Below are 72,089 nucleotides of genomic sequence, written 5' to 3' on the forward strand. Positions count from 1 at the left end.
AGGCATTGCGAACGGGTGATTCCCCTATTGAACATGGAATCGTGAAACTTCCGGGATCGATTTTCTTTTGGGGTAGTTTATTGAGTACGAGGGCATAGCATTTTTCGCCTAAATTAACTAATTGCAAATTTTCAATTTTCTTTTTATGTGTAAGGAAGTCCCTCATAAATTTAGAGTATTTGGGCATTTGGGTTAGGACTTCGATAAAAGGAATATTGACATGCAATTGTTTTAACAAACTTTCGAATTTTGCGAATTGCTCATTGGTTTTTTGACGAATTAACCTACCGGGGTATGGAACTCGAGGAGCCTTGGTAGGTTCTGGTGATGGAGGAGAGTTCTTTTCCTGCAGATGTGTTGGCATTGTTTCTTCCGTTGGTTGAGTTACTTCTGCAGGCCCTACGGTGCGGTTTCGTACTGTGATGAGGTGAACTTGCGCCTTTGGGTTTGTTTCGGTATTGCTAGGTAATGCGCCTTGCGGTCTCTCGGAAAAATTTTGTGCTAGTTGATTTATTTGTTTTTCTATGTTTTGAATGCTAGCTTGTTGATTCCTAAAATTAGATTCTAATTGTAGAAATCTTTCCGAGTTTTTCTTATCAGTGTCGGAGACGAGGCGAGATATAGTATCTTCGAGCCTTTCTCGTCCACCTTGTTGTTGAGTGAAATTTTGTGACTCGTTTCTTGATTGCTGAAAGTTTGTTCGTTGGGTTTGTTGGTTACTACTATTGCCGGTTTCCCTCCAACCAAGGTTTGGGTGGTTTCGCCATCCTTGGTTGTAAGTTCCCGTTGGAGGACCCGACGGCCTAGGTCTATTATCAATGTAGTTTACCATTTCTTGTTGATCGTCCGTTTCTTTCATGCAACTCCAATTTTCATGTGACCCACCACACCCTTCACAAGCCATAACCGAGACTGTTTTTGTCATTTCTAGTTTTTTTATTTTTGAAGAAAGGGCCTCGATTTGGGCTTGTAAAGAGGTGCTTTCGTCGACCTTATGGGCGCCCGGGGCGATAGACTTATTTCCCCGGGGAGTGTGCCATTGAAAATTGGTTTGAGCAATTTCCTCAATTTGATTATATATTTCGTGTGGGCGTCGATTACCTAAAAGTCCCCCGGAGCTAGAATCAAGTGTCTGCCTAGTGTGTGGCAACAATCCATTGTAGAAAGTGGATACTTGTTGCCATATTGCGAGGCCATGATGGGGACACTTGCGTAATAGCTCCTTGAACCTTTCCCATGTTTCATATAAGGATTCCCCGTCCTCTTGTGAGTATGTATTAATTTCAGCCATTAATTTAGCAGTTTTAGAAGGAGGGAAATACTTATATAGAAACTTTTGGGCTAGTTCATCCCAGGTGTTTACCGATCCAGCTGGAGCTTTCGCTCGGTCTTTTAGTGAGAACGGAAACATACGGAGGCGTATGGCGTCGTTTGATGCTCCATTGATCCGAAAGGTATCACATATTTCTAAGAAATTAGTTATATGTAGATGAGGATCCTCGTCCGCAAGCCCGTGGAAGGTTGCGGAGTTTTGGAGCATTTGTATCAAATGCGGTCGGAGCTCGAAGTTATTGGCTTCGACATTTGGAGCATTGATAGCGGCGCCTAGATTACCTACGGTGGGCCGTAGATAATCCATAAGGGTACGTTGGTCCGCCATTGGGGGTGGATCACCCGAAACCTTCTCTTGGTTTTTGGCTTTTAACCTTTTTCTGAGAAAGCGTTCGGGTTCTTCTAGCGGTTCTTTTATGTCTTTATTGGAACTGGAGCTCATACACTACGTGAGGATGGTGTCGGGTTCCAAGTCCTGCAATAAAAACAAAAAAGAATGTCGGTCAGAAGGTTCACCACGGCCCCGTGTTGAGCGAACACGGCCCCGTGGTCGGAAATACAGTGATTGTTTTCCAGATCCCAGTTACTGGAAGTTGGACACGGCCCCGTGTTGCACCGGCACGGCCCCGTGGTCAGCCTTCTGTAACTTGAAAAACAAAAACTGCCAGTAACTTTGCTGAGCACTGCCCGTGTCCGACCAGGCACGGCCCCGTGCTGAGCTCTGCAGAAGCTAAAAATCTAAAAAAAAATCCTAAAAAAATAAAAAAAAATAAAAAATATGATTAGGCCGTTGATTCCTAACTTTCTTAAAATCCTTGTGTCCCCGGCAACGGCGCCAAAAACTTGATGCGTGTTAGTGTATATATGTTTTTAGATATATATTTAAGCTCTTTTTACACTTTTAGCCAAGTTTTAAATTTATAAAACACGATATTTACTAACACTAAACACACATATGGGCAAGTGCACCCATCGTGGACGTAGTATAGTGTTGGTAAGATACCGAGGTCGTCCAAGGACACAAGAGCTTTTAATACCGGTTTATCCTCAACGTCTAATCAAATCAAAAAGGTTAGAAAAATGTTTTAAACTAAGAAAAATAAAAACTAACTAAATGCTGAAAATAAAAATAAAATAAAAACAGATAGACAAGATGAATCACTTGGATCCGACACGTGTATTAGTATAACCTTTGATTATTTTCGCACTTTTGCACTTGTTTAAGAGATTATCTTAGTTATTGTAGTAGGCCCCTCTTTTGAAGGCGACGTTACCCTCAACCCAGTAGTTTGAGTCAGCAAGGATACAATCCTAAAGGGTCGGATTATTGAAAGATAATGAATTAAGTTATTAATGCAAATTGTGGTAGGCCCCGCTTCTGGCGGTGACGTTACCCTCGGCTAAGTAGTCTGAGTCAGCAGGGATACAGTCCTAAATAGCCGGGTTATAGTATTAATAGTAGTTAACTTATGAGGGGGTCAAAGAGTTTGGATCCCCGCCATCCAATACCTATGGGCATTGAAGGAGATCCTACTAAATTTGACCCAGGTCCCAAGCAGGACCTCTAAACGCTGAACAAGGGCAAGACCCTTACCAAACCGTTCCCTTAAACCCCGACCAGGTAGCCAACATACCTCCATATAGACCGTGGAGATATGAATGGTGAAAATCTTTTATTTTATATAGACAGTAAAATAACGCCAAGACACCACGGACAAACGATAAGGAAAGATCACCTTCAACATAAGTAACTAGTTATTAAAGTCATTAATACAAAACCAAATAAAAAGTGCAAAAGATTAAAAATAAAAAGTATTATACTAAACACTTGTATTCACCAAGTGATGTAAGAGACTTAGGCAAACATGGCCTTGATTGTCAAGAACTCTTACGATCAATCTTGGATCCCGAGACGACTCACACACTCTACGATGGACAATGGATGATGGTGGTGGATGATGGTGTTATGGTGGTGGTGGGTGGTGGATGAGGTGTGAGAGAGGTAGTGTGCCAAGGGATGAGAGAGAATGAATCCAAGCTCCTCTATTTATAGGCTGAACAGAAGGCTGGACACGGCCCCGTGTCCGCTGGACACGGCCCCGTGCCCGCCTGACACTCTCTCTCCTCATTAATTGTAATTGCGAATTACAATTAATGCGCCTGCTGTACTTTCACCACGCACCCGTGCTCGCTGGACACGGCCCCGTGGTGGGCAATGGAAGCTTCTACTGGTTTGTCTTTTCTGCTGCTTCCTGGGCACGCCCCCGTGTTCGCTGGACACGGGGCGTGTTCAGACTCTGTTTCCTTCTTTTTGCCTTGGGAGGTGCCGTTGAGGGTCCGGGCAGTCCACTTTTGTTCCTTTTCTTGTATTTATGGTAGAATTAGTGGTCTTTTTGCTTCTTTTGTGATTTTGAGCTCATTTCATCCTGAAAATACAAAAGGAAGACAAAAACACTCTTTTTCCAACATTAGTACTTAAAAAGGGTTAGTTTTATGCCTTAATTGATGTGTTTTATATGTTGCATTTTACACACATCACACAACCACCCTTTTATCTCTCCACAAGCACACCTGAAACAGAGAGAGAGAGAATCGGAGAAAGGAGGAAGGTCGACACCCAGTTTACAGCAACAGTGGCAGCGACGCCGCCGCTCACAGCGGCGGCAGGAGGCGGCGGCACAATGTTTTGGTCCGACGAGTTCACGGTAAACATCCTCTGCTTACTTCTTTTTTTTATTTGAAGTCCGCTGATGATGACGGTCACGTTAAGTTGAAGATGATGATCTGTTTCGGTTCCGATTTCGCGGCTCAGCTGGTTCGAGTTTTGGTTCGATTTGTTTTGGTTCGGGTTACAGACTTGGTTTTGGTTCAAGAGGAGGTTCAGTTCGAGACGGGTTTTGGGTTTGGGTGACGTCTCGGTTCGGGTCAGAATTTGTCAACATCAGATATGTGTGGCTTCGGTTCAAGCGTTTAAGAAGGGAGTTGGGTGTTTCGAGCTCAGGTCAGATACGGTCAGGTCAGGGATGACCTCCAACCATTGAGCAGTGGTGTTTATGTTGGCAGTTCAGGCTCGGTGGAGTCTCAGCTCGTATCTCGGTTCAGTTTCGAGTACGGGTCAGCTTCAGTCAACAAAAGTGAACGGTCAGAATTGTTCGGGCTCATATTTTTGTGTTCGTGTTCAACAGAAGTCAAAGTCAGTCAACATGAGACCGGTAAAGTTTAAACGACACAAAAGTTTTGTTTCGTTATGTAGATTATAGTAGTACGCGACCCGAGCTTGAACCGATTCATTTAGATAATAGTCTACATTTTGATATACTCGACAAGAATTATATAAATACTGTTTGTTTGTTGACAATTGTTGAATTTTTTAACAAAATAACGAAAACTTGTGTTGTCGGGGTTATTCGAAAAACAGAGGAAACTCTGTCCGTTTTTCGTAAAATTCGTAATACGAAACGTATTCATAACACAAACACGGCATCTAGCGAGATTGAGGTATTTTTATCAAATAAATATAAGAGTATTTATTTTGATTTACGACTCGAAAGTTACAAAACAACTATAATTATTTATATTTTTTTTAGATGTCGATAATTCGAATGCTTTCGATTACTTTTATAAAATAAATGTAAGTGTTTACATTTATCTCAAACGCCGATAGACTCCGAATAATTTGATAAAATAAATATATTATTTATATTTATCTTCGAACCCTAAACGACATATAATATTTTACCGTAATATTTTACCATAATATTTTACCGTAAGATTATAACAAACGTGTTTTAATTACGTCTTACGAAAACTACAAAGAGTCGTATTACTATTTCATCTACGCCTTTTATTCGCGATGACTAACATGATGCCGTACGTATATTTATATTTAAACATATAAATATATATATATATATATATTATAATACTAGAAAAATAGGTCGATTTCGTGACTCAGTTTTATCCCATTTATAAACGGGATCAATTAACCATAGAATGGTTATTCTAAATCAAAACAATAACACATTTATAGAATCGTTTAGTTAACGATTCGGTAGAGCTCGGACACGTAGTTTAGCTACGCCAATTTAGTTAGAAACTTATAATTATTCCTTGATTAGGAATGCATTAGTTGCACGCTAGCGAGTTCACATTCATGGGATGACACTACGGATCACACTAAGCTAGCTTTGCACAGGAATATTAAGGTGAGTTCATAACCCCCACTTTTTACAGTTTTACATTTTTATAAAATGTTTTCGGGGGTGGAAAGACATGCAAGTTTTGCAAAATCACACAAGGTTTCGATAAATGAATATTGCATATTTATAAACCATTTTGCGACATGATTTTAACAAACTCAAATGGTTTACGAAAAGATTATGCTAAACATACCGGTTTATAAAAATATTAGTGTTTTTCGAAACATGCATGAGTTTTAATAACACGAATGGCGTGGGCAAAGGCCCAAGGACATGGGCAGAGGCCCAAGGACATGAATAACTCTCACATTATACGTTAACTAGGGTATGGTTAAGCTAGGGAATGAACTGTTAGATCAGGTGAGCGAATAGTAATCTCTCTTAAGTGCCATTAATCTTGTATAAGACCGAGGGCAAAAGTGGTAGATCTATCGGGTGTAGCGAGCCCTACTCTTGGGTCCTTGTGTGGCCCATGTAGTGCTTTTGTTGTTCTAACCGGGTGGACCGGGGGAAATCCGCTAGGGTTGAGTGCTTCCTATGTCGCCACACATATTAATGTCCTTGCAAAACATTAATGATCTGTTCATAGACGCTTACATACCAGTTTTAATACTCAGATTTCCAAATGTTTTTAAGATTCATTTGAAGTAAACTCACAAATACATGGATTTACAAACTTTGGTAACGTTTTTCAAACTATACCTAAGTAAGAGGACACGCTGATCCTGCTTACAAAGGTTCGTTTGGGCTCGGCCCATTCTCTCTCGTGCAATGCACAAAGACTCTCGTGGGCTAGACTCACAGTTTTCATATATCATGCCAAGAAAATGATTTTACTATATTTTCTCAGCAACTTTAAAACCGGTTATCAAAAAGATTTATTTTAAATCTTTTCAAAACAAACTATGAACTCGCTCAACTTTATGTTGACTTTTTCGCATGTTCTTTCTCAGGTTGCATTTTCAAAACTATGGAACGGTTGGAATAGGAGAACCCATGGGAATTCAAGTACTTAGCGGCGTTCATTTTCTAGAAGTCTTAGCTAATTGCTTCCGCTGTGCAATGAAGATACCGGTCCAGTCACGCCATGCTCTGATAATTTCGGGGTGTGACAAACTTAGGCACCATTAATCCTTTTAAGGACCACGGAACAGGGGGTAGATCTATCGGGTACGGGCGAGCCCCACTCACGGTCCTTGTGCGGCCACTTAGAGTGCTTTTGTGTCCCTGTCGAAGTGAATCGACACTTAAATCATCTACCGGGTTGAGTGCTTCCTATGTCGGCACACATATTAATGTCTTAGCTACACATTAATGATCAACATGTTCATAGACGCATTACATACCTACTTATAAACTGAACTTTCAAATGTTTTTAAGATTCATTTGATGTAAACTCACAAGTACATGGATTTACAAACTTTAGTAACGGTTTTCAAGTTATACCTAAGTAAGAGGAAGCGCTGATCCTGCTTACAAAGGTTCGTTTGGGCTCGGCCCATTCTCTCTCGTACAATGCACAAAGATTTTCGTGGGCTAGACTCACATTTTTCATATATCATGCCGAGAAAATGATTTTTACTAAATTTTCTCCACAACTTTTAAACCGGTTATCAAAAAGATTTATTTTAAATCTTTTCAAAGCAAACTATGAACTCGCTCAACTTTATGTTGACTTTTTCGCATGTTCTTTCTCAGGTTGCATTTTTAAAACTAAGGAACGGTTGGAATAGGAGAACCCATGGAAATTCGAGTACCTAGCAGGCGTTCACTGTTTAGAAGTCTTAACCTTTTGCTTCCGCTGTGCAATGAAGATACCGGTCCAGTCACGCCAGCTCTGATAATTTCGGGGTGTGACAATATATGCACTGAATCAAGGCATAACATAAATGAGCCGTTGTATTAGTGGTTACTGCCTTGCTTAGACAACAAGGAGATGCGAGTTCTAATCCCGCTGTCTCCAAATTCTTTATTTTAGCTTATTTTTTGGTTTTTTTTTGTTAGTTGCAATTGTCAACTACATCTTTCCCTTTAATTAATAAATTACTTCCTAAACTTAGCTAAAAATAACTATTTAAATTACATCCACAAAAATTTTAGTGACTAATGAGTTTATATTAAATAGAGATTTGCGAATAGGGCCCAAATTTTTTATCTCGCACAGGGCCAAAATTTTTTGTTGTGATTTTCAGAGACGACCATGTCTTTCGTGTTTATATATATGTACTTAGTATATTTCTTTGTGTTTGTTTTTGTCATTTTTTTCTATTTTAGTAACTAAAACTAAATTAACTTAACTGACTTTTAGTATACAGATAGATTGATGTTTAGGTATGTTGAAAGCTGGATGTCTTGAACTTCTAACGTTTAAGAACTATGTGACAAAAAAGTAAATCCAATAGATGAGACCCCGAGTTTGGGACGTTTCAATTAAACCAAACCAAAGAGTCTTTGTAGGGGCGGAATCAGAGGGGGGTTAGGAGGGTCCGTTGACCCTCCGGTCACCGGAACTTTTTGAATTTTTATTTATAAATTATGAGTTTTTGAAGAACAAACTTAGAGCATTCACATCCAAGGCATCATATTCTGAGTGTGATGTTTTTAAAATATAAAAAGTATAAAAAGTGATTGTGAGTGGAGGAGAGAGAAAATGTTACTGTTCATCTGTATATTTGAGGGGACACTATTCACCCCCTATAATTTTTTAATATATTTTGAAAATGGTTGTGAGTGGAGGAGAGAGAAAAAATAATGATAAAGGTATAAAAAATATTATTTAATTGAAAATGAGAGAGAAAATGTAGTATTTTTTAGTGTAATTTAGAGTGAAAATATAGTGGGATGGATGTGAATGCTCTTAGAGATGGACCCCCTAATTTGAACCAGTATAGAATATAAGTTTATGATGACCCCCTAACTAAATCGTTCTGGTTCCGCCACTGAGTCTTTGTGTAATTAACTCTTTAGATAATTATGAGTGTATGCGCTTTTAAGGTGATCTGACCATTAGAACGACCACTTGGTGATCTCAAACCTTAATAAGGTAATTGAAATAATTGAAACAAAACAAATTATTGAAACACATATTAATTATTTAGGGTAAAGTTCTTGTACAAATAATCTTAACATACTAAACATACAAATTGAAGGAAAACTCAAAAAGACAAGGTGGCATTTTTGTAATTATCAATAACTATCAAAGTTACTCTACAAATACCTCTAAAAAAACCTAACCACTCCCCCCACCCCCAAAAAAAACCTAAACCCCCCACCCCCCCCCCAAAAACCTACCCCCCCCCACCCCCCAAAAACCTAAAAAAAAACCTAACCCCCCCCCCCCCAAAAAAAAAAACCTAACCCCCCCCCCACCCAAGCTAAAATGCTAAAAACTAAACCCCCCAAAAAACCTGAAAAAAACCTAACCCCCCCCCCCCAACCCCCAAAAACCTAAAAAAAACCTAAACCCCCCCCCCCCCCCACCCCACCCACCCAAGCTAAAATGCTAAAAACTAAACCCCCAAAAAACCTAAAAAAATAAAAAAAAAACACACAAATTATTTTATTTTATTTTTTTAACATTTTTTATTAAAAAATCGCTACTTTTAGTAGCAGCAAAAAAAAAAATGTAGCGATTTTTTAATAAAAAATGTTAAAAAAAAAAAATTTGTGTTTTTTTAGGTATTTTTGGTTGTAACTTTGATAGTTGGTGGTAATTACAAAAATGCCACCTTGTCTTTTTGGGTTTTCCTTCAATTTGTATGTTTAGTATGTTAAGATTATTTGTATTTGATCTTTTGCCTAATTATTTATTTATCTTACATCATAAAATCTATGTTTTAAGATATATTCTGGCCGAATTTTTTGTGAAATGGGTGGAGTAACATAATATATAAGCAGAAGGGTTATGTTAATAGCAATGTTCCAAATGCTTATACGAGTTCAATTCATCATTTTAGGAATTCATGTGATAACCATATTTTAATTTTAATATTTTATATTCTAAAATAATTAAAAGTGTTTCTTAGAGCATTGTTATTCCATCTTCCATCCCTAATCATATAATTTAACTAAAAATTTAATTTTTTAAATTCTTTAGAAACTCCTACATCATATTCCTTAATTTCTAATCAAATACATAATATTTCTTTATTCTTCTTTCTAATATTTTTCTCTTTCTTCTGTTACATCCACCCATATAAGGGTGTAAGGAGTGGTTAAACACTTTGAAGTGCTAAACTAAAAAACCGACCAATCAGAGCTCGCCATGTCAATCAGGCAAAAGTGTTTAAACTTTGCTGAAAAGTGTTGGCAATGGTTTAAACACTTGCTGAAGTGGTAAACTTTTTTTTTTATTTTCTGGTTTTTTTTTTAAATTTAAGATAAAATGGAAAAAACATAAACTTTTTATAAATAAAAATAAAGCATTACATTTTAAATAAAAATAAAGCATTACATCTTAAATAAAAATAAATCATTACATCTTAAATAAAATCTAACTTTAAAAAAAAACTAAAAATCACAAGGCCATCCATATTTTTTTGCGATCTCACGTTTTCTAGCGAGTGTGATTGCCAACATAGCAGGGTGAACATTGTCGGTGGGCCGATTATACGTCTCCAAGTCCTTGTCGAACATTGTTTGTCGCAACGCCTCTCGTTGCTCATCCGCCAAGGTCAAGTATTTTTCTTCTCGTATACGTTTAATTTCCATTATCTCTTTTTTCATGGCCTTGTACTATTCGAATTTGTGTGTTATATCTCTTGGATTTTCGTTTGTTGAAGACGGGCCTTTGTCCTTTTTGTCCTTCCTCGCTTGTCGTCTTGGTGGTGGTGAAGGATTCTCGTTTATGTCGGGAAGATCGGATCCGCTCGAGATTTCGACATTCGGTGATCCTCGTGCATAATTTCCTGAATCCGAAGACTTTCTTTTTCGACCCAAGTCGGAGCTTTCTTCATTCAATAAAGGTACCAGCGACCACTTTTGATTTGTTCTAACAACCTCCCAAGCCGCAATATGAGCAAAGTCAATTTTTTCTTTGTTTTTGTAATCCTTTAGCGCTTGCTTCATTGCATAAGCATCGTCCTCCCCGCTAGGACGTAAACGATCCTAAAATAATAAATTATCAACAACTTAATCCAAATAATTCGTTAAAAAATAAACCGTATAAAAAAATTACCGCTTGATGATATAGGCTGTTGAATGTGTTAATTTTTGTTTGCATCGGCATCCATTTTGAGTGAACTTGGTGGTGGGTTCGGTTACTTCCTCCGACCGTTTCATTGTAGTGGTTTAGAACTTTCTTCCAAAACCCATCCGCCCTTTGTTGATTGCCTTTCTTTTTATTCAAAGTGCAATGAACATAAGCCTTTGCTAACGCCTCTTCTTGTCTATGCGTCCAATTTTCCCATTTCGCTTTTCCTTTTCTTCCCGGTTCGGCTACAACTTCTTCAACCGCAACATCTTCATCCTCATCCAACTCTTGTTCTTGGGTTTCCGCCACGAACTCCTCATCGGAGTCATTTTGTAAGTCTCTTGGTGATTGTGACATTGAGGTTTGAAAAGCAAACGGGTCAAAAGCATTTTGTGATTCTAGGGGGTAATCATAATAACCGGGTCGAGCCATCGTCGGACCGTGTTGCATCCAATTTTGGATGGGTTGGGTATCATAACCGAAAGGTTGATACATGGGTTGGTTGAAATAAAATGGAGGTTGGGTTTGATTCGCAAACCCAAGTTGCGGATGAAACGGGCCACTAGTACCACCCGAACCACGTTTATCTTGACCCCTCGAGTTCGAACCGGAGCCTACATTTTCTTATTGCCTTCACCCTTCTTTTATGAGCCTTCCATTTTTATCAAAATATTTGAAAGTTTACAGAGAGTTGGATGTAAAAAAGTGGATGACAAAGAAGGTATTTGGTCTAGTATGTATAGTGTAATTTTTTTAAACAAAAAATATATATATTTTTTTACTTTAACGGTATTATTATCGTTGGAAAGCACAAACGGTCAAAAGATTGAAGAATACCGAGTCGGCAAGCTGTCCCCGCCCCTTTATGTTTGCCGATCGGTAAAGGGGTCGGCGGCGGTGTTCCCGCTCAGTAAACCGAGTTTGCCGCCCCCCTTTACCGTCCACTCCGGACACCCTAAATATATATATATATATATATATATATATATATATATATATATATATATATATATATATATATAAAACAGGAGAAACAAATTTTGAGAATTAGGTTGTTTTCCGTTAAAGATATGTGGAATGTGTATGAGAATAAAGGATGGGTTGTACAGATTTTTTCTATGTTTTTTTTTGTTTTTTTTTTTTTTTTTTGTCATTTTCCATCAAATTTAAGAATATGATTAGGAATGGGGATCAGATGTTAAAGCTCTTACAAAAACAGTCAACTCACACACACCCACTGTAATCTCACTTTTAAATTTATACTATGTGCTAACGTATGTATTCAAGGATATGAAAGACAATTAACTCTTCAAATAAAAATTAAATTACATTACGTTACATCAATATAAAAAGTAAACGGGCAACAAATAAATAATTTAGTTTTTCTAAAATAACTAATTCATAAACTATCTAATTTTACCTTCCAATGTAAACATTTTTCCCTTCACATGTCTTAGAGCATTCTCATCCAAACCACCAAAATTTGTGTGGGGGTTTTTAAAATATAAGAAGTATAAAAAGTGGTTGTGAGTAGAGGAGAGAGAAAATGTTACTGTTCATCTGTATATATGGGGGGACACTGTTCACCCCCTATACTTTTTTAATATATATTGAAAGTGGTTGCGAGTGGAGGAGAGAGAAAATGTAATATATATTGAAAAGGAGAGAGAAAAAGTATTTGTTTTTAGTGGAAATATATTGATATAGGAGTTGTTTTTTAGTGGGATGTATGTATATTTTTAGTGGATTAGATGTGAATGCTCTTAAACTAGCTAGGTGTACTTTGTTTTTATAAAAAAAAAACTTAGATATGATAGTTGGCTACGAAGCCCATTGGTTTTTCCTAAGAGTGGTGGGTGTGGGCGTGGCCAAGGGGCATTGTTGGCCCTTTAACGCCGGGTGCTCTATCCCGGGTGGCCGTTTTGGTGAGCGTTGCCCGTTTGGTGTGGCAATAGTGCTTGCCGTGGGACGCTGGCCTAGGGTGACGTGTCTGGCAATGGTTGGTTGGGTGTTGATAACCGTTTGGCTAGCCTCTCCCATAACGCCGACCTGACCACGCCCCTTCCACACCCCACTTTTTTTGGGTGTGAACTAGTGAAGCCCACACCTATCATGTGTCGAGCAATGCACCCAATCTAAACCCCACCACACCCGTAGTCTAAGTATACCTGTAAATCAACTTTTTAATTATACAAGTCTAGATAGATTATTTATGATTTATAAAGGGAGTTAATACTTATACACTCTTCTCTCTCCTCTGTAGCTATACATACATAGATATATATATATAGAGTGATAGAGTGAAAAAAATACGTGAATAAGATTTAGACATGTGAGAATAGTGATCCCTTAGTTTCATTTTTTTAACTAATAAATTTGGATCATTAATTAAACAAGTCTAGATGGTTCATTTATGATTTATAAATGCATTCTCTTTTTTTTTTGAATGACAAATTTGGATCACTGACGTACCACTGGAGTATCATTGTACCACCAGCGGAACCACCCGATCATATCCATCTCCACCAGGCATAATGCCTATACACCAATTTAGGAGGAAACCCAATAAATATGAGAAAACCTCCCTTGTGGGAATCGAACCCAGGACCTATTAGTCCTAAAGCCTTATCTCACCACCAAGATGCCACTAGGCTAGAAAGCCATGGGCTATAAATGCATTCCCTGGTTTCCACTTTTTTTATCCAATGAAACAAGGCTAGGTAGTTCATTTATGATTTATAAATGCATCCCCTAGTTTCCACTTTTTTTTTTTATTTTATCGAATTATCTGTAGATTAAGTGGTGCAAGACTTACATTTATCTTGAGAGATGCATGTTTAACTCTCATTTGGTGTAGAATGAGACACTAGTGGACAATGATAGGAGACCAGGAAAACCTGGGTACGATTCTTGAGAAAAACGGGGTTTACTGTTAATTTTCATCACCGTGCCTACAGACGGATGGGTTACCGTGATTTCCCTGAAATTGATGGTGAACTCGGATTACTCTCGAAGTATCGAAATTATTCTGCTGGCCATAAAAAAAATACATGCATACCAATTCTGGAAGAACCTAATAAAGTTAGCGAAAACCTTTTTCGAGAATCGGAATTCAGTAGCTAAGAGCATTCACATCCAGCCCTCTAAAATTATACATACATTCCACTAAAAAACAACTCCTATATCAATATATTTCCACTAAAAACAAATATTTTTTTGTCTCTCATTACCATATTATAAGTTAACAAAATGTTTGTGCATTATGATTTGTAACTTAAGCATGGGGAGTGTTTCAAAAAAAATTGTTGATTTTTCATTTCTAACCCAAATGTTTTATGTTTTGCATTTTAACCTTTTTGCTTTTTTTTACTTTTAACCCAAAAGTTTTCATCTTTTGCAATTTAACCCAAACACATTTTTATTTTCAACTTTGATCCATGTATTTTTCATCTTTTTCAATTTTTTCGTTTTACGTTTTGTGATACTTTTGCGAGTAAACACGCCATAACGTACGTGTGGGTTTCAAAGTTTTTTCAACTATTTTTTCCTGTTTGACAGGACCCTCACAACGCGTCTATTTTCCCTGTTTGACAGGTTCGTCGCAACGTGCGTGGTTTTTTCGCATTAACATGTCGCAACTAATATACGTGGTTCAACGATTTTACGTATGCTTTTCGTTCGGTGTTATTTTTTCTTTTTATTTATTTTATTTTAACGAGCTTTTCTGGTGTTGTTGATCGCTGGTAGCTGTGTAGCATCAGTGCTACTTGGCACGGTGTATCCCCACCTCCCGGCGCCCCCGCAACGCGGGGGCCCTTAATGCTAGTTTTCAATTAAATAATATTTTTATACCTTTATCATTACATTTTTCTCTCTCCTTCACTCACAACCACTTTCAATATATATTAAAAAATTATAGTGGGTGAACAGTGTCCCCCAAATATACAGATGAACAATAACATTTTCTCTCTCCTCCACTCACAATCATTTTTTATACTCTTTATATTTTAAAAACCCCACACTCGCAATTTACTTTTTTAGATGTGAATGCTCTAATAGCTATAAATTCTTGTCCCACCCTAAAATACCACTAACTATTATAATACGATGGGCCCCAATTACCAGTAAAGTTGTATGATTGACATAAACAATACAACCCATTGCTCATTTATAAATATTCCCACTAAGCTTGTATCATTACAAATAACATAAACAATACCAACCCATTGGTCATGGCCACCACTCTCACCGATCTCCACCCACCCATAACCATGGCCACCACTCTCACCGATCTCCACCCGGACATCATCCACACCCACATCCTCCCCCGCCTCGACGGCCCATCGCTTTCCGCCACCGCCACGGCCTCCTCCTCCCTCAAATCCCTCTGCTCCGACGACACTCTCTGGTTTCCGATCTCTCAATCCACCTTCCCCTCAACCACCCACCCCCACGTCAACTCCGTCATCTCCACCTTCCCCTCCGGCCACCGCTCTTTCTTCCTCGACTCCTTCCCCACCATCACCACCGACCTCACCCACCGCAACCCCCGCCGCTCCTGGTCCCACACCAAATATGATCACCCATCTTGCAATCTCCACCCTTCATCTCACTCCTCCCCATCTCAACTCATCTCCACCGTCGATATTTGTTACCAAAACGACGTCATTTTCTCCAAACCAATGTTCACCGATATCACCTCTCATTTCCTATCTTCCGGTTTCCTCACCGAACTATCCGAAGACAACCCGACCCGTACCCGACTTGACCCGACCCGGATTCAAAATGACCCGACCCGTATCCGACCCGGAGCTGGAACCGGGTCCGACCCGTTTAGAATCGCCCGACCCATTGACTTGACGGTCGACGAAATAGCCGGAGCGGACGCGGCAACACTGAGACACCTAAAAGAATCGGTTAAACTAAACTGGATCATAATCGACCCGACCCGGAAGCGGGCGTGTAACCTCTCAAGCATTAAAGCGGTTAGTGCGAGGCAAGACTGGGTGACAAACGAGAGTATTATCCGATACGCGACGGTTTTACCCGGGTGTGACCCGGATGAGATAGTTCGGTGTAGGATACAAGTGGTGTTGGGGGTGGGTGAAAAGGGGGTGGGGTTGTATGTGAAGGAGGTGGTGATGAAAGTGCAGGATATGGATGGTGTGTGTGTGAATGGGGTGGAGTTTTTGAAGATTGTTGAAGGGGTTATGATGGAGGTTAATGGTGTTAGAAGAAAAGTTGGGGATGATGAAGAAAGGTTGAGGTGTTGTCGGGTGTTTAAGGAGTTGAAGAGGGAGAAAAAAGAGTGGGAAAAGATGAAGGAAGAAAAGAAGGAGATGGTTATTTGGTTAAACTATGTTGCTATTTTTGTTTCTTTTTGCTTTTGTGTTTATTTTCTTTTATTGTTGTTGAAAAATTGTAAGACCTGAGATCATGGTAGATTAGGATTTTGTAGACTGCAACTTGCATTGTAGCTTGGATTTTGTCGGTAATTTTCTTACAAGTTGTAGCTTGGATTTTGTCGGTAAGAGCAGAGACTACCACTTGCATTTCGTTTTTTGTTTGGGAAAATCGCCAAAATGGTCACGTTTTGGTCAAAGTTTCCAAACTAGCCTGGTCAACCGTCTCGTGGAGACGTCTAAAATATGGTGAGACGTCTTGACGGCTGCCCAACCACAACGTGCCACGTGTCCGACAAAGGAATCAGGGTTCTTGACGTCTTGGCTAAGACGTTATCGACGGCTTGAGACGTTTCATTATGGCTAGCCGTTAATCAAGACGGCTTGAGACGTTTCCCCTCGGCTTGAGTCGTTTCTGGCCGGCTTGAGCCATTTTTCTCCCTTTAGCCGGCTTGAGCCATTTTTCTCCATTTCTTATTTTAAGACGTTTGTTGGAGGATTTTAAGACGTGTTGTACGATTTCAAGACGTTTTATATGAATTTAAGACGTTTTATATGAATTTCAAGCTGTTTGTTTATGAATTTATATAGATCCCTTAATTTTAAACACGAACTTTAAGGGAAATATTGTTTTTTGGTGATTATCTCACAACATGAGGGTCAAGTTTGTTGTTTATACTGGGGGGAAGTGGGATGTCATTAACGGAAACATTGAGTATGTTACTGGTGTCGATTCAAGGAGACGTGGTTTAGAAATTGAAACAGATCATTCATATAATAGTTTTTTAAACTATGTTTCTAAGATGTGTGATACTCCAAACATTACACGGTTGTCATACCGGATGTCTACGTTTACTGATCCGATCGATATAATCAATGATTGAGATGTTAGATTTTTTTTTTTTTTTTTTTTGATTTGGCGATGCAGAATCCTTTTGAATTATATAAATTATATGTTATTCAAGAGTCTGATGTTGGTTCCTCTGGTTTGTCTTGTTTAAACAATTTCAAAGCTCCAGATCTAAATATTCCAGTAAAAGAAAGTTTTGATGTTTTAAACGATGAGTGTCCTAATTTAGAAAAATATTTTGAAAAATCTTTAACGTCTCACAACGAATCAGGTTCTTCATCTATAGTGTTCGAGGCCGGTCATATATTCAATAACAAAGAAGAGATGAAGCTCGAGTTGGGAAAGAAATGTTTGTTAGAGCATTTCGAGTTTAAAGTTGATAGATCATCTAAGACACGGTATGAAGTTTCATGCAGGGGTGATGGTTGTGAATGGCGATTTAAGGCTCATGCTATTCCTTGTGGCAATTTATGGTTTGTTAAACATATGAACGATAGACACACCTGTTCAAAGACGCAAACACACCCACATTTCCGTCAGGCTAACCCAAAGGTTTTGGGTCACTTTTTGAAGGAACAACTAAAAGACAGTGGTAGGATATATCGAGCGAAAGAGATTGTCAAAGATTTTAGACAAAGGTTCGAGGTTGAGATAACAAACCTTCAAGCTTGGAGTGGTAAAAGCTATGCACTTGAACTACTACAAGGAACAATACGAGACTCTTTTGCCGAACTACCAATATATTGTTACAATTTGAAACTTGCAAATCCTGGAAGCGTTACCCACATCTTGGTTGATGAGCAGAGTCGTTTTGAAATGGTTTTTGTTGCTTTAGGGGCTGCGGTAAATTACACATTTTATTTTCTACTTTCTCTTATTTTTTTTAAAGTAACATGGGTTTTTGTCTTATTTCATTTTCATTAATTTTCAGATTCGTAGCTTTATGTTTAATCTAAGACCTGTCGTTATCATTGACGCGGCACACCTAAAGGGTGAATTTAAAGGGACGTTGTTTTTAGCAGTGGGCATGGATGGAAATAATCAGATTTTACCACTTGCTTATGGCATTGGAAAATCAGAGGATGGTGAATCTTGGACATGGTTTCTCTCAAAGCTTAGAGATTGTGTTGGTGAAATAGCAGATATGGCGATCATTTCGGATAGGGCGAATTCGATACATGTAGGTGTTAGAAATGTGTTTCCACGTGTGTACCACGGCTTGTGTTGTCGTCATTTAATGATGAATTTACGTTTGCCGTCGTCTAAAAAAAAGAGTACGAGGCACTATGGTGGAAGACGTGTAAATCTTATCGGATGTCTGACTTTAACGAGTCATTTAATGCTTTGTGTCTTGCTGTTCCTCGAATACGGCAGGTTTTAACAAATATTGGGTTTTGTAGATGGGCAAGAGCTCATTGTCCCGGCAATCGATACCACTATATGACATCTAATAGTGCGGAGTCTATTAACTCTTTGTCTAGATTCTCGCGTAAGATGCCAATAACGCAACTTACAAACACTAAATAGGATAGCAATGCAATACATACTAATTCCACAAATACAACAATATTGCAATTGCAATTAAAAAGCTTAGCACATATAGTTTCTTCGACTTCATCTTTGGGTCAAATCTCATTGCTTTCAAGTTATTGTTCTCTTCTATTAATAACTGGTTTTGTAATCCTAGGTTCTTTATCTTCATGTCTTTAAACGTCACTGTAGTTGAGGTGCCGTATGAACGTTCAACGAACATATTATCAACATCTTGTTTCCACAAGAAGAATTTGCAATCACCTCTCTACAAAAACACAGCAACTATAAAGTAATTGCAATTGACTATCTACAAAAAACCAAATCCAACTTACAGGCCTGTGAGAACACCCGTAAAATTCTTCACCATGTCTTTGACTTTTAAGTCCAGCAACCCGAAGAACAGCAAGAATGTCATGATGACAGTACACATTTCCATCCAAATCGACCTTGAAAAGTCTTGGTCTTCGAATTAGACCAGAGGTAGAAGACGAGGACATGTTGAATCAAATGTTCCAATTTGATATTTCTTTTCTTTTATAAGAGTTAGATTCATGTTTTCATCCCTGAGGTTTGTCAAAAATAACGTTTTCAGCCCATTAGGTTCATTTCCGTAACCATTTCAGTCCACTAACTTAACTCCATCTATTTATTTTTTTAACTTTGAGTTAACTAACTAATTCAGGGACGGTTTGCGTCAGTTTTACAAACACAGGGACTTAAGTGTAACTCAAAAACATTAAAACAAAAAAATACCTAAAAACCAGTCACATGGGAGATTCGAACTCGGGACGTGTAATTCAACAAACGACGTGGTGACCGGTCGGGCTAAGCCCTCATCCGTTAATATTCTAGACATATATTATATATATATATATATACAGACTTTAATATTAAATATTAATAACCCAAAAACATTAAAACAAAAAAAATACCTAAAAACCGGTCACATGGGGGATTCGAACTCGGGACGTGTAATTCAACAAACGACGTGGTGACCGGTCGGGCTAAACCCTCATCTGTTAATATTCTAGACATATATTATATATATACAGACTTTAATATTAAATATTAATAACTCAAAAACATTAAAACAAAAAAATACCTAAAAACCGGTCACATGGGGGATTCGAACTCGGGACGTGTAATTCAACAAACGACGTGGTGACCAGTCGGGCTAAGCCCTCATCCGTTAATATTCTAGACATATATTATATATATACAGACTTTAATATTAAATATTAATAATTCAAAAACATTAAAACAAAAAAATACCTAAAAACCGGTCACATGGGGGATTCGAACTCGGGACGTGTAATTCAACAAACGACGTGGTGACCGGTCGGGCTAAGCCCTCATCCATTAATATTCTAGACATATATTATATATATACAGACTTTAATATTAAATATTAATAACTCAAAGACATTAAAACAAAAACACAACTGTTAAACCGGTCACATGGGGGGTTCGAACTCGGGACGTTTCATTCAACAAACGACGTGGTGACCGGTCGGGCTAAGCCCTCATCCGTTAATATTCTAGACATATATTTATATATACAGACGTGCTATTATTTTAAGGTTTAACTTTTAAAACATTATAGTAAATAAGGGAAATACATACTAAACGTTAAATTTAAAAAACAAATATTTACAAAAGAAAAAAAACATTACATTCCTTAAAGAAAAAAAACATTACATTCCCAAAAAAGATAAAAAAACAAACAAACATCTAAATCCAAACCCTAATCGTTTCCCACTGCGAGACATGTTCGAAATCATGTCCTTCATCGTGGCGGAAGTTGATAAGGGCAACCGCCTTGATGTCGTCCTCGCTAAGGCCCTCGGATGAATTTTCCACAGACTTGTAGTAATTCTCGAACTTCTTACATTCCAACCGTATAACCCGAAACCTTGAAGATAACGCATCAACGGTACGGCCGTGGTTCGGACCACGGAGTTGTGCAAAATATTGTTGCACCCGGACCCATAGACCCCCCTGCCCTCGACGAGGAGGATTGACATACACCTCCTCCCAAGCCTCCACCAAAGCTATGTCCTCAACTTCCGTCCACCCGTGAGCAGCCATGTGTGGTTGTGTGTAGAAAGATGAACAAAGATGTGGAAGAACAAGAACGGCGTGTGAATGTTTAGATTTAGGGGTATATATAGGTGGTGAAGTGGCTGTTGAAAGGTTGAAACGTCTTGAATTTTTAACAGGTTGAAACGTCTTAAACGCCTTGAATTTATAACATCTTTAAACACATTGATAATACTGATTGAGCAAGAATTAAAACGTAAAATAGTAAAATTTTTAACTTTATTATTATTGAATACAAAGTACATAATCCGAATAACATAACACTGATACAAATATAATCTTTTGAACTAGAATACACTAAACCGCTACTTCATTTGAACTAGAATACACTAAACCGCTACTTCATTTGAACTACAATGTTTTAACCCGCAACTTCCATAAATTTAAAATGGGGTTTCCCATCCGAAAGTTGATTCCGGAAATTCGCATCAAAACACCTAGGAAAAAATAGTATGGGTTGTGAACTGGTAAGTTCCATCAACCCACATTTATTTTGGCCTAGGTGATATGTAACGGGTTGTTCAAATTTGGTTAAGCGGTTCCCCCGCTGGGTGATGTTACAAGACCTGGCGAACACACTGGTGAGAGCCCATTGTGTTAGCCAAAGGCTTATCAACCATCCAAAACGGGTAGAATCGTCATTACCTGAACAACCCGTTTAACCCTTCACGTGTCCGTTGTAGATGAGTTCTTGAACCCGATCAACCCCGCAGAGCACGTAGAAGGGGATATCAGATCTGATCCCACCAAAACTGGGAAGATCTGTGTCCGTTGTAGATGACTTGTTAGACCAGTTGTAGATAACTTCCTAGAACCATTTGTTGAATCCGGGGGTCTGCCCATTTTTTGAAGCTGTGAACACCAATGTTGTAGAAAATATGGTGAACAAGAAAACATTGTGTATAACAGGGTGGAAATTGTGAACGACTTAAAAACCGGTTCCAAACGTCTTGAAAATATCTTCGAAAATCGGGAAACGTCTCAAACGTCTGACACGTCTCAAACGTCTCAAACGTTTGTAACGTTGGAAACCGTGAAACGTCTCAATCGTCTAAAACTTTTAAAAATAAAATAAAACATTAAAAAAATTAATAAATAAATATATATTTATAATAACAAACAATCTAAACTAAAAAAAAACATTCAATATTTTTGATATAAATTATAAACTTATAACTAACCGGGTTAGAGTTTAAAGACAAATTCTAAAAAACAAATTCTTATATATTTAATATATGTCTAACATATCAACGGATGAGGGCTTAGCCCGACTGGTCACGACGTCGTTTGTTGAATGAAACGCCCCGAGTTCGATCCCCCCATGTGACCGGTTTTTTTTATTTTCAGTGTTTTAAAAAATTGTATTAAAAAAGTAATTAGAAACTAATATTTAAAAAAGAAAAAAAAAACATTACAATCAAATATTAAAAAAAATATATTTATATAATGAAACGTCTCAAGCCGTGTTCAAACGTCTCGAAGCCGGCTTGAAACGTCTCAAGCCATGCAAAAGTATCAGCTTAACGGCTAGCCATTATGAAACGTCTCAAGCCGTCGCTAACGTCTTAGCCAAGACGTCAAGAACCATGAGTTATCTGTCGGACACGTGGCACGTTGTGGTTGGGCAGCCGTCAAGACGTCTCAGCAGATTTTAGACGTCTCCACGAGACGGTTGACCAGGCTAGTTTGGAAACTTTGACCAAAACGTGGCCATTTTGGCGATTTTCCCTTTTTGTTTTTTCTAAACAGCAAAAAATCTCACGTCTAAACCCATTTTATTCGGGGCTATTTCTTAGGTTGGCTCCTCAACCACCATGAGACTGTGCCCCATATGCACGGAAATCAGATGGAATCCGTAAACTCTCGCCTCCCGTTAGGTTTGAACCCGGGATAAAACCCCGATTCGTCCTTTAATCCAGATGTCTCTCGAAAATGCCTCAAGCGGGAGTCGTACATGGATCTCTACTCGGAAGGTAGGCTTTTTGACCACTGGGCCAATATTTTATTAAATAGGTTTTCAAATTAATAGATTATGTAGGATCGTGAAACGACCTAACGAGTCGATCAGAAGAGTGCTCAGACAGAATCAGAGGCGGAATTCATTGACTATGTCTTTGTTTAGCTTGTTTAACACTAGAAATCACTAATTTGTCTCTATTTATTGATCTTCTAACAATATACAAGCTGGAGACGTTTTGACAGGGCTTCGTCGTCACATACAAGAACTGAACTACTTGATTTCGCTCGAGACTGCCTATATATAGGCTTGGGGTTCCGCTTGAACATGCATGTGCATTTTGAGCGGAATCAGCATATTGAACATGCATGTGCATTTCGAGCGGAATCAGCATATTGAACATGCATGTGCATTTCGAGCGGAATCAGTGAAAACCATCTCGAGCGGAATCAAGAACTTAAGTGATTTCGCTCCAAATGACAAGGTGTCATTTCGAGCGGAATCAACACTAAATCATGTTTTCTCAATTCTCGTGCACTATACAATCAACCCTAAACTAAGACTTGAACGAAGATGAAGTCGATAGACAACTGCACCAACAGACTCCCCCTTGAATGTTGACGGAATCTTCAGTGAGAGTCTTCAATATGACGACTCTTCAATCTTGATCGGTCTTCTACAGGAACTTTTCCTGGAATCATGTACCCGGATCTTTCTCTGGCTCTAACTCTTATCAGACTCCCCCTTTCACCATGCTGGGATCTCCGTCTGGAATTTGTTATCGCCTTTGAAATTACATCCTGGCATTTTCTCTGATTAAGCTCTTCTCAGGTTCTGATGCATCTCCTGGCTTTCCGTAGCAACAGGATCAGAAACCTTTCTTTCACCTACACACATCTTCTCATCAAAACATAAGTTTTTTACAGGTTCTGATTCATCTCCTGGCTCCCTTTAACAACAGGATCAGAGACCTACACATCTCAAACTCTCAAACATATGACAAACAATATTGTCATTCAAATTAATGAATCATCTAAACATTTGAGGATTTACTCATTAAAGAACTTTCCAAAATTTGAAACATTCTAAATTCTGATGAAAAATTTCAATTCAAACATTCTTATCCAAACCATCAGTTCGTCTTGTTTAGCCTTTGAGATTTTGAATATCAGCTTTCCATCATCAGTTGTCGAAAATCTTTTTGGATTTTTGGATATGAAACAAAAATGCAAGAACAAAAATTAAATGCGGGAATGAAATATGTACAAATATTATTTTTGAGAGTTTGTGAAAGAGGATCATATCAGTTTTGAGACATATCACAAGCACCGTTAAGCTTTTAATCGTTTTAAGTTTTAAACAATTCACATAGATTGACAATATTGTTGTCCACATAAACTCAAACTAAAAACTTTCGAAATGCTTACAGATACATTAAGGTATATTAATTTTGCACAAAATTCTTATGGACCCCACGATCTCAGCATATCCCCTCATCATGCAATACACTAACTCAAGTAATGCCTTTAAACTTTCATCAACTGTGATTTGTGAAAAAATAACGCAGAATGTTTAAACATTAACAATCAGGTCGATACTTCCGTATACGCAGAGAAAGTCCAATGTTTAAACAAAATAAAGAAACTAAAAATAAGTTGAAATTGTTTAGGCTTTAACCACCAGGTCGATACTTCCGTATACGTAGAGGTGATCCAAAGCTTAAACGAAACACCAAAGAAAATAAAGCAGAACGTTTAGGCAATAACATCCAGGTCGATACTCACATATACGCAGAGGATGTCCAATGCTTAAACAAAATAAATAAATAAAACAAGTTTAAATCTTTGCAAAAGAAATACACAATCACAGTGTCATTTTCAGCAAAGTTGTGAAAGCTCACAAACTTAACCAGTTTTTATGCTTTTTGGCATTCAGCGATTACTGAGCAGGTACACAATCAAGAAGGACAAAACTAAGTACTATGCTTTTGATCATGTTTTCCACTAGAACTAGGCTTTTCCTTTATGTTTGTATCGTTATTGCAAATCTACTAGTCTAGCTGAGCCTATCGTCACATCTTTAGTGAGACCGTTTATCACTTTTAGACTTTACATTTCTTTAGCATGCTGTGATAGTCCACTGATTTTCTATCATATCCTCTTGTTTCAGCAAAACTCATTTTTAAATTTTTCATGTTTTTGATCTTTTCAAATTTTTTAATTTTTTTTAAAATTTTACTCCCCCTAAAATCAAATATGTTTCAATTTTGATTTTATGGGAAAATTTGAAACAACCTGTACAAACTTGACAACTTGATGAGAATCACATCAATTCTCCATCCACATGGCGTAAACAATCAGAACTCCCCCTCACAACAAACTATTTTCCCATTATGATTTCAAAACACTTAAGTTTGTTTTAATCAAAATGGTTTTTCCGGAAAATTAGTTTGTTAACCAATCACTTGTAGGTTTGGGGTCACTTCATCACTTTGTTTTCTTCATCTACATGTAGATTTATCATATCCAGTTTTAAACCTCAACACCACTTGTAGAAAATCAAGTACAATTTAATGTCCTTGATTAACCACTTGTCGATCGAAATTTCACCTAAGTGAATTTCTCAAGAAAGATGCTGATTCATGTTCCACGCTTACCAACCTGGGAACTCCGGCAAGTCAGGTTTTTCTATTTAAACAGATTCACCCAAGCCTGACGGTCCTTGGGTGATTTCGAATTCTTGTTCAACAATGGTGGAAAGTTTGCATCATCCATTGTTAAACCAGAATTCTCGACTTTTACCTCAACACATAGCTCTTCTGGCTTTACCATACCAGAATCATTGCCTGAATGTGGCTTGTCTGACTTTGATGAGCCAGATTCATCGCCGACACGTGGCTTCTTTGTTTCCAGAGAAACAGATTCATCGCCAACCTTTATTGGAACTGTTTGATCAACAAATTTTACCTTTACTCTACCTTTTGTCCTCAGATTTGTATCTGATGGATTCATTTTACTTGACTGATTTTTTGTTGAGCAAAGCGATTCATCAGAACTTTTATCTGAATTAACCGTTGTACCCAAGGACAAAATCTTCTCGAGATACTCTTTGGCCTTCTTTCTCTTCTTCCTCAGTCTGTCTTTCTGCCCCTGAGAAAGCTTCACTTTCTTTTCTTGAACTTTAGGTTCTTGAACCTTCTGTTCTTTGGGCTTGACAGTGACTGGTTTCTTTGCCACTTTCTGAAAATTAGCCCTCGATCTTTCATTTGATCTCCTTGAGCAATTTCTGGCAATGTGACCTAAGATATTGCAGTTAAAGCACCTCCTTGTCTCAAAATTCCAACTCTGGCAGTTAACAGCAATGTGTCCTTGATAGCCGCATCTGTAACACACTCTGTTATCGTACTAGTCACCATTTTCAGCCCAAACATTCAAATCAAAACACTGTTTGGCTTGGTGATAATCCTTTCTCCTCCTAAAAGCTAGATTTGGCTTTGAAGCAATGTGGTCAAACCTGCACCACACATCACCAACTATTTTTGAGTTTTGATTTTTCAATTTTTGTGATATTTTAATGCGATTAGATGATTGATCTGATGCACTTTTATTTTCTTTTTGTACAATTTTTTCAATTTTTTCATTTTTAACTTTTTGATTCTGTTCCATTTTCTTCTTCAAAGGTTTTTGCTTAGAGCATTCCCCCTTTTCAGTCGAATGTAAAATAGTATTTTGAAACATTTCATTTAATTTCAAAAATGTTTTCCTTTTTTCTTCTTTTTCTTTTTCTTTTTCATCATCAGATTTGTCATCACAATCTTCAATTTTGACTTTGTCAAAATTTGTGACATTGTCACTTATCGGAACTGAATTGATCGGTTCAGGACACACATATGATGCAAAAGTCACAAAACCTTTCAATTTAGACTCTAACTCTTTAATTTTCTTTCGAGCACATTCAGTTTCTTTTTCAAGTCGAATAATCGTCTGAAGATGGGAATTTATCATCTTTTGCTTTTCAATATTATTCTTGCTAAAAACAGATCTCCCGTCTTCAAGAATCTTTATTTGACTTTGAAAATCTTTTTCCATTTCTAATTTTTCATTTTCAAAACTTTTCAATTTTCTTCAAAAATTTTTGCATTTTCTTTCAATTTCTTGTTTTCCAATGTCAAACTGTTCAAATTATTCAACAGTTTGACATATTCAGATTTCAACTTCTCACAATTTCCTTGCAAAATAAAAATCTGTTTATCATCAGTTTGCTTCTCATCTTTCAACTTATTGACTTCTAATGTCAAACTTTCCGCATCCTTCAAGAGTTTGCCATTGTCATCTTCAAATTTTTCACAGTTTAAGCACTTCCCAGAAATCTGTTTATCAACAGCTTTCGTCTCAAACGTCAAAGCTGAAATTTTTTTAATCTGTTCATCTCCCACTTGGATACCTATATTCCTGCTTCCTTTGAATATTGATTTTCCACTTTGACTTTTCTTCTTATCAGCATTTCTCTCCATCTGTTCTTCAAGTTTCTCAATGAATTGACAAATTGTCAATCTAGAGTATTCTCCAGTTCTATTTAAATCCAACAGATATGTACCCCATTCTTGTTGAGGTATGGCATTTGCTAATCTCTCAACCCATTCATTTGGACTTTTCTGAATACCCTTCTCAGACATTGAGCGAACAAGATGGCTATACCTTTCAATGATATTCTTTGTACCCTCTCTTGGACAACCTGAAAACGAATCAAATTCTTTCTTTAATACATTTATTCTATTAATTGTTTCATTAGTCATATTAAAGAAATTGATATCCATGATTCGGAAACACGTTTTTCATGACAACCCTTTTCAAGCGAAAATACAAACTTCCAACCACGAACCCTTTTCAAGCGGAATCTGTTCAATCAAAAACACCTGAAAAACAACACTTCAAGTGAAATAAGCAATTCAACAAAAATGTGATTAAAGAAGAACAATGTGATTGGGCCAATTCTTATATTGATAAATGGGTCAACACAAATGAAAACTAAATTCTCATTGGGTCAACACAAATATTGATTGGGCCATCAACAATTAATGACTGTCAACACAATTAACTATTTGGGTTTCAAGTATTGGCCGACAATTGATTTTATCACAAACAATCTATTGGACCTTCAAATTGAACGTGTCTGATTGGACCTTCACATCGACAATATCAATTTGAAACTTATAATCTGACTGGGCCGATTAATATGTTGGTTGACAATTTTCATGCTAGATTTTAATGCATCTGACACACAGCTTGGATCGAGAATGACATTCACATGTATACACGATTGCATTTACTGAACTTTGATTGGGCCAATGATATTTTGATTGGTTCGACAACTGATATTACCGACAAGATCAAGTTTAATTCTATTGGACCTCTTTTTAAATGTGGCCGACAACAAAGATACCAACTGATTGCCGATTGGACCTCACGCAAAAACAACTTATCAGTACTGATTCAAGCGGAATCAGTCTACTATTTTTACAAGCGATATCAAGACGTAATGTGTTGGAGCGAAATCAAAATAATACTTTCGAGCGGGATCTCAATTCGAGGCGGAATCAACTGAAATTTCGAGCGGAACCTCACTTACAAGCGGAATCAAGTGGAAACTTCGAGCGAAATCAGACGTTAACCCTCGAGCGGAATCAGATGTTTGGAACGAAATCAGATGTTTGGAGCGAAATCAGGATGATTTTGGAGCGGAATTAGGATAATTTTGGAGCGGAATTAGAACCTTAGACACCAAACACTTGATTTCGCTTGAAATTCAAGCGGAATCACCAAACGCTTCGTTCGAGCGGAATTAGATTCTAGGCCATTTTAACCACTTTTAAGCTGTATTTTAAGCTGAAACTCTCAAGGGTTTGTTAATTGCCAATTTTACACAATATGTCAAAAATTTGGCCGATTTTAACCGTGAAAATTTGAACAATTGTGAAAAGAAGGTGTAGGAATCAGAATATTCCTGCGAAAACGAGCTAAACAGTAAGAACTCTTCCTCCTGAGCTCTGATACCACATGTAGGATCGTGAAACGACCTAACGAGTCGATCAGAAGAGTGCGCAGACAGAATCAGAGGCGGAATTCATTGATTCTGTCTTTGTTTAGCTTGTTTAACACTAGAAATCACTAATTTGTCTCTGTTTATTGATCTTCTAACAATATACAAGCTGGAGACGTTTTGACAGGGCTTCGCCGTCACATACAAGAACTGAACTACTTGATTTCGCTTGAGACTGCCTATATATAGGCTTGGGGTTCCGCTTGAACATGCATGTGCATTTCGAGCCGAATCAGCATATTGAACATGCATGTACATTTCAAGCGGAATCAGTGAAAACCATCTCGAGCGGAATCAAGAACTTAAGTGATTTCGCTCCAAATGACAAGGTGTCATTTCGAGCGGAATCAACACTAAATCATGTTTTCTCGATTCTCGTGCACTATACAATCAGCCCTAAACTAAGACTTGAACGAAGATGAAGTCGACAGACAACTGCACCAACAGATTAGATTGTATATGTATACATACAAAATTATCTGATTTCTTCTTCTATTGATATAGCAAGTGTCGGCGCTATAACAAACTAGATCGATACCAGTTGAATTCCTGTCGCATCCACCGAAAGGTTTTGTCTACTAGTTGTGTATTGATATTTAAAATCGGATACATGACGTGACGGTGTTATATATGAAATTTTGCTTTATACTATATGTTACAGATGTTATATATGAAATTTTGCTTATACTATATTACAAACGTTCCAATGACATTTGTGGGTACAAAATGTCCTATTAAAAATACCGCCTAAAGATTTATATAAATAACTCTAACGGAGAGATAGAAGGATATATATAAAATTATAAAATGAAAATCATTCTTACCTAACAGAGTGCTTATTAATTTTTCTTACAACTTCTATTAATTCTAAAGACAGAGAAACCACTAATATATCCGCAATGGTGGCACCTAAAGTCATTCACCAGCTGGTAACTATTTCCCATATCTCGTTTGCGAGTGAGCATGACTCAGTTTAATAGGTATGTCACAAATTGATATTTATACAGAATATACACCTTTAACAAGATCAAACTTCTCCAATATCTTTCAAATACACAAATCTTGACAGAATACACAAAAAAACTAACAAATCTATATAACAACTAGATCTAACTCTCCTGCGATGATTATTACTCAACTACAAGATCTCACGAATAACGTGTGAGATCAAATACCAAACCCTAGATACTTTTAGTGAGAGAATGACTCAATTATTTATATGTCATAAATAGAGATAACTATTCTTTATATACACATGCTCTCAACACCAGCTCCTCTGGATCCATCTACAAGCCCATATCACACAAGTCTCCAACAAGCCCATACACGAACAATCCATCAGCAACTTTTATGTCTTTATAGAAGTCAGCCCAGTTCCCTCACATAAAATAAACTAAGGTTAAAACATAATTTATAAACAGTGGCGGACCTAGAAATTTTTCTATAGGGGTGCGGAACATTTTTAAAAATTTTAGGCCCCTAGGTATATAAGTAAAAAAATCAGTTCACATCGGGTCGGGTCGGGTCATGTAAAACAAACGAATATCAAACTAAATTTATATAATCATCAAAAACATGTCAAACCTTGTTACAAACATAATTAAAACGTCGACGCCCTACGGGTTTTCATTTTTTTTAAATCTATCCAAAACATCATCTAAAGCTAATTTCTTAAGCAATTCTTTCTCTATATAACATAAGTTCATCGCTCCATAACATAATATTTCAATTTTAATTTTCAACTATTCAAGCCTTAGAAATCATAACGTAAGTTGTAATCATCCTAAAAATATATAAACAACATAATCACCCTAAAAATCATCTAAACAACCATAAACAACGTCAAAACACACAAAATTTCAAACCTATTTAACAACTTTATTACCATTTTTTCTCCTATAATATCAACCAAAATCATCAAAATAACAAAGAAACTTACCCGTGTTCGGATTCCTGTTAGATTTGGTGTCAAACCACGGTGGTATGGTGGCTGATTATGGTGGTCGCCGGCTGCTGGACTGTTGTCGCTGGGTGATGTTGTTCGTTGGCAGTGTAGGGACACAAGAGAGAATGAGTGGGAGAGAATTTCTAAAGGTTTTGGGCTTTAATTATTTTATTATACTTTAAAATATTGTTAGGTTTGGTTAATGGGCTAAGACTTAGTGGGCTAGCTAGTTAGGAATTATAAGTGGGTAAAGGTATGGGTATTTGGGTTTAGTTAGTTAGGTATTAAAAGTTATATAATTTAGGCAATATTTTTTTTTTAAATAAGAGTTTACTAAAAAAATTAAAATATAAATTGATAACATTTTTACCTAAGGGGTGCGGACGAAAAATTTCAAGGGGTGCGGTCGAAAAATTACAAGGGGTGCGGACGAAAAATTCCAAGGAGTGCGGACGGGATTTTCAACGGAATTTAGCACTAATTTTTTTTCCCCGGGGGTGCACCCGCCCACCTTGGGCTGGGCTTGGGTCCACCCATGTTTATAAAATATAAAACTGAACATTATATTATAATTTCAACAAGGTAACGACTTAAGAAATTCTTGCAAGAATAATTAGTATGGGTAAAAAGGTTCATACCGGATCCTTTATTAGATTCTTACTATTTTCGAGAGTGAATATCTTATTTAACTATTTAGGGTTGCAAACGAATACGAACAAGCGCGTGTTCCCGTTCATTCGCTAAGGAAATAGATGTGCTCATAAACTGTTCATGAACACTTACGAAACAAGATCTTTTGTTTGTGTTCGTTCATTAAGGAAATAAATGTGTTAATGTCTGTTTTGTGTTCGTTCGTTAATTTTAGGTAACGAACACAAACGAACACAACTGAACACAAACGAGCGTGGACTTATTCGTGCCCTTTCGTTAAGGAAATAAATGTCCTACTGAAGGACATGTAAAAATTGATTTCCATTTGCTTAAATATCTTAAATCTGCTCTTGGAAGATGGATCTTGTTTAAGAAAAGTGATTCATTTAATCTTGTTGTTTATGCTGATTCTAAATGTCTCAACTCTAGGAAGTCTGTAATAGGGTTTTGTGTATTTCTTGGAAATTGTTGAGTTATTGGAAAAGTAAAAAATAGAACACCGTTTCTAGATCTTCAGTCGAGGCTGAGTATAGGGCAATGTGTGCTGCTGCATGTGAGGCAATATGGCTAAAAAAATTGTTGAGTTACACGTGTAAATTTTTTTATAATACATGAATACATATAAACTTACATATAAATTCATATGACAATTTTGTATTTAATAAAATAATAACTTTTTAATGAAACATGATAATTAGTGTTGTTTATTCCTATTCACATTCAAGCTTAAAAGTTGCGACAAACCTAATCAGGTTTAAACATGAGCAATATGGAGTAATTTAAAATTATCGATACAAAGTAGATTATGACTAACACTTTTAGTTCAAAAAATATTACGTTCTTTGTATCTTCTTCTTTTTCTTTTTTCTCTTGTCTTTACCTTGCTGATAGTAAGCGACAATGCAATAATCATAGAATATACAATGACTTACGTATCAGTGGCTACCTCAGCTAGTGACATTTCGTTTTATTGTTTATGTTAGATGTACATGTCATTTAGCAACTTCTGTGTATGATATAAATATTTGAATTCACTTCATATAACAAGTTTTATGCTTAGGGCATGTTTGGCTAAACTTTTTGAAACAATTTATTGACTTATTGACTTTTTGAAAAGTCATAAGCTACAAAATGATATTTGGCAATGAGGGTGTATGTGAGGGGAAAAAGCTAATAAGTCAATAAGTCACCCCATACTGACTTTTCCAAAAAGCCAATAAGTCAATAAGTTATTTCAAAAAGCTTAGCCAAACATGCCCTTAATAACAATTTATATATATACCGCAAACATGTAGTGAATAAAAGAGGTGGTTCCAGGGCCGGCCCAATCCCAAGTATTTTGAGGTTTGGGCTTTAAACCTTCAAATCAATAGGGCCACCAGCTTAAAAAAAATATATATATGATATTTGGGTTGGGATGGGCTAAACTTATCTTTATACATACAAAAAATATATAAAAATACAAAAAAATTAAGTTAACTTTGCCAACAATAAACCTTTTAGTTTATTTTGCTGGTCCAAGCCTGGGTAAAAGAGAGTTGTTTTCTCAAATAGTGTTTTTGAAAAAAGGCCTCGAGTTTTTGAATTTGCTTTAGGCCACCAAAATGTTTGAACCGGCCCTGGGTGTCTCACACAATAGTGGCATGTCGTTGACCAAAGCAGTGGCGTAACTTAACCAAATAACGTTATGTTGTCTAGTCATCATAGCGCGACCTAATTTCCGTAGCTCAAAATAATGAGACATTTTGTATAATAATATATCAACAATTTTTGGAAAATAAACCTATGATGCTTTGTTGTGACACATATCTTACAACATCATTGCAACATTAACATCAAAAAATAAAGTGAAAAACAAAAAGACACAAAAATCACAACATAATTCATCTTAACAACAAACACCCTTTTTTCTTCTTCAACTCTTTCATACTCCTTTTTCATTCTCCTCATTTCCTTAAACTCCTTATACCTCCTTAATCTATCTTCACCATCCATCACCTTTCTTCTCACATTATTCTCTTCCAAAATTGCCCTTTGCAAAATTACCAAAAACTCCCCACCATTTAACCCCCTATAACTCAAATCCTCCACTTTTAACCCCACATGCTTTACATGCAAGTTACACATCCCAACATTTACCCCTAACACAAGCTCTATTTTACATTTCACCATCTCACCCGGGTCGGATCCGGGTAATACGGTAACAAATTTTAAAACCGTCTCATTCCCCATCCAGTCCTGCCTTGCGGCAACCGGTTTAATACTTGAAATGTTCCCGGATCGTCTCTGGGTCGGGTAGATCATGATCCAGCTTAATGTAACGGATTGTTCTAAATCCGCTAATGTAGCTAGGTCCGCCCCGGCTAGCTCATCGACCTCCACGTCAATGGGTCGGGTTATCCGCGTCTCGGACCCGGATCCGGGGCAAGTCGGGTCGTCGGAAAACCCGATTTGTAACTCCGACGTTAGGAAGTCCGGTGACGTGTCCGTGAACTGTACGGCGGAGTAAACGACGTCGTTTTTGAAGCGTATATCGACGGCGGAGATGAGTTGTGGAGGGACGGTGGTTGACGGTGGGGGTGGGGTGGAGCTACGATAGTGGGTGTCGGAGAAGAGGGCGGGGAATGAGTCGTGGAAGAAGGAGCGGTGGCCGGAGGGGAAGGTGGAGATGAGGGTGTTGACACGTGGGTGTGTGGTAGAGGGCCACGTGGATTTGGTGACGTCAGCCCAGAGGTGGTCGTCGGAGCAGAGGTGGTGGAGGTGGGAGGAGACGGTGGCGGTGGAGGAGAGAGAGGGGCCGTCGAGGCGGGGGAGGATGTGGGTGTGGATGATGTCGGAGGGGAGGGTGGTGAGAGTGGTGGTGGTGGTGGTCATGGTGAAAAAAACCGGACAATGGTGCGGTTTTTTTGGAGTTGGTGAGTGGGGAATATGTCGTTTTTTGAGTGGGGAATAACTAAGTGGAAGTTGAAGCCATTTTAATGTTGGATAGTTGGTTTTTGTTATTTGTTTTATGTGGTACGTAATCCCATCTAGAAAGATGCTAAGTTGTTGGAATATTTATAAAAAGAGTTAATTAGACCGTGGAAGGAGAAAATAATGCTCTTACAGTCTTACCCTAAGTATTTTATATCATGTGATGGTCCAGTCAGTAAAGAGGCATTATTGAGTGGTTTCTAAAATGGGTGTAGTGGGGATGAGGCATTATTGGAGCATTAAATAAAATAAAGAAAAAAAAAACCTAAAAAATCTTATTGGACAAGGAGGTGAAAGATGAAAGATGATTGGAAGATGAAAGTGGGGGAATGCGTTTTTAAAACAACGCCAAATGGGCTTTTTTGATTTTTTTTTAAATAACGCCCTATGTAATGGGGCATGGGCGTTTCCGGGCGTTTTTTTTATTTAAAAAAAAAACGCCTCACAACACATGGTCTTACTGTTTTCCATTTATGTGGTTTGTCAAAAAATCGCTATTTCAGTCCATTAGTTTAAAAATTGTGATTTCAGTACCTGTGGTTTCACTTTTATAATCATTTCAGTCCACCTCGTAACCATTTCAGTCCCTGTACTTAACAGAATAATGGATTGAAATGATTACGAAAGTGAAACCACAGGGACTGAAATGGTTACGAAAGTGAAACCACATGGACTGAATTCGCAATTTTTAAACTAATGGCCTGAAATACTAATTTTTGACAAACCATAGGGACGAAAACAGTAATTAACTCTTATAAAAAAAATTGGATGCTTTAGGTTTTATTTTAGAGTTAATTACTGTTTTAGACCCTGTGGTTTGTCAAAATCACTATTTCAGTCCATTAGTTTAAAAATTGCGATTTCAGTCCCTATGGTTTCACTTTCGTAACCATTTCAGTCCATCTCGTAACCATTTCAGTCCCTGTACTAACAGTATTAACGGATTGAAATGGTTACAAAAGTGAAACCACAGGGACTGGAATTGTTACGAAAGGAGAAATCGCAATTTTTAAACTAATGGACTGAAATAGTGATTTTTGACAAACCACAGGGACGAAAACAGTAATTAACTCTTTTATTTTAGGATGGTACTGTGCGTACAAATTATCGACTTGGGATTAGCCCATACCTATATCTTTTAAAATGAAGGTTATAGGTTCTATCTTAGATAAAAAAGAGTAATTTAGGATTTTAGTGTAAAGTAAAGTATAATGTATCGTTTAAAATCAAAAATAAAAACTATACCCACATTCTCTCTTTCTAAGCTTACATTGTTCCATGTCATCGAATTCGGTGACGATCAAGCCTGTGAACATCAGTTTGACATATATGCAAATTGCCGTTTGATTAGACCACCCGTAGTGGGTTTTTTTGGCTTTTTTTTCCCCTTAAAAAACGCCCAATCACCGCCCCTAGGGGCGTTTTTGTTGCTAAATTGGGGTGGGGCGTTCCAAATTAAACGCCAGGTGAAGAAATCTTGGGCCAATCAGACCCTTACACGGTCAAATATCAATCATTGGATGAGGCATTATTGGGCATTATACCATTACACCTATTTTAGATAAACACCTCATAATGCCTCATTACTGACTGAACTATCACACGACAAATAATGTCCAAGGCTCTTCCTTCACCACTAGATATGGTCTTAAAGCCAAAACAGCCATTCAACTGCGGATTAGAAGGTGTGTCAGTGTGGTTTAACCTTTATTTTACCACAAATGATTAGCGTGGTCAGGTAATATTATAATTTTTGTTTTTATAAAAGGGATTTTTACATATTTCCCCCTCCTAAGCAGCTTTATTACATATTTCCCAAACCCATAAATTTAACTACATATTTCCCCTTCCTAAAGAAGCCTTATTACATATTTCCCCAATCTCTAAATTTTTATTACATATTTCCTCAATCTCTAAATTTAATTACATATTTCACCTTCCTAAACCCCATATATTACATATTTATCCATTTTATTAAAAATACTCTTATAGAATTACTATTTTACCCCTAATAAGTTTATTAAATAAATAACTATAATACATGTTTACTCTTTGAACGTTGGACGAGACTCTAGTTCCCTAACCAAGAAAAAACAAAGTCAGGCATAACGATGAATATATTCCGCTGACAAAGAAATATGTTAAGTGTTTATAAACCTTTTAGGTATTCAAGTAAGTTGTATTTGGTTTTTTAGGTGAACTAATTAGGAGAAAGGCTACAAAGATTAACCTTGACCAACAACAAACTTTTCTCCATACAAGAAATTGGCCGGACCAACAAGTCTCGTTCTAGTTTCTTCTTCTGGAATCTGGATCTTCCTCAACAGTTCCACTGATGAATTTGACAAAAATTTTCTTTATTTTGTTTATAAAAACTCGAAAATAATCTATACAATAAAAATGTTATTAAAATATTCAAACGAAAATCAACCTCTTATTAAAAAATAATGAACCGATAAAATAAATAACAAAAGGATAATATTCGAATGAAAAACAACCTCTTATTACAAAATAATGAACCGATAAAATAAATAACAAAAGGATAAACACGCCAATTAAATAAAATAAAACAAAAAAGCTAACATTTTTACTGTTAAATAAATAAATAGTTACTATTAATATGAGCTGGTGGAAAATATCCGGGTTCAAAGGTGAAGCTAGGAAATATATTGTAGTTATTTATTTAACCAGAGTCCCGTCCAAAGTTCAAAGAGTAAACATGTATTATAGTTATTTATTTAATAAACTTATTAGGGGTAAAATAGTAATTCTGTAAGAGTATCTTTAATGAAATGGATAAATATGTAATATATGAGGTTTAGGAAGGTGAAATATGTAATTAAATTTAGAGATTAGGGAAATATGTAATAAAAATTTAGAGATTAGGGAAATATGTAATAAGGCTTCTTTAGGAAGGGGAAATATGTAATTAAATTTATGAGTTGGGGAAATATGTAATAAAGCTGCTTAGGAGGGGGAAATATGTAATAAAGCTGCTTAGGAGGGGGAAATATGTAAAAATCCCTTTATAAAATTACATGCATGATCTGGCATTGATTTATTGGTATCATGTTTGTTTATGTTACCAACTGGCGTAACTTAGTCGATGAAAGTTTTTAGATTGACAACTATACTCTTAATGTCAAAAAAGCAAAAAATATATATTTTTATTATCAAATCTCTATTTCCCTTGTGAACTTCTTCGTGTCCTTCGCCTAACATCATTAAATTCTTGTACTCTCCTCTTTCTTCTTTGATGAAGATGAAGCATTCCCTACCTATCATCTTTATTGATGACTGGAATGTCGTTCGGTTCACACTCTCGGAGCCACCAAGGGAGGTTATGTTCATCAGTTGAACTGATGTAGTGTGTAGTACGATAATGAAGATCAAACACGTTGATTCTACGAATACCCGTGTAGTTCTTCCCCAACCCCCCAAATTGCAACCCAAAGGGCACGAAATTTGAAGTGAAAAATTGAGTAGTTTCAAAATTCAAGTCTGAACTTTTCATTAGCTTTAGCAACATATAAATAGAGACCGAAATTCGAAAATGGGCCTCATGAAAAAAGTGTTTTTTGGCCCGGACGATGACCCAAACCGCCGTAGGCAGTTTGCAGCAAGATGGAGCTCGTTCCCACGTTCGTTTCGCCTGGTCGCACGCCCAAAACGGACCCCCGTAGCACAAGTTAGAGCCATTTTAGTGAAGCCCATTTTATTACATGATCTTGGGCCTCCAAATACAAAATAGCCCGCTTCTCCACACTTGGGCCCGCATCATGAACCATACTTGGAGTAATAAGAATCCTCCACCTACTTTTATGCTAATACGAACAACTTATATGATAGATACAAATCTACAATGAATCTAGACACAAACATGATAAGTCATATGTGCTTATTAGTTTATTATGGGTATGTTTGGTTAGGAGCTTTTAGCTGAGTTTTTTTTTTTAAGAAAAAGCTCCTACTCAATAAAAAACCTTTTTTGGTTGAAAGAGTTTGAATCTTTTAGGTTAAGAGCTTTAAGTTTTTGGTTGAACGCTCTTACTAGTGGCGTTTAGAAGGAGCTACAAGCTTTTAGAGAAAAAATGACTATTTTAACCTCTAAAGATAATGAACTTTTTAATAGACAAAATTTTTAAATTTTTAGTTATGTCCATTTTGGTTATTTTATACACTTTATTAAAAACTCCAACTACACTGCCAAACACCAAATATATCTAAAAAGTTACAACCACTAGCTACCAGTTATAGCTACCAGCCACCAGCTACTTTTTGCCAAACATACCCTATATGTTGACATCCTTGCGAGAAAAAAAAACATTTAGAATAAATACACAAGATAACTAGATAAGGTAGAAAACTATGATTCAACACAAATACAAGAGAACAACAGAAATAGCGACAAAAACAGGTGACAAAATCTTATTAAACCAACCCAAAGAGATTTGCCCCCCCCCAAATACCCAAAGATCTTACAATAGTAAGATCAAATACAAAGTACAGAAAGAATAAGGATGATCATCCACTGATGATCATCCACTGATGATCATCAACAGAACAATACAACCAACAATCAAAACAATCTCTCAGATACAGATGAGAGATTGTTTATACAAATCTCTAAGATGACCGAAACCCTAGTAGAGCAACTGATGAAATGGTTACAAGTACAATAATGATCGGTAAACAAGCTTTTATATCCTGAAACTATATAAGTTTCACTTCAGTCCATAAGTATGCTCCACAATGATAAAAAGCCCTCAAAGTTTCATTGAAGCCCCTGAAGATATTTTCACTGTTACAACAACACAACAACTAACAAACTAGTCAGCCCAATAGTCCAACAACTTTAACAACCTGATAAGTCCAGTTGTAACAAAAATAATAATAATAATATTACATAATAAAGCCCAATGAAATAAAGCCCAATAAATGAAGAACAATATATCATTTTAACAGATTATGTCATGTTTGTAGAACAAAACAAACATAAACTTACTGTACACGATGTATGTGACATGCATGTGAAAGAAAGACATACATGCAAATATTAGGGGACTAGGGGTGGAATCACTAGTGATGGATTTCATCACTTCCACTATCCAATCAGCAAATGCCATGTCATCAACCATATTTCCATCACTAGTGATAGAAATGGACTAGGGGTGGAATCACTAGTGATGGATTCTATCACTCCCATTTTTTTTAATTTTCATTTTAAAATTAGAAAATAAAAATAAAACACTAAATTATAAATTTCATTAAACTTTAAAAAAAATTACATAACCAAATAAAAAAAAACAACTAAACCGATTTAAAAAAAAAAAACAACTAAACCGATGGCATCTCCCAACCCCACTTTGCGCAAATCGCGCGCTTTTGTTCGATGACAATTGACTTGAACGGTTCGTCGAGATGGGCGTGTTTTTCACACAAGATTTTTAAATCATTTTGTCTTTCGATCGTTTTCAAGTGTTCCTTGTACGCCTGCTCCCGTTCAACTTTTAGGGTCATCATTGTTTCTTTTCTTTGTTCGGCCATCTTGTATTGGGTCATTTTCTCCTCTTCGATTCTAAAGATCGACTCCGCCACCGCCTCCTTCCCTTTGCTTGACGAATCACCACCTCGTCTGCGTCGTGGCCTTGTGGGTGTATCTTCCTCAACGGGCTCGTCAAGGGGTTCGTCTAGAGGCTCGTCGTTTAAGTTCATTTGGGGCAAGTTATCCGACGCGGAAGTCGTGTAGTTCCCCGAATCGGATGTCTTTGTTCTTTTCGAACCGCCTCGATTTTTTGGAGCCGTAGGACCATGCGTGTCAACCAACTCAACGGGGACCCACTTCGGGTGATGTCTCGCAACTTGCCATGCCGCAACGTGTGGAAAAGTTCTCTTATGGTACGTTGTGCAATACATTTCGGTGGCTTGTTGCATGATCGTCGCCTCGCTCGCTCCACTTTGTGGGTTTCGGCTCTACAAAAAAAATAAAATGTTTATAAACTGTTTTTTATAAAAAAAACTGTTTTTTATAAAAAAAACTGTTTTTTATAAAAAAAACTGTTTTTTATAAACTGTTTTTATAAAAAAAAAACTGTTTTTTTTAACTGTTTTTAATAAACTGTTTAATAAACTGTTTTTTATAAAAAAAACTGTTTTTTATAAACTGTTTTTTATAAAAAAACTGTTTTTATTAATAAACTGTTTTTTATAAAAAAAAACTGTTTTTTTTAACTGTTTTTTATAAACAGTTTTTATAAACTGTTTTTTATAAAAAAACTGTTTTTTATAAAAAAACTGTTTTTTTTAACTGTTTTTTATAAACAGTTTTTATAAACTTTTTTTTTATAAAAAAAACTGTTTTTTTTTAATAAAAAAACATACCTTTTGAATGAAACAAGCGTTGAACCGGCTCATTTTTCGGTTCAAATCCGACCACTTCGACGTCATTTTGTCCATGTTTCGGACCCTTGCACCGGGAAGTTTCATAAAATGATTAATAACCCGTCTCCAAAACGCTTCCTTTCGTTGCTCGTTCCCGTGTTTCCTACTCTCCGAGATGTGCAAATACGCCTTCGTCAACGAGACCTCCTCCTCGCTCGTCCAAGGTTGTCGGCCGATTGGAACGATTTCTTGAACCTCAACATTTTGTTCTTCTTCCTCTTCCTCTTCCTCCGCTTCTTCTTCCTCTTCCTCTTCCTCTTCCTCGTCCTCGTCAACACTTTGTTGTGGTTCACGTGGTTCATGCCACGCTTTTGCAAAATGATGAAGGAGGGTGTTGTCTTCTAGTAGTGGGTCGAGTGCGTGGGGTTGGGTTTGATACGTTTGCGATTGAAATTGGTGAGGTTGAAACGGTGGAACGAACGGTTGGTTATGGTACGTTTGCGATTGAAAGGGTGGATATTGTTGGGTTTGAAAGGGTGGGTATTGTTGGGTTTGAAAGAGTGGGACTTGGTCGGGTTCGTCTTGCAACCTAAATCGATCGGGCTCACCAAGATTCGCTCGAACCTTGGGCCTTATTTTCTTCGTACCCGAACCGCCACCTCTTTTTTTCGATCCACCACCTCTCTTGCTTGAACCGCCACCTTCCATATTTCTTGTAAAAAATGAGTGTGAAAATACTTGAGAGTTTTTTGAATTTTTGGTGTAAAAATTGTTGAAAGGTTTTTGAGTTTGTTTAGATATATGGGGTATTTATATAAAAAATTTAGATAATAAATTAACCCAAACGGTCAAAAAAAAACGGTCAAAAAACGTTTCTTTTTCAAATGTTAACGCGTTGTGTGGAGCACGCGTCAACTTTACCACGCGTTTTAAAAGGGGCGGCGGCGGTGTGCTAAAGCTTCATCACGCGTGGAACTTTGGTATAACGTACCCGCCCCGAGTCCTCTTATGAAGTGTTGTTTGTGGAATTTTTTTTGCAGAAATAGGTGTTTTAGGCCAGAAAAGAGTGCCATTAGGTGGTCACCAACATTGTTTTCATATATAGGTAAGTTGCACATTCATTCAGCGACCTTCAAGAGAATTTTCTGCAAAAAGTTAGAGGTTCTGCAAAAGCTGCACATTGTCGGGAAAGTCGCTGTTTCAAAGTACAATCTTGCTGAAGGTCGCTGATTCATTCTACAACCTTGCTGAAGGTTGCTGTTTCATTCTACAACCTTGCTGAAGGTCGCTGTTTCATTCTACAACCTTGCTGAAGGTCGCTGAATCATTCTACAACCTTCATAAAAGTCCAGCCTGCATCATATAAAGTATGTATGTAGAGTCAATTAATATCAAGTATGTTTCGACACTCGTTACGTACGCTCGTTACGATACGGACCTACGCAGGTCCGTATCGTCCGTAATCAGCGTAGGTCCGTATCGTCCGTAACGAGCGTACGTAACGAGTGTCGAAACGTAGGTAGTCGTTAATATATAATATTTTTATTATTTGTCGACGTCGTCTGTAACGAGCGTTGGTCCGTATCGAGCGTCGAAACGTAGGTTGTCGTTAATATATAATATTTTTATTATTTAGTCGACGTCGTCCGTAACGAGCGTAGGTCCGTATCGAGCGTCGAAACTTAACTAGTCGTTAAGATATAATATTTTTATTATTTCGTCGACGTCGTCCGTAACGAGCGTAGGTCCGTATCGAGCGTCGAAACGTAGGTAGTCGTTAATATATACTATTTTTATTATTTAGTCGACGTCGTCCGTAACGAGCATACGTAACGAGTGTCGAAACGTAGGTAGTCGTTAATATATAATATTTTTATTATTTGTCGACGTCGTCCGTAACGAGCGTAGGTCCGTATCGAGCGTCGAAACGTAGGTAGTCGTTAATATATAATATTTTTATTATTTAGTCGTCGTCGTCCGTAACGAGCGTATGTCCGTATCGACTAGTTATGTTTCGACTAGTTAAAAATATTAAGTTTCGACGTCAACTAAATAATAAAAATATTATATATTAACGACTAGTTAAGTTTCGACGCTCGATACGGACCTACGCTCGTTACGGACGACGTCGACAAATAATAAAAATATTATATATTAATGACTACCTACGTTTCGACACTCGTTACGTACGCTCGTTACGGACGATACGGACCTACGCTGATTACGGACGATACAGACCTGCGTAGGTCCGTATCATAACGAGCGTACGTAACGAGTGTCGAAACATACTTGATATTAATTGACTCTACATACATACTTTATATGATGCAGGCTGGACTTTTATGAAGGTTGTAGAATGATTCAGCGACCTTCAGCAAGGTTGTAGAATGAAACAGCAACCTTTAGCAAGGTTGTAGAATGAAACAGCAACCTTCAGCAAGGTTGTAGAATGAAACAGCAACCTTCAGCAAGGTTGTAGAATGAAACAGCAACCTTCAGCAAGGTTGTAGAATGAATCAGCGACCTTCAGCAAGATTGTACTTCGAAACAGCGACTTTCCCGACAATGTGCAGCTTTTGCAGAACCTCTAACTTTTTGCAGAAATTTCTCTTGAAGGTCGCTGAATGAATGTGCAACTTACCTAGATATGAAAACAATGTTGGTGACCACCTAATGGCACTCTTTTCAGGCCTAAAACACCTATTTCTGCAAAAAATTCTTGTTTGTTTAACCCAAATAATTAATAAGCGTAACTTTTTTTCAAATGATAAATAACATTTATTTCATGATAAAATTTTCGAAATAAAATGACGTTATCAATGATAACTTGTCATCCAGAATTAGTACAGATGTGAAAATATTCTTTTAAATGAACATAATCAAACTTCAACTATTGAAAAAAACATGTTCTTTTTAAAAAAAATCAAGTATATGATTAAACCTATGTTCCTCACTTCCTCAAGATGTGAAACTATATATTGACACGCAATAAATTATGATATGCTCCTCTCTCAAATTATATATTGTCTTAAAGTTCATGCTTAAAGTATAAATATGTCATGATGTGTAGTAATAACAATCATAAGAGATCACGAAGACATAAATATACAATATGAATATTTTTGTTACTTGCACTTATATTAATTTACAACTTATAACCCAAAACATGTAATATTGATAGGCACTGATCGATAAACAAAGAAGAACTTTATTATTGCAAAGAAAAAAACTCACTCAAAAACTCGTTACAAAAACTCCTATTGATCATACATCCAAAGCCTCTACCCAAGCCTTATATTTTGCGATGAATTATGTTATATTTACGATCCATTGTGTCTTTCAGGGCCGGTCCAAGCCCAAGTCAAATGAGGCTTGAGCCTTGGACCACCAAAACTATAGGTCCTCCATGTTTTAAAAAAAAATTATATATTATATGATATTGGGCTTCTCTATGATTAGAGTTATGAAAGGTCAAAATAAACTTCAAAGACAAAGCCACAAAGGCCGCAACATAGGTAAAGGCGTCGTATAGGTTATGGCGGCAACTGGCAAGGCAATTACTTACCATACCGGGAAGAGAAACAGTCGCTATATGCCATGCCTACATTTCAATCAGCATCTTCTTCAACGGTAATTAATTACTTGTGTGAAAAGTTCTGCATATTTATATGGAGATTGCAACAGCCCAACATGTTAGAGAAACAATCGAACAAAGTATCAAGTTGTTGCATAATTGATTCCGTTGCCTGTAGGGGTGTTCAAAAAACTCGTGGCTCGCAGCTCGCTCGAAACTCGCTCGAAAAAAGCTCGAAGAAAGCTTGGCTCGAAATTGGCTCGGTTGTTAACGAGCCAGCTCGGCTCGGCTCGGTTTGTAAACGAGCCGAGCTCGAGCTTGGTCTGGCTCGGCTCGTGAGCTGGCTCGATAAGGTTTACATCCTTCATTTTTTTGTCCCACATCGCTTAGAAAACAAAAACTAAGGGAGTATTCCCCCTATAAAATAAGATAAAGACAATGTACAAAGTGAATTAACTATTTATACTTGCATATTTAGCCATATGGTTAAATTAAATGGCAATTATGGCCCTTAGTCTATGAAGAAATTCATTTTTAAGGGTTTTTAAGTAGTAAATTTTGCGTTTTTTGTAAGTTCGAGCTAGATCGAGCCGAGCCGAGCTAGCTCGAATTCTAGTCGAGCTCGAGCCTCAAATCACAGCTCGATTTGAAATTCGAGCTCGAGCCGAGCCAGCTCGAATCAAGTTCGAGCCGAGCTCGAGCTGAGTCTAGCCCGGCTCGACTCGGCTCGTTTACAGCCCTAGTTGCCTGCATCATCTTCTTCAACGCTGCATAATTGATTCCGCTTGTAATACCCCGAAAACAGTTTTGGTAATCAAACCCCGTTAATCATGGGATGCCGGATGACGATCAAGCTCAATGAAGAACTGAACATACAAGAACCGATCGTATGAAAATGAAGCTTCCGCACGCGCGTTGTCGCAACTTTTAAACGTCGAACTTTATTACATTATGTTGTACATATTTTAAATTGTAAAAGATTTAATTATCCTGTGTTTTCAACATACTTGAATTCATAATTACAAGTTTATTTCGTAATATATACGAAAACCTTTAAAATAATAACAAAGGTGTTACAAGTTGGTAATCAGAGCTCATGGTTAAAGAGTAAAGTGTGTTCGGTTCAAGGCTTGATCGCAAATCCGGCAAGTACAGGTATGTTAATGGTTTAGTATGATTAAAGTGTTGTGAACAACACATAGGGTTATTGTGTAATACACGTTACCCCAATGAAAACGATAGGTATAGTTAACAAAATCACGTGCGTTGACACGTACAGTAAAAAGCCTTGTATTACAATACGAACGTTTGTTAATGTCGGAATTACTAACTTTTGTAAATGTTTAGTTGAAGGACACTTGCATCTGAAGATGACGAGAGTTGAACGAATTGTGGATATGATGGTGGAATGGTCCGAGGTATGACGAGCAGAGCATACTCATTAATGACCTAAATCGCGTGACGATCGTGAACAAAGTTAACGGCAAGAGAAGCCCGTAAGGGCAAGCATTACCAGGTGCACGCTTTTAAATTTAATCGCATAAGTAGTAATATGCAACAAACACGTAGGGAAAGACGGTTACATATATCTGATAAAACCTGAATATGATATCTATTCTGGATGATGTTTCCAAGAAAAGTTTAATAGAAACATGTGTTATTCACGATGATGAATAACAAACAAATAATAGGATTAGTTCATATGGAAACTTAGACGGGGGGTAATTATCCAAGTGGAAAACTCTCAATATAATGCTATTGAGAAAAGTAGCGATCACACTAACGAATGTGATTATATAATAGTTCGATAGAAAGGAAAACATTTTAGATGTTCAAAAGTAAAAGTAGTAAAACTAGTGACTTTGTTGTTTAGCAATTAAATAAAGTTTTACTAAATGAAATCAGGGATATGAAATAAATAGAGGCGTTACTTACATAGGGCGTGATGTGAAAACTGTAAAAAGGTCATGTGTGTCATGTGTTAATCGCTTACTCTGGCCAAGTAAGTAGTGGCATATGATACCATGAACTTCTTGTAGTGGACGCATTATGTCCAATGTAGTAAGGACGGGGTGAATGAGACGAACTAAAAAGGTACCCAAATGAATCAAACAGGCAAGATGTTTGATAATAAACGTAAACGCAAGTCGGATGACGGAAGCGTATTACGTTAGAGTAACGAGCTCGAGAGAAGGGACAAGGATCAAAGTAAATAAAAATACAGACTGATTAATAGGAATGCTAAGGCGTAGAGATAAAAGTTTGAATGTCACAAGTAATGAAATTCGCACAGACGAATCAAATGAATTAAATAAAAATAAATAAATAAAACAATAATAAAAATAAATAAATAAATAAAGGACTTGATTGAACAGAAGTGATGGGTTTCGCTAAGGCGACCAAATAAATTAAAATGAAGTCTTAATACATACCGGGACGGTTGCTTTGATAATGATTTCGGTAAAATACCCGATAGATGGGTAGGATTTTGAAAGTATGCGTAAACCAAGAGACGGGAACACGAAATAGAAAGTCAAAATACTCGGATTATGAGTCATGACTAAAAGACGATGAGAATTCGCAAACAGAAATTTTGATAACTACGTTCAACTATTTCAAAGTTGGACGGGTCGAATAAAGAACGAAGTTTGATACTCATAAGTGATGAAATTTCACCCAAAATGAGTCAAATGAGTTAATTAAGAAATAACGCTCGATATAGTAAGGAAAACGCAAACCGGTGAAACCGGAAAGCTAAAAACATTAAGATAAAAGAACCCGGGCAATGGGTCGTAAAGAAATATAAGTATGAACCGAGAAACGGTAAGTGCAGAACAAACCGACTTGTAAATAACGTAAGAATTCATAAAGTCGGAAGATTAGTCCTGAAGTAAACGAATGAAGCCTTAGACTACGGTCAAGGTCAACTGAAATTCGAAAGTGAAAATAAATGATTCCAAAAATAGCAAGGGGTGCCTCGACACCATATATGTACATTGAATAAAGACACGAATAAAAGATGATCTATGGGATCATCATAACCTACGGGATTAAAAGTAGTGATAAGGTTTACGGGACCAAAAAGACCCTTGGGTCAGAAATAGAAAGAAACGAATTGAGATAGTCTATAGAACTACGTGAAAGAACCTACGGGTTATATGGGTAAAGCGTGGAAAACTGGTTACAGTTCTCCATGTAAAATAATAACGGCCAGGAATAAAACTAAGACAGAAATTCCTAGACATGAGAGAAAGAGACGTAAGACAGAGAAAACGTAAACTAAAAAATCTAGTTTTTTTAGTCAAAAGCAATGTTTTAATAAACATAAGTAGTATGAGGGGATTTAGAAAATTTTAAACACACATAAGGCCAGAGATGGCAAAATAGTATACCCGGATGACGGGGTATGAAGTGGTGGCGACTAATTAGTCTAGCTGGTAAAACTATTCAAAATTAGGAAAATGTCATGACAAACATAAACCGCTTGTTAATATAAGACAAGCGCGGGATAAACATGTTATCAGATGGATGAGACTAGGTGGTCAAGTGACAACTCGGTCAATAAAGATAAAGGATATAAGCTGTAAGTAACGGCCCGCGAGGCCTTACACGTAAAAGACGTACGCGTCAATATAAATAAAAACGTTAGATTGAAAGGAACGAAAGAATGTCTTGAAAACGAAACTAAATCCGTTTAGTCTAAATTAAAAGAACTATATAAATAAGGTTTCGGGGACGAAACCTCTTTAAGAGGGGTAGACATGTAACACCCCGAAAACGGGTTTGGTAATCAAACCCCGTTAATACTAAAAGACGGGTAAAGTACCGTTAGTGGTAAAAGTAACCCGGTAAATATTAGGATTTAAATAAATAATCCTAATGTTAACTAAAAAGCGAATAAGAACTTTCAAGAAATAAAATGGACAAAAGGTCCGAGTTAACGGGACTTAAAGCAAACCTAGTCATAAACTTTCCCGAACCCACTAAGATAACTAGGAGTGCCAAACCTTGTTAATAAGTGGGAATATTGTTAAAAAATAATTAGGCTGTGACCTAATTAATAACTAACCAAACATGAGGGACCAAAATAGGGTAACTTGAAAATAATTTTATAAAACTAAATAAAATAACACAACACACACACACAGGAGTGTGTGTGGTGCGTGTTCTGGATCGACCTGGAAGGGCTCCAATGAGCCAAAACCCTAACTCAACCAAATTCAACAAATTGAAGGTCGATTCAAGCCTCAAATCAATGCATGAACGTGAATTAACGATCACCCAAGCTAGGGGATCATACGGTATGTTGAATTTTTGATATTGATGAAGTTGTGAAAATTTATTAACATCACAAGGTGCGAATTCTGTATGAATCATAGAAGCTATGGCTGAATTTGAGATGTATGATTGCTTAGGAACAAGCCCTAAGTGAAGATTTAGAATAAATTGTTATGATTTAGGTTTTTGGTTGAATTACCACACCTAGCTAAGTGGATTTTAATAATATGATGAAGTTAAGGTTAAATTTGTGCTTAGAATCATCATATTGAATAATGAAATCAAGATACTTGAACAAATTGTAAGTTTGAGTAAATGTTCATAAATGACTTGAAAAGGGGTTTTTGTATGATATGAAGAAGTTGATATTAAAATCATGTTATAGATGCTAGAAATCATATTACCTACTAGTTTGTGTGCAAAAACTTGAATTGTTAAGAGTTCGGATGAAAATGTCTAAGTGAGTTCAATGAAGCAAATGTGCATTTGAATATGTCAATAGGCACTTTGACTTCTAAAAAGTCAAAATGACCAAAGATATGATCGAATGATAAATTCGACATAAAACCCGTAAGATGGAATAGTCGTAAATGATTATGACTAATCTAACTGTCATACGAATTGTGATGATGATAGTTTGACTCTAGACAAGCTAGATGAAGGCTTGGGAAAGAAGCGGGTCAAACGGATCGAGCACGCGGAAAAAGAGCATAACCGGATGCAAGGTAAGTACAACTTACACCTTTTCGTAGAATACGTGTTTATTCTATAAGTTATGAATACAATAAAGATAATATTCGAAATATGGTTTCTGACGCGAAAAGACACGGGTCGGAAATAATATAAATGATAGAAATCACGTTTAATGGTAAAAAGGGTGAAACAGTAAATTAGTCATGAAAAGACTAAGATAAAAATGGGTTTTCGAACGACTACTTATAAGTAAGCCTAAACGAATGAAAAAGGGGAAACGGTGATTTAGTCACGAACAAATAGATAAAAGCTGAAATATAAAACGACACCAAGTGACATAAGGCATGTCGGGCTAAACACATAAAAAAGGGGTTTAAGAGACATAGCTAAACAGGTGAGAAATCTGAATTGAGTTATTTAATGAAATGGTAAATAAATACCATTCCAATATAAGCACAAAATGTTTAGTCGTTTGACATAAACGGGTCAAATGGTAATGTAGATAACATTTGACAAATAATGACTAATAAGTGTTGTCGAGTCTTATGCGCACAGGATAAAACGGTTGTGATTTAGCGGTGCTATGAATTAGCATATTATGGACGCAAGGTATTAAAACGGGTCAATATGTTGATCCGAGCCAGGTACGCATAAATAAATTTATAGTTAAAAGTGCAATTTTGGTCAAATAAATAGTGAAAGTCCTTCGTCGTAAAAAAGGGACTAAAACTGACCAAAATGCCCTTGACGGGTAAATTGGACAAATGACCCTTACGAGTCGTTTAGAAACATGTTTTATGATAAAGTAAAGCTTAGTTAAGTGTTGAAGCATAGGCATAAATCCTTTTCGGATCAAATGCCTCAAAATAGCTTCTTGTCGTAAAATAACAACCGAAAGGGGTTAAATTCGGAATAATCAATTGATATTCATTAACCACCATAGCGATAGTTGTGGTGGAAGTTCGTTTGACAAGTAATATGAAAATATAACGCTAGAAATGAATGAGCGGGGTTGGTGCGTAAAAACGCTTAAATACCCTTAACGGGTCAAAATAATCGCATAATTATAGACGGGTTAATGATGCATAATAACCCGTGATTTAAATCTTGTGTCATAAGAAACAATTGAAATGTGATGTTCATAGGAATTTTGGAATAACAAACATGTTGGTTTAATAAATCATGAAACGGGTCAAAAATGTTAAAAAGGAATTTCAAGCCGAGAGCTTGAAATCCGAATTTTGAAAGTAGTTGTATAACAACCCTAAAATAAACCGACACCCTCGAAATATTTTTCCGACACCCTAATATATTTAAAATACCCCAATATGTCTTAAAATACACCCCGTATGCGAAAACCGAGCCCAAAATACGTTAAAACATTAAAAAATAAATAAAAACAAAAATTACTAGGCCGTCGCGGGGCGCGACGCCCCTTGATCTTCTCCGTCGCGGGCCGCCAAGGTCTGGCTACGAGGCACTCTTCAGAAGCTGCCACGTGTTGACACGTGGCGAAGCTATGCCGGTGACACATCGATGCTAGGGCCTACGACCCCTACGTCGCGGGGCGCGACTCCCTACCCTTGATCCCGTCGCGGGGCGCGACGACAAGCCAGAACAACCCTATAAAGCTGGAGCTCGGGCCTTCAGTTTACGTCGCTCAAATCTTCGATCTTTCTCTCAATTTTCATGTAGTATACACTATACTCGGGTATAATATCCACCTAAATAACGAAGTTCTGCTCCGTTGTAAGTATCATATCCCCTGGATACGTATTAGATACTCTGCCCAATTGATCTAGGGTTTCGTAACGGCTGTCGTGGTTCTGCCCGACGTAGTCGTTGGAATACCGTCTCGGGGAGGGTATTACTAATGTTAAAATGAGTTATTATACTAACACGTGTGCATTTGTGTAATTTATAGATTATTCCCAGGAAATCCTTACTGAAAACCTAAGACAGGAATGTGAGTAATCTCCTTTTTGCAAATTGTTTTTACAAAACCTCACACAATTAATTATATATTAAACAGTTATTGAGTATTTGTAAGTATACAATTATCATCGGTATGTTGGGGTTTTGTATACAAAATTTGTTACTGCCTTGCGAGGAGTAACATTTCCACAAGTCGGGTTGACAGTACCGTTGGTGGTAATTGATATGATTTGGAAACAAATGTAATTGCGAGACCGGCCTCAATACTGTACAATGGTTTTTATTTAAACTTGATAAAACTGGGACTCACTCACCAGTATTTCCCACTGACAAAATGTTTTTAAACGCGTTTCAGGTAACAAAATGTGAAAGCCAAATAGAAGCCAGCTGGACAGCACTGAAGGCTTGGAAAAGTGGCAATAAAGTTACCTAAAAGAAATATATGTTTTTATTAAATAAAAATAGGATTTATTTCTATGAAAATGTGTGTACTTAAAACTTGGGTTTTATCCCATGTGTTTAATGTTATGAAACTGTGGTATTTTACTCTGATAAAATATTTCCTAACTACGGTCCTGCTGAAGATTTCCGCTGCCAAAATTGATAAAACAACAGATACCACCGAAACTGGCTGCGGCCGCCCGTTCCCGGGTTATTAGGGGACAGGGGTTGCGACAGAAGGTGGTATCAGAGCTAAGCTACTGATTTAGCCACAGAAGTGTTCTGCTGACACCCAAATTCAATTTGTTAGGAAATAAATTCCGAAAGTACGTGCATAATTGAATTTTCTTGTTATATGTTATTTGACTATTTGTTAGTTTACAGTATGAGCGACCAAGGACCATTTGACGCGTACCGTCAATTGTTTGGTTCGCCTAGAAGCGAAGGTGCCTCTTCTCAGCCTGCCCTCTCAGGGTACTCTGCTGATACTGAAGAAGGAATATTCATGTTTAAGTCTCAGTTTGAAGAGCCATTCCCTCAGAAAAAGAGAGAATGGTTCAGTAGGGGAGCACATGAGCGTAGAAAGCGTATGAAAAAGTTACAAGAACAGAGAGCACTGGCCGCAGCCAAAAGAGAAACCGATGCCTATGCCCAGGACATGCTTAATAGGGGTATAGCCAATATTCACATCTTAGCAGCCACTGCAGCCGACCCTAACCTGGAACAACTGTTAGCACCTCAACCACAACCACCAATTCCTGACTAACCGATGGAGATAGAAAACCCTAAAAAATCAAGTAGAAATGCATGATTTTAATCCGGAGGAAATACCTAGGGTACCCGCACCAAATCCCTTAGACCCAAATTACGACCCTTGGTGGGACGACAATAGGGACTATGTGCAACGTTACCCGATATACGAAGACATGCCCATGCAAAACCTAGGAGCCTACCCAGGGTTAGACCCTCTAGATCCCTATTACGATAATGATGTATTCATTAGGGAGATTCTAGAAAATCTTTACCCATACCAGGCCCCTATACCTCCATACTAGGAACCCGCACCCCAGATTCCGAACCCAGTCCTAGAACCTACACCTCCAATGAGTGCAGAAAATGTACAAGAACTTAGGACATTTGGTGAGGAAATTTTAGAGAACAGTGAAAGGATGAGACAGGTGGGAGAGCGACTCGTCTGGAAGTACGACGAGCGCAATATGGATTTCTGGATGAATCCATATCCGTAGAAGTGATGGTGGAAAAGGTTATAATAATAATAATATAATATAATATAATAATAACATATGTGTGTATGTGTATGAAAAAAAACTACGGATGCCTACTACTAGTAGTGTAACTTTAAATTTCAGTCGGTATTGTAATTTTAATTTCAGTACTGGTTTGTAATAGATGCATATTATATAAATAGAGTAAAGTCGCAATGATCGACGCTTTTGACCAAAATGCGTGTCATGTGATTGGCTATATTAAATATTATTTTGTTATATTAATGTGTGGTAAATGTTTAAAATTCAGATGGACAACGAATTGAGCCAGGAAAACCTGAACAATGAAAACCAGAGTGATAACCACCCGAATAACCATAATCTGAATAATGAGAATCCGAACAACAATAACAATGGAAACTAAGCGGATAATAGTGCCATCCAACACATAATGGCACAAGGAATCATAGATGCAATGCCATTTATTATTCAAACTGTTAAGGAAGCGGATAATAAAAGTAAGCATAGCAGTAAGCGACCAGCTGAACCAGAACACAACGTAACCAATGGACCCGTACTTCAAGTGCCCATTCCCAAAAGAAGAAGAACCATGCCTTATGGTTGTTCTTATAAAGAATTCTGGTCCTGCAAACCAATAGAATTCTCGGGCAATGAAGGACCCATTGCAACTCTACGCTAGATAGAAAAGACTGAGGCTGTTTAAAAAAACAAGTGTGCTGAAGAAGACAAGATAATGTTTTCTTCTAATCTGTTTAATAACTCAGCCTTAGAATGGTGGAACACTATCCTCCAGTCAAGAGGAAGTGATAGGGTATACAACATGCAATGGGAGGAATTTAAGAATATGGTAGAAAGGAAATTCTGTCCTCCCAATGAAAAGGAACATATAGTAAATAAATTTCTGAACCTTAGAATGACCGGGGTAGATAGTAAGGGTTATACTACCACATTCTTTGAATATGCTAGAATAGTACCAACCCTTGCATCACCTGAATCGGTATTAATCTCCCGATACATCTGGGGATTAATTGGAGAAATTAGGCATGTAGTCAAGGCAGCTAGACCTCAAACCATAGAAGAAGCTGTAGAACTAGCAAATACCTTGACAGATGACTTAATCCGTACTAGAGAAGAAGACAGAGGAGAAACCTAGCCCAAAGGCTTACCCAAGAATTCCGTTCTAGGAATTCCAACCGTAGGAACGTAGGTTCTACCTTTGCACCATACTGCAAAGCCTGCAAGAAGAAGCATTCGGGAAAATGCTCCACTCACTGTAATTTCTGCAAGATGCCATGACACAAGGAAGAAGATTGCAGGAGAAAATCCAGTAATGGACTGTGCTTCAACTGTGGAGAAAAAGGTCACATCAAGCCAAATTGTCCAAAATTGGCTCCAGCTGCGAACAATAAGAACACTAAAAATGCTAGAGCATTTGTTCTGACTGCAGATGAAGCCAAAATGATTCCAGACGTGATAGCCGGTACGTTTGTAGTTAATGATGTTTTTGCTAAAGTATTATTTGACTCTGGTGCAAACCAAAGTTTTATTAATACTTCGTTTTGCAAACTTCTCAATCAACCATTAACTAAACTCTCACAAGAATATCTAGTAGAGACAGCAAATGGAGAAACGGTTAGGATTTCTGAAATCTTGCAGGGAGCAAGAATAGAGTTTTTAAATCAAAAGTTTATTGCAAACCTTTACCCAATGAATCTGGCAGGATTTGATATTGTATTAGGAATGGATTGGTTAATAGCCAATAAAGCCAGTATTTTATGTGATCAAAAGTCAATCCAAGTAAATTCACCAAGGGGTGAAAAGATCACAATTAAAGGAGATAAACCATCTAGATTCACAAAATTCATCTCTGTGATGAAAACTGCAAGCTATATAAGAAAAGGATCATTAGTGTATTTGATTTCTATAATCACTAACACTAAAGGAAAAGAACTAAAAGACATTCCAGTAGTGTCTCAATTTTCAGATGTGTTTCCAGAAGAATTACCAGGATTACCGCCAGACAGGGAAGTTGAATTCAGAATCCACCTATTACCAGGAACAGCACCGATTGCCAAAGCACCTTACCGTTTGGCACCCGCCGAAATGCAGGAACTGAAGAAACAGTTAGACAATTTATTGGAGAAGGGATTCATATAGCCAAGTTCATCGCCATAGGGAGCATCGATTTTATTCGTCAAAAAGAAAGACGGATCAATGCGTATGTGCATTGACTACCGTGAATTGAACAAGGTCACAATTAAGAACCGGTACCCATTACCGAGAATCGATGATCTGTTCGATCAATTGCAAGGAGCTTGATTTTTCTCAAAAATCAATTTAAGGTAAGGATATCATCAATTAAAGGTACAGGAAGAGGACATTCCTAAAACCGCATTTAGAAAAAGGTACGGCCATTATGAATTTACTGTCATGCCATTTGGTTTAACCAATGCCCCAGCCGCATTTATGGACATGATGAACCGAATATGTTAGCCATATTTGGATAAATTCATAATTGTCTTCATAGATGATATTCTCATTTAGGGGTTGTTTGGTAGCCTCTTAATGACCATTCAGATGTTACCTCTTAATGGTTTAAAACTTCTGAATGAATAAGAGGTAACCTCAAGTCTGAATGGTTAAGAGGTAACTTCTGAATGGTAAATCATCACATGTCACATTCTTCTACCTTCTCATTAGTAAAGTTCTTAATGGTTTCATTAAGAGGTAGCCTCTTAATGACCATTCAGAGGCTACCAAACAGCCCCTTACTCTAAAAGTAAAGAGGAACATGTAAAGCATTTGCACGCACTTCTAAGTTTACTAAGAAAGGAAAAGTGATGTGCGTTAGGTGTAATATATTTTAGATGTATATTTTAAGCCTTTTTTACACTTTTAGCCAAGTTTTAAATTTATAAAACACGATATTCACTAACACTAAACACACATATGGGCAAGTGCACCCATCGTGGACGTAGTATAAGTGTTGGTAAGATACCGAGGTCGTCCAAGGACACAAGAGCTTTTAGTACCGGTTTATCCTCAACGTCTAATCAAATAAAAAATGTTAGAAAAGATTTTTAAACTAAGAAAATAAAAACTAACTAAATGCTGAAAAATAAAAATAAAAATAAAAATAAAAACAGATAGACAAGATGAATCACTTGGATCTGACTCGTGTACTAGTATAACCTTTGATTATTTTCGCACTTTTGCACTTGTTTAAGAGATTATCTTAGTTATTGTAGTAGGCCCCTCTTTTGGAGGCGATGTTACCCTCAACCCAGTAGTTTGAGTCAGCAAGGATACAATCCTAAAGGGTCGGATTATTGAAAAATAATGAATTAAGTTATTAATGCAAATTATGGTAGGCCCCTCTTTTGGAGGTGACATTACCCTCGACTAAGTAGTCTGAGTCAGCAGGGATACAGTCCTAAATAGCCGGGTTATAGTATTAGTAGTAGTTAACTTATGAGGGGGTCAAAGAGTTTGGATCCCCGCCATCCAATACCTATGGGTATTGAAGGAGATCCTACTAAATTTGACCCAGGTCCCTTGCAGGACCTCTAAACGCTGAACAAGGGCAAGACCCTTACCAAACCGTTCCCTTAACCCTCGACCAGGTAGCCAACATACCTCCATATAGACCGTGGAGATATGAATGGTGAAAATCTTTTATTTTATATAGACAGTAAAATAATGCCAAGACACCACGGACAAACGATAAGGAAAGATCACCTTCAACATAAGCAACTAGTTATTAAAGTCATTAATACAAAACCAAATAAAAAGTGCAAAAGATTAAAAATATAAAGTATTATACTAAACACTTGTCTTCACCAAGTGATGTAAGAGACTTAGGCAAACATGGCCTTGATTGTCAAGAACTCTTACGATCAATCTTGGATCCCGAGACGACTCACACACTCTATGATGGACAATGGATGATGGTGGTGGATGATGGTGTTATGGTGGTGGTGGGTGGTGGATGAAGTGTGAGAGAGGTGGTGTGCCAAAGGATGAGTTGCAATGAAACCAAGCACTCCTATTTATAGGCTGAACAGAAGGCTGGGCACGGTCCCGTGCCTGTCTGACATTCTCTCTCTTCATTAATTGTAATTGGCAATTACAATTAATGCGCCTGCAGTACTTTCTCCACGCCCCCGTGTTCACCGGGCACGGCCCCGTGGTGGGCAATAGAAGCTCCTACTGGTTTGTCTTTTCTGCTGCTTCTTGGGCACGGCCCCATGCTGGCTGAGCACGGGGCGTGTTCAGTCTTCTGCCTTCTCTATTTTGCTTGGGAGGATGCTGTCGAGGGGTCGGGCAATCCACTTATGTTCCTTTTCTTGTATTTATGTTAGATTTAGCTGTCTTTTTGCTTCTTTTGTTAATTTGAGCTCATTTAATCCTGAAAATACAAAAGGAAGACAAAAACACTCTTTTTCCAACATTAGTACTTAAAAAGGGTTAGTTTTATGCCTCATTTGATGTAATTTATATGTTGCATTTTACACACATCAAATACCCCCACACTTGAATCTTTGCTTGTCCTCAAGCAAAACTCTTTAATATGTGGCTTTCACTCCCAAATGGAATGGGTAGAAGAGAAGGTTTTGGCTTGTCATAGAGTGTCGGGAATCCAAGATCTTTATTGGGTTTTATTTTTATTTATTTACAATCCTATTCGTTATGATTTATTTAGAACGTTTCATAAGAGGAATTACTTATTTGGGCATAGCATGCCTTTTTAAATTTCCATTTATATACAAGTTCACATACCTCACGGGGGAAATCACTCACACTCGGCCGAAGGTGTATTTTTTTAGTGAATCACTCGAGAGCGGCATGGAACTTATTCCTACCATAGGCTTGCCAAGCAATCAATCCTCCTCCTTTTTAACTTTTTACCTTTGTAAATATCAAGAGGACTTTTTGGGTAAAGGCTTGGGCTAAAGGTAGGTAGTTGGGTTAGTGGTTAGTAAAAGGGCGAAAAGCGTAAAAAGCGTCGGTTTTTGTAAAACATTTTGTTTTAGTGACTTTTTATTCTTAATGAAGTGTTTCTTCAAACAAGCTTTTGTTTTAAGAGCTTTGTTTGTTTATTTCTAACTTCATTCATTTTTTTTCAGTCACATGAAAACCGAGCTTGTTACTAAAATAAAGGGTAAAAATAAAAAGGGTTTTTGGTGGGTAAAAAGGTTTTTAGGGTAAAGAAATGAAAGGTTTAGGCTCAAAGGGGTTAACTAGGGGGAGTTTTTGGGTAGGTGAAAAGAAAAATAAAAAATAATGGTTTTGAAAGAAAAAGGGTTAGTCCTAATGCCTCCATCATTTACTTACTTGGGTTTAAGTTGGTAAGGACCGGGAATGAATCGTCGTGGCAAGTTCTAGAGTCGTAAGAACCAAGCGGCTATTCACACAAGAAACGAAAAATGAGCATTTAGTGTAAAGATGTATATTCGTATGCTCAATAAAGGCTCAAAACTCACTTTTTGTGGGAATGGGTTTTTTCTATGTGATCAAGTATATATAATTGAATTTTAACTAAGCTTGTCATGCCGTTTCATAATTTTCTTATGTTAGTTCTTTTTATCACGACGCTATCGGTTGTAAATTTATAAAAATATAACCTTGTTAGTCTTAGAATTCCCAACTTAAATTTAGACAAGTAAAAAAAATGAAATTTTTTTTTGAAAAAAATTTGGGGTGATTAGCGGTTCCAATAGAGTTTTGTGTAAGACTTGTTATTAGGACTTGCAAAATTTCAAGGTTTTAGCATCCCCCCACACTTAAATTACACATTGTCCTCAATGTGTCCCAAAAATAAATTTTTAGGTTGATTAGATGTGTAACATGGTGTTAAAAGCAAAAATTTATGTTACTGGCAGTCTGGACACGGCCCCGTGGGGACCGGGCACAGCCTCGTGTTTAGGTGCTAGTAACGATAATTAAAGAAAAGAAACAGAAGCCTGGACACGGGGGCGTGTCTGGTGAACACGGCCCGTGTCCAGTTACCTGAACTGGGCATTTTTCTGCAGGGTGTTCAGCACGGGGCCGTGTTGGCTGGGCACGGCCCGTGCTGAACCTTCTGTAATGGAGAAATTGTTGACGTGTGGCCTTGTTCTTGTGCGTGGGGCCATGTTTCTCATTTCCCTTATCATCCTTTACCACCATGAGTGTGTTTTATTCATTATGAACCATTCAAACCTTAAAACCATCATTCCATTAAAACCATAGAGAGATACATAATATTTCTAAAATAAAATAAAAACTTAACTAATTAGGTCAGGAGGTACACGAAGTTATCATAAAGAGTTCTACTTTTTAAGAAAATTTCGAGAATAGTTTCCCGATATAGTAGGACTTTCGGCCGATGGTTTTCTTCCCTAGATGTCGTTTAAAGCCATTCTTCTATCTCCCTTGGAAGGGAGAAGGCGGCTTCATTTTCCTCAGCAACTTGTGGCGGAGGGGGAACATTCACCGGGACTCCTTGCACCACCCTTTGCGGAGGCTCAGGGTGCATGGCGTACCATTCGGCCGGAATGATGACTTCGGGCACCACGTTCCACGCCCTTTGGGTTATTATAGATACCAAAGGCAGGGAGGCGAGAAGGTTTAACCTCTGGTGCAAGAGGTTCACCTCTCGGAGACATCCCTCCAGTCCCACCGTTAGATGATTGATACGGTCGACCAATGCTTCTTCCACCCCCATCATTTCATCAATAGCCTCTCTTAGAGCGTAAACATAGTTTACAAGAGAGTCTTCTGCTGTTGATGATCTCCTCCCTTGTCGGTTACTCCTTGAAGAGGTTCCGCTTGTTCTGCTTGCCATTTCTGAGAAATAAACCGAAGAAAGCAAAATTTTTACAAAACAGAGCCTCGGGCACGGCCCCGTGCGCGCTGAGCACGGCCCTGTGTCCACTTGTCTGCAGGATTTTAGGCTAAGGAGTTTTGGAGTTTTAAATTATTTTTATGATTTTCAGCTGGGTTTTAAGCACAGATAATTTAAAACAAAGTTATACAACTAACTTTAAACAAGAATCCTTAGCAAATAATCTTACAAACTTCACATAAAAGGTTAGAATCATGGAGTTTCCAAGCTTTCATGGAGGAAATGTTTGAAAAATTTGAAAGAAGAGGTAATGAATAAAAAGTGGAAAGGACAAGATGGCTCTTGGGAACCTTCTTTTAGAACTTACCTAGGATGGTATAAGTGAAGATCCCAGGAATCTCTGTCTTTTGAAGTGGTAAAAAATGAGCAGGAATCAGGTTGCATTTAAAGAAAACGACAGCGCACTGGACACGGCCCCGTGTTGGCTGGACATGGCCCCGTGTGCAGATGAAATCCTGACACATTTTGTCCGTATTCTGACAAAATTAGCAGAGAATCTTTTAGGTGAGCACGGGAGCGTGTTGACCTGGACACGACCCCGTGTCTGGAAACTGTCTTATGGAGTTTCTTTACTTCTAAGGATCTTATTGATATCGGGTGGTTCCTTACTGGTGGGAACAACCCCAAAGTGCCTAAGATACCTTAATTGTCCTAGACTAAGGCGTGAACGCAAGAGGTTGTCGGTGAGGGTAATTCCTATTTTCATTCTAGGTGGACAAGTCCAACCCTTTCCCGGGCTCTCGTTAAAGAAGGTATATGCCGAATCGCTCAGGTCTATGTATGCACCAAACGAAGTCGATGGAGAGTCCTTCACGGCACAATCGGCACAGGGACGACTATCGTCCAAGTCTTCGCTAGGTATGAAGGTATTTTTGGAAGCAACGAGGTTGTTGGAATGCGGTCCCAACATTTCTTCATGGTCATTGTCTTGGGGTGGATCAATAAAATCCTTCCTAAGCTCTTTTGACCAATTTAAAATTAGATCTTCTAGTTGAAATAACTCGTCAAGGAGCATTTCTCCTAGAATATCTGGCTGGGCGCATTCGAGGGAGAGATAGTGATTATTTTTACTTTCGCCCCTCTTAAGGTTATAAGGAGTCGGTGGGTCTATGTAGTGGGGCCCATAATTTAGAAAGTAACATTCTAATTCTTTATGTTCGCCTCCACATAATTGACACCACGTACCATAAGAGTGCCGAAAGTAAAAAGAATTACCATCACTCATGTTTGTGTCAGAAATTACCAACCGCCGGGATCTAACGGTTCTGTTTTCAGTAAGTGAATCTTGGGCACGGGGGCGTGTTGAGTGAGCACGGCCCCGTGTTCAGCTTACTGTCTGACTTAAAACAGGATTGCCAGTTCCAATGATTGAGCACGGGGGCGTGTTCAGCAGGCACGGCCCGTGCTGAGCTCTGCAGAAGCTGAAAAACTAAGAAAATCCTAAAAAAAATTAAAAAGAAAAATAAAAAATATGATTAGGCCGTTGATTCCTAACATTCTTAAAATCCTTGTGTCCCCGGCGACGGCGCCAAAAACTTGATGTGCGTTAGGTGTAATATATTTTAGATGTATATTTTAAGCCCTTTTTACACTTTTAGCCAAGTTTTAAATTTATAAAACACGATATTCACAAACACTAAACACACATATGGGCAAGTGCACCCATCGTGGACGTAGTATAGTGTTGGTAAGATACCGAGGTCGTCCAAGGACACAAGAGCTTTTAGTACCGGTTTATCCTCAACGTCTAATCAAATAAAAAATGTTAGAAAAGATTTTTAAACTAAGAAAATAAAAACTAACTAAATGCTGAAAAACAAAAATAAAAACAGATAGACAAGATGAATCACTTGGATCCGACTCGTGTACTAGTATAACCTTTGATTATTTTCGCACTTTTGCACTTGTTTAAGAGATTATCTTAGTTATTGTAGTAGGCCCCTCTTTTGGAGGCGACATTACCCTCAACCCAGTAGTTTGAGTCAACAAGGATACAATCCTAAAGGGTCGGATTATTGAAAGATAATGAATTAAGTTATTAATGCAAATTATGGTAGGCCCCTCTTTTGGAGGTGACGTTACCCTCGACTAAGTAGTCTGAGTCAGCAGGGATACAGTCCTAAATAGCCGGGTTATAGTATTAATAGTGGTTAACTTATGAGGGGGTCAAAGAGTTTGGATCCCCGCCATCCAATACCTATGGGTATTGAAGGAGATCCTACTAAATTTGACCCAGGTCCCTTGCAGGACCTCTAAACGCTGAACAAGGGCAAGACCCTTACCAAACCGTTCCCTTAACCCTCGACCAGGTAGCCAACATACCTCCATATAGACCGTGGAGATATGAATGGTGAAAATCTTTTATTTTATATAGACAGTAAAATAATGCCAAGACACCACGGACAAACGATAAGGAAAGATCACCTTCAACATAAGCAACTAGTTATTAAAGTCATTAATACAAAACCAAATAAAAAGTGCAAAAGATTAAAAATAAAAAGTATTATACTAAACACTTGTCTTCACCAAGTGATGTAAGAGACTTAGGCAAACATGGCCTTGATTGTCAAGAACTCTTACGATCAATCTTGGATCCCGAGACGACTCACACACTCTATGATGGACAATGGATGATGGTGGTGGATGATGGTGTTATGGTGGTGGTGGGTGGTGGATGAAGTGTGAGAGAGGTGGTGTGCCAAGGGATGAGTTGCAATGAAACCAAGCACTCCTATTTATAGGCTGAACAGAAGGCTTGGCACGGCCCCGTGTCCGCTGGGCACGGCCCCGTGCCTGTCTGACATTCTCTCTCTTCATTAATTGTAATTCGTAATTACAATTAATGCGCCTGCAGTACTTTCGCCATGCCCCCGTGTTCACCGGGCACGGCCCCGTGGTGGGCAATAGAAGCTTCTACTGGTTTGTCTTTTCTACTGCTTCTTGGGCACGGCCCCGTGCTGGCTGAGCACGGGGCGTGTTCAGTCTTCTGCCTTCTCTATTTTGCTTGGGAGGATACTGTCGAGGGGTCGGGCAATCCACTTATGTTCCTTTTCTTGTATTTATGTTAGATTTAGCTTTCTTTTTGCTTCTTTTGTTAATTTGAGCTCATTTAATCGTGAAAATACAAAAGGAAGACAAAAACACTCTTTTTCCAACATTAGTATTAAAAAGGGTTAGTTTTATGCCTCATTTGATGTAATTTATATGTTGCATTTTACACACATCAAAAGCTTTATGCTAAATTTTCAAAGTGTGAGTTTTGGCTAGAACAGGTATAGTTTCTTGGACACTTAGTCAACCATAAAGGAATTCATGTAGATCCAACAAAGATAGAGGCGATTACCAAATGGAAAACCCCTGAGTCACCAACCGAGGTTAGAAGTTTCCTAGGATTGGCTGGTTATTATAGAAGATTTATTAGGGATTTTTCTAGAATAGCCATTCCCTTAACTAAGTTAACCTGTAAATCCATTAAGTTTAAATGGGGACCAAAACAAGAAGAAGCATTTAGAATTCTTAAGCAAAGATTAACCCACACACCCATACTAGCATTACCAGAGGGAACTGAAGATTTGTAGTCTTTTGTGACGCTTCTAAGTTAGGTTATGGATGTGTATTAATGCAACGTCAAAAGGTTATAGCTTACGCGTCTAGATAGCTTAAGAATCATGAAGAGAATTATTCAACCCATGATTTGGAATTAGGAGCCATAATTTTTTCCCTTAAGATTTGGAGACATTACCTTTATGGTAGTAAGTTTACCATATTCATTGATCATAAAAGTTTAAGGTATGTTTTCGAGCAAAAAGAGTTAAATATGAGACAAAGACGCTGGATGAAGATTCTTAGTGATTATGATTGTAATATCCAGTATCATGCAGGAAAGGCAAATGTAGTGGCTGATGCTTTAAGTCGAAAGTATCATGAAAAGCCAAAAAGGGTACGTTCTCTTAAATTAAATCTACAAGTAGATTTAAATGATCAAATTAGAAAAGCACAAGAATCAGTAATCAAGGATGATACTGAAAAATTAAAAGGAATGATTAAGGAATTAGAACAAGGAACAGATGGAATTTGGAGATTCCATAAAAAGAGAATGTGGATACCTAAATTTGGGAACCTGCGTCATCGTATATTAGAAGAAGCCCATAAGTCCAAATATACGATGCATCCTGGAAGTGATAAGATGTATCGGGATTTAAGAAAGAATTTTTGGTGGATAGGAATGAAAAAGGATATAGCTGCTTATGTTTCTAAGTGTTTAACCTGTTCACAAGTTAAAGCTGAACATCAGAAACCCTCAGGATTGCTGCAACAGTTAGAAATGCCAGTGTGGAAATGGGAATTGATAACAATGGATTTTGTTACCAAATTATCAATACAAGGAAAGGTAATGATACAATCTGGGTGATTGTAGACATGCTAACTAAATCAGCTCACTTTCTATCCATGAAAGAAACTTTCAGCATGGAACAGTTAGCTAAATTGTATGTAAATGAAATAGTTTCATTACATGGAAAAAACCTTTATCAATTGTTTCTGATAGGGATAGCCGTTTTACCTCTCATTTTTGGTCAAGTTTCCAAAAAGCAATGGGAACTAAGTTGAATCTAAGCACAGCCTATCATCCTCAAATAGACGAACAAAGCGAAAGGACAATTCAGACAATGGAAGACATGCTTAGAGTTTGTGTAATTGATTTCGGAGGTAATTGGGACGATCACTTACCTTCAATAGAATTTTCTTACAATAATAGTTATCACACAAGTATCAATGCTGCACCATTTGAAGCACTTTATGGACGAAAGTGCCGAACCCCAGTCTGCGGGCAGAAACTGGGGAAAAGCAACTATCTGGACCTGATATAGTACAAGAAACAACCGACAAGATTATTCAAGTCAAGGAACGACTGAAAGCAGCACGTGATCGACAGAAGAGCTATGCTGATAACCGACACAAACTGTTGGAATTTCAAATAGGAGATAAGGTATTATTAAAAGTCTCTCCTTGGAAAGGAGTGGTAAGATTCATCAAACGGGGAAAGCTAAGTCCCGGGTATGTTGGACCTTTTGAGATTATTAGAAGAATAGGACCTGTAGCCTATCAGCTACAACTACCAGAGAAAATGGCAGGAATACATGATGTATTTCATGTATCTAATCTCAAGAAATGCCTAGCTGATGAATCACTTGTAGTGCCTCTAAAGGATATAGAGGTAAATGAACAACTTGAGTTTGTAGAGAGGCCTCTACAGATTGAAGACAGGAAAGTCAAGAATCTCAAGCATAAAAGATTAATTCTGATCAAAGTAAAGTGGTACTCCAAAAGAGGACCAGAATACACATGGGAACTTGAATCAGAAATGCAAAGGAAATATCCGCACTTGTTCCAGTAGATCTCGAGGACGAGCTCTAAAACAAAGTGGGGGGGGGGGATATAACAACCCTAAAATAAACCAACACCCTCGAAATATTTTTCCGACACCCTAATATATCTAAAATACCCCAATATGTCTTAAAATACACCCCGTATGCGAAAACCGAGCCCAAAATACGTTAAAACATTAAAAATAAATAAAAACATAAATTACTAGGCCGTCGCGGGGCGCGACACCCCTTGATCTTCTCCGTCGCGGGCCGCCAAGGTCTGGCTACGAGGCACTCTTCAGAAGCCGCCACGTGTTGACACGTGGCGAAGCTATACCGATGACACATCGACGCTAGGGCCTACGACCCCTACGTCGCGGGGCGCGACACCCTACCCTTGATCCCGTCACGGGGCGCGACGACAAGCCAGAACAGCCTTATAAAGCTGGAGCTCGGGCCTTCAGTTTACGTCGCTCAAATCTTCGATCTTTCTCTCAATTTTCACGTAGTATACACTATACTCGGGTATAATATCCCTCTAAATAACGAAGTTCTGCTCCGTTGTAAGTATCATAACCCCTGGATACGTATTAGATACTCTGCCCGATTGATCTAGGGTTCCGTAATGGCTGTCGTGGTTCTGCCCGACGTAGTCGTTGGAATGCCGTCTCTGGGAGGGTATTACTAATGTTAAAATGGGTTATTGTACTAACACATGTGCATTTGTGTAATTTATAGATTATTCCCAGGAAATCCTAACTGTAAACCTAAGACAACAATGTGAGTAATCTCCTTTATGCAAATTGTTATTACAAAACCTCACACAATTAATTATATATTAAACAGTTATTGAGTATTTGTAAGGATACAATTATCGTCGGTATGTTGGGGTTCTGTATACAAAATTTGTTACTGCCTTGCGAGGAGTAACATTTCCACAAGTCGGGTTGACAGTACCGTGGGTGGTAATTGATATGACTTGGAAACAAATGTAATTGCGAGACCGCCCTCAATACTGTACAATAGTTTTTATTTAAACTTGATTAAACATGGATTCACTCACCAGTATTTCCCACTGACAAAATGTTTTTAAACGAGTTTCAGGTAACAAAATGTGAAAGCCAAATAGAAGCCAGCTGGACGGCACTGAAGGCTTGGAAAAGTGGCAATAAAGTTACCTAAAAGAAATAGATGTTTTTATTAAATAAAAATAGGATTTATTCTTATGAAAATGTGTGTACTTAAAACTTGGGTTTTATCCCATGTGTTTAATGTTATGAAAGTGTGGTATTTTACTCTTATAAAATATTTCCTAACTACGGTCCTGATGAAATTTCCGCTGCCAAAATTGATAAAACAACAGATACCACCGAAACTGGCCGCGGCCGCCCGTTCCCGGGTTATTAGGGGATGGGGGTTGCGACAAGTTGAATATCAGGTTTTAACTCCCTAAGATGGGGAATTAAATTATGAACACGTAGGAAAAAGAATCACGTAAAACGGATGCGTAGATTGAAAGATATGCAAGTTTTCGTAAAAACTTGTATAGCTGGGAAAAATGCAGATTCAGAGATGGAATCGCTGGAAAAGGGTCTCCCCCGCGCCACGCGAGGGAGTACGTAAACCCGGGCGTGACACACGAGGCATGTCGTGGCACGCGACAAACTTAACCTAGTCTCTCGCATGGCGCGAGAGACTTATAAGTGGAAAATTATTTTTGTTTCAATTGTTTGATACGCAGAACTTGTTTTAACCCATTTTAAACTATGTATGACTAAAACATTTCATGGTTTATGAAATGTAGGTATATCATGGGATGCTGGACGACGATCAAGCTTATGAAGAACTAAACATACAAGAACCAATCGTATGAAAATGAAGCTTCCGCACGTGCGTTGTCGCAACTTTTAAACGACGAACTTTATTACATTGTGTTGTACATATTTCAAATTGTAATAGATTTAATTATCCCATGTTTTCAACATACATGAATTCATAATTACAAGTTTATTTCGTAATATATATGAAAACCTTTAAAATAATAATAAGGGTGTTACAAGTTGGTAATCAGAGCTCATGGTTAAAGAGTAAAGTGTGTTCGGTTCGAGGCTTGATCGTAAATCCGGTAAGTACAGGTATGTTAATGGTTTAGTATAATTAAAGTGTTGTGAACAAGACATAGGTTTATTGTGTAATACACGTTACCCCAAACGATAGGTATAGTTAACGAAATTACGTACGTTGACACGTACATTAAAAAGCCTTGTATTATGATACGGGCGTTTGTTAATGTCGGAATTACTAACTTTTGTAAATGTTTAGTTGAAGGACACTCGCATCTGAAGATGACGAGAGTTGAACGAATTGTTGATATGATGGTGGAACGGTCCGACGTATGACGAGCAGAGCATCTCATTAAGGACCTAAATCGCGTGACGATCGTGAACAAAGTTAACGGCAAGAGAAACCCGTAAGGGCAAGCATTACCAGGTGCATGCTTTAAAATTTAATTGCATAAGTAGTAATATGCAACAAACACATAGGGAATGACGGTTGCATATATCTGATAAAACCTGAATAGGATATCTATTCTGGATGATGTTTCCAAGAAAAGTTTAACAGAAACATGTGTTATTCACGATGATGAATAACAAAGAAATAATAGGATTAGTTCATATGGAAACTTGGACGGGCGGTAATTATCCAAGTGGAAAACTCTCAATATAACGCTATTAAGAAAAGTAGCGATCACATTAACGAATGTGATTATATAATAGTTCGATAGAAAGGAAAACATTTTAGATGTTCAAAAGTAAAACTAGTAAAACAAGTGACTTTGTTGTTTAGCAATTAAATAAAGTTTTACTAAATGAAATCAGGGATATGAAATAAATAGAGGCGTTACTTACATAGGGCGTGATGTGAAAACTATAAAAAGGTCATGTGTGTCATGTGTTAATCGCTTACTCTGGCCAAGTAAGTAGTGACATATGATACCATGAACTTCTTGTAGTGGACGGGGTGAATGGGACAAACTAAAAAGGTACCCAAATGAATCAAACAGGCAAGATGTTTGATAATAAACGTAAACCCAAGTCGGATGACGGATGCGTATTACGGTAGAGTAACGAGCACGAGAGAAGGGACAAGGATCAAAGTAAATAAAAATACAGACCGATTAATAGGAATGCTAAGGCATAGAGATTAAAGTTTGAATGTCTCAAGTGATGAAATTCGCACAGACAAGTCAAATGAATTAAATAAAAATAAATAAATAAAAAAATCATAAAAAAATAAATAAATAAAGGACTTGATTGAATAGAAGCGATGGGTTTCGCTAAGGCGACCAAATAAATTAAAATGAAGTCTTAATACATACCTGGACGGTTGCTTTGATAATGACTTCGGTAAAATACCCGATAGATGGGTAGGATTTTGAAAGTATGCGTAAACCAAGAGACGGGAACGCGAAATAGAAAGTCAAAGGACTCGGATTATGAGTCATGACTAAAAGACGATGAGAATTCCTAAACAGAAATTTTGATAACTGCGTTCAACTATTTCAAAGTTGGAAGGGTCGAATAAAGAACGAAGTTTGATACTCATAAGTGATGAAATTTCACCCAAAATGAGTCAAATGAGTTAATTAAGAAATAACGCTCGATATAGTAAGGAAAACGCAAACCGGTGAAACCGGAAAGTTAAAAACATTTAGATAAAAGAACCCGGGCAATGGGTTGTAAAGAAATATAATTATGAACCGAGAAACGGTAAGTGTAGAACAAACCGACGTGTAAATAACGTAAGAAGTCATAAAGTCGGAAGATTAGTCCGGAAGTAATCGAATGAAGCCTTAGACTACGGTCAAGGTCAACTGAAATTCGAAAATGAAAATAACTGATTCCAAAAATAGCAAGGGGTGCCTCGACAACATATATGTACATTGAATGAAGACACGAATAAAACATGATCTACGGGATCATCATAACCTACGAGATTAAAAGTAGTGATAAGGTTTACGGGACCAAAAAGACCCTTGCGTCAGAAATAGAAAGAAACGAATTGTAGATAGTTTATAGAACTAAGTGAAAGAACCTACGTGTTATATGGGTAAAGCGTGGAAAACTGGTTACAGTTCTCCATGTAAAATAATAACAGTTGGGAATAAAACTTAGACGAAAATTCCTAGACATGAGAGAAAGAGACGTAAGACAGAGAAAACGTAAACTAAAAAGTTTAGTTTTTTTAGTCAAAAGCAACGTCTTAATAAACATAAGTAGTATGAGGGGATTTAGAAAATCTTAAACACACATAAGGCCGGAGATGGCAAAATAGTATACGCGGATGACGGGGTATGAAGTGATGGCGACTAATTAGTCTAGCTGGTAAAACTATTCAAAGTTAGGAAAATGTCATGACAAATATAAAGCGCTTGTTAATATAAGACAAGCGCGGGATAAACATGTTATCAGACAGATGAGACTAAGTGGTCAAGTGACAACTCGGTCAATAAAGATAAAGGATATAATCTGAAAGTAACGGCCCGCGAGGCCTTACACATAAAAGACGTACGCGTCAATATAAATAAAAACGTTAGACTGAAAGGAACGAAAGAATGTCTTGAAAACGAAACTAAGTTCGTTTAGTCTAAATTAAAAGAACTAGGTAAATAAGGTTTCGGAGATGAAACCTCTTTAAGGGGGGTAGACTTGTAACACCCCGAAAACGGGTTTGGTAATCAGACCCCGTTAATACTAAAAGACGGGTAAAGTACCGTTAGTGGTAAAAGTAACCCGGTAAATATTAGGATTTAAATAAATAATCCTAATATTATTAAAAAGCGAATAAGAACTTTCAAGAAATAAAATGGACAAAAGGTCAGAGTTAACGGGACTTAAAGCAAACCTAGTCATAAACTTTCCCGAACCCACTAAGATAACTAGGAATGCCAAACCTAGTTAATAAGTGGGAATATTGTTAAAAAATAATTAGGTTGTAACCCAATTAATAACTAACCAAACATGAGGGACCAAAATTGGGTAACTTGAAAATGATTTTATAAAACTAAATAAAATAACACAACACACACACACAAGAGTGTGTGTGGTGCGTGTTCTGGATCGACCAGGAAGTGCTCCAAGGAGCCAAAACCCTAACTCAACCAAATTCAACAAATTGAAGGTCAATTCTATCCTCAAATCAATGCATGAACGTGAATTAACGATCACCCAAGCTAGGGGATCATAAGGTATGTCGAATTTTTGATGTTGATGAAGTTGTGAAAATTTATTAACATCACAAGGTGCGAATTCTTGTTGGGATTGAACCCTACAAAGGAACAGTTGATTAAAGCCAAAACTGGATCAGATTAGTGAATTCTCAATAAGCAGTTGTTTGCGTCAGATATTTCCCCTTGGAAGTGGCCTAACATCAGATGACCTCTAAGTACTGCCCTTCACAAACAACTGCTGCTGATACTTAAAGACTGTTGAAGATAAAACACTGATGCTCAAACTGCTGATATGGTTCAAGTACTGCTGAAGACACAAAGCACTGCTAGGATTATAACAGTGGAATGAAGATGCAGTAGTTTAGCTTATCCTTTGTATTGTTTGTAATCAATTGTTTAGATAACAGTGTTTGTAATAGTCAGTGGTTGTAGGTTGTTAGGAGGTTAGATGTCACTTTCATGGTGACGTCAGCCAAAGATGCCTCAGTGGTTTGTTCTGTACTATAAATAGAACAGTACCATGTACTGTTCTATTAGCTCTCTTCATCACCAAGTCTGTATGAACAATCACTGTGAGCTTAGGCTGAGGGGGAGATTATGTGCATGCATGCATTGAATTGATTTTTGTAACAAATACAATCATTCGATTTCAATATAAACATGTTTGATGAAACTTATTCTCTCATTGATTGTGTGTTAAAAGTTTAGTCCATTTAATTCCGCTGCATTTAAACTCCGTTTCGTCTTCATTTTATTACAACAAGCACTATCAAAAGAAACTCAGATCCTAACAATTGGTATCAGAGCTTGGATAGTCAAACTTGATCTAACAATCATTTTGACGTAAAAGTTCAGCTCAATTTTATTGATACTCTTGATTATTCGGTTTTAGTTGTAAAACAGAGTAAGGTATAATCACGTACAAAGTTGATTATTCAGTGCCTGAAAACATCCAGAATGACGTCACAATCACAGGATAACACTAATAGCGTTGGTTCTCTCTTCAAACCACCTATGTTGGTCAGATCTGAATACAACATCTAGGAGCGAAGGATGAGTCACATCCTAGCTCAATAAAATACCGGATGTTGGAAGTCGGTTATATTTGGACCACATGTTCCAATGGTGCCAAGTGCTGAGGATCTAAAAGTCATGGTTCCTAAGAAAATTGAGAACTATACTGGCCAGGATTTTCAGAAAATTGAACTGGATGCCAAGGCATTTAGCATCGTTGCATCTGCACTACCGAATGAGATCTATGCTAGGCTGTTACATTGTAACAGTGCCAAGGAATTTTGGGATGCATTTAAGGAACAGTTTGGGGGGACTGAAGAAGTAATTGAAAATAATAGGGAAATTTTAAACCAACAGTATGAAACCTTTTGTCACATTAAGGGTGAATCATTAACACAACAGTTTGAGCGATTTAGCTGTCTCATAAGTGAACTGAAACTTGTTAAGGTTGAATTTCCAAATGCAACACAAAATAGCAGGTTTCTCATATCACTTCCTGAAAAATGGGACACAATTGCTTTTGTAACCAGGAATTTAGTTGGGTTCAAAGATCTGACCCTAACCCAGCTTCATGGTAGACTCTTGACCTATGAAAGAGAGTTGAACCAGAAAAAGAAGTTACAAGAGTCTGGGAAAGTTGCAGATGACTATTCATTTGGCAGCACAACTCTTTTGGGTCAGGAAGAATCTGGTAGTAGTAAGGATCAGAGTTATGATCATTGCATTAACATAACAGCTGGTGGAGCTTTTAACAACTCTGATTCTTACTCATCCAATTATGCTTTTACAGCAACTGGAGAAAACTAGAATTC

General features: G+C 37.5%; 5 protein-coding genes and 1 non-coding gene across 6 annotated transcripts; 3 read left to right on the top strand and 3 right to left on the bottom strand.

The window, feature by feature from the left end:
• The first annotated feature begins 1,190 nt into the window (after positions 1-1,190).
• Positions 1,191-1,297, top strand: LOC118487698. Its single transcript, XR_004882641.1, has one exon. It is a non-coding gene; the product is annotated as a small nucleolar RNA R71 (small nucleolar RNA).
• An 8,968-nt stretch (positions 1,298-10,265) lies between these two features.
• LOC110913957 lies at positions 10,266-11,154 on the bottom strand. Its single transcript, XM_022158773.1, has 2 exons — positions 10,708-11,154; positions 10,266-10,637 (listed from the first exon to the last, which is right to left on the bottom strand). Exons 1-2 carry the CDS (start codon positions 11,152-11,154, stop codon positions 10,266-10,268), a joined length of 819 nt encoding a protein of 272 aa, XP_022014465.1.
• Positions 11,155-14,911: 3,757 nt separating this feature from the next.
• LOC110912070 (F-box protein At2g27310) lies at positions 14,912-16,278 on the top strand. The gene has a single exon (XM_022156742.2). The coding sequence runs from the start codon at positions 14,955-14,957 to the stop codon at positions 16,152-16,154; it is 1,200 nt and encodes a 399-aa protein (XP_022012434.1). The 5' UTR covers positions 14,912-14,954; the 3' UTR covers positions 16,155-16,278.
• Positions 16,279-16,777: 499 nt separating this feature from the next.
• LOC110913956 lies at positions 16,778-18,501 on the top strand. The gene is made up of 4 exons (XM_022158772.1): positions 16,778-16,918; positions 17,053-17,817; positions 17,906-18,154; positions 18,349-18,501. Exons 1-4 carry the CDS (start codon positions 16,778-16,780, stop codon positions 18,499-18,501), a joined length of 1,308 nt encoding a protein of 435 aa, XP_022014464.1.
• Positions 18,502-33,077: 14,576 nt separating this feature from the next.
• On the bottom strand, positions 33,078-34,133 carry LOC110913955 (F-box protein At2g27310). Its single transcript, XM_022158771.1, has one exon. The coding sequence runs from the start codon at positions 34,131-34,133 to the stop codon at positions 33,078-33,080; it is 1,056 nt and encodes a 351-aa protein (XP_022014463.1).
• A 5,402-nt stretch (positions 34,134-39,535) lies between these two features.
• LOC110912069 (histone H3.v1-like) lies at positions 39,536-41,403 on the bottom strand. The gene is made up of 2 exons (XM_022156741.2): positions 40,614-41,403; positions 39,536-40,205 (listed from the first exon to the last, which is right to left on the bottom strand). Exons 1-2 carry the CDS (start codon positions 41,319-41,321, stop codon positions 39,570-39,572), a joined length of 1,344 nt encoding a protein of 447 aa, XP_022012433.2. The 5' UTR covers positions 41,322-41,403; the 3' UTR covers positions 39,536-39,569.
• Between the last annotated feature and the right edge of the window lie 30,686 nt (positions 41,404-72,089).

The sequence above is a fragment of the Helianthus annuus genome, chromosome 15, assembly GCF_002127325.2.
Source record: "Helianthus annuus cultivar XRQ/B chromosome 15, HanXRQr2.0-SUNRISE, whole genome shotgun sequence".
In the NCBI taxonomy this organism is placed as follows: Eukaryota; Viridiplantae; Streptophyta; class Magnoliopsida; order Asterales; family Asteraceae; genus Helianthus; species Helianthus annuus.

What these genes read in the sequence shown, in the direction of transcription:
- LOC110913957 (XM_022158773.1), bottom strand. Translation starts at nt 11,154, where the DNA reads ATGGCTCGACCCGGTTATTATGATTACCCCCTAGAATCACAAAATGCT. An exon ending in ACAGCCTATATCATCAAGCG is followed by an intron (nt 10,638 to 10,707) that starts GTAATTTTTTTA and finishes TTATTATTTTAG; the next exon opens with GATCGTTTACGTCCTAGCGG.
- LOC110912070 (XM_022156742.2), top strand. Translation starts at nt 14,955, where the DNA reads ATGGCCACCACTCTCACCGATCTCCACCCACCCATAACCATGGCCACC.
- LOC110913956 (XM_022158772.1), top strand. Translation starts at nt 16,778, where the DNA reads ATGAGGGTCAAGTTTGTTGTTTATACTGGGGGGAAGTGGGATGTCATT. An exon ending in ATAATAGTTTTTTAAACTAT is followed by an intron (nt 16,919 to 17,052) that starts GTTTCTAAGATG and finishes TTGGCGATGCAG; the next exon opens with AATCCTTTTGAATTATATAA. An exon ending in ATAGGGCGAATTCGATACAT is followed by an intron (nt 18,155 to 18,348) that starts GTAGGTGTTAGA and finishes CGAATACGGCAG; the next exon opens with GTTTTAACAAATATTGGGTT.
- LOC110913955 (XM_022158771.1), bottom strand. Translation starts at nt 34,133, where the DNA reads ATGACCACCACCACCACCACTCTCACCACCCTCCCCTCCGACATCATC.
- LOC110912069 (XM_022156741.2), bottom strand. Translation starts at nt 41,321, where the DNA reads ATGGAAGGTGGCGGTTCAAGCAAGAGAGGTGGTGGATCGAAAAAAAGA. An exon ending in ACGCTTGTTTCATTCAAAAG is followed by an intron (nt 40,206 to 40,613) that starts GTATGTTTTTTT and finishes TTTTTTTTGTAG; the next exon opens with AGCCGAAACCCACAAAGTGG.